This window comes from Callospermophilus lateralis, chromosome 4 (assembly GCF_048772815.1).
Source record: "Callospermophilus lateralis isolate mCalLat2 chromosome 4, mCalLat2.hap1, whole genome shotgun sequence".
NCBI classification, from domain to species: domain Eukaryota; kingdom Metazoa; phylum Chordata; class Mammalia; order Rodentia; family Sciuridae; genus Callospermophilus; species Callospermophilus lateralis.
The window spans coordinates 157,122,509-157,191,310 of NC_135308.1; the positions used below are offsets into that span (position 1 = coordinate 157,122,509).

The 68,802-nt window shown below is 59.7% G+C and overlaps 2 protein-coding genes and 1 long non-coding RNA gene across 3 annotated transcripts in view; all 3 read right to left on the minus strand.

The window, feature by feature from the left end:
• Positions 1–14,620: 14,620 nt before the first annotated feature.
• Mfng (MFNG O-fucosylpeptide 3-beta-N-acetylglucosaminyltransferase) lies at positions 14,621–29,511 on the minus strand. Its single transcript, XM_076853295.2, has 8 exons — positions 29,075–29,511; positions 24,360–24,408; positions 23,897–23,999; positions 23,395–23,548; positions 20,472–20,557; positions 18,743–18,908; positions 17,355–17,440; positions 14,621–15,544 (listed from the first exon to the last, which is right to left on the minus strand). The coding sequence occupies exons 1-8, from the start codon at positions 29,327–29,329 to the stop codon at positions 15,478–15,480; spliced, it is 966 nt and encodes a 321-aa protein (XP_076709410.2). The 5' UTR covers positions 29,330–29,511; the 3' UTR covers positions 14,621–15,477.
• A 2,099-nt stretch (positions 29,512–31,610) lies between these two features.
• On the minus strand, positions 31,611–54,345 carry Card10 (caspase recruitment domain family member 10). Its single transcript, XM_077109328.1, has 20 exons — positions 54,034–54,345; positions 53,093–53,230; positions 51,418–51,743; positions 47,768–47,977; positions 46,819–46,974; positions 46,128–46,253; positions 44,725–44,916; positions 43,586–43,720; positions 43,174–43,292; positions 42,276–42,307; positions 41,852–41,972; positions 37,429–37,588; positions 36,871–36,979; positions 36,239–36,482; positions 35,998–36,067; positions 34,986–35,079; positions 33,563–33,721; positions 33,321–33,436; positions 32,770–32,882; positions 31,611–32,608 (listed from the first exon to the last, which is right to left on the minus strand). Exons 1-20 carry the CDS (start codon positions 54,266–54,268, stop codon positions 32,368–32,370), a joined length of 3,096 nt encoding a protein of 1,031 aa, XP_076965443.1. The 5' UTR covers positions 54,269–54,345; the 3' UTR covers positions 31,611–32,367.
• Positions 54,346–65,864: 11,519 nt separating this feature from the next.
• Positions 65,865–68,802, minus strand: part of LOC143397222 (uncharacterized) — a 4,765-nt gene continuing 1,827 nt past the window's right edge. Inside the window, exons 2-3 of the long non-coding RNA XR_013091142.2 lie at positions 66,700–66,879; positions 65,865–66,166 (exon numbers count right to left, since the gene is read on the minus strand). This is a non-coding gene — a long non-coding RNA (uncharacterized LOC143397222). The remainder of the gene's footprint in view (positions 66,167–66,699; positions 66,880–68,802) is intronic.

Sequence of the window (68,802 nt, forward strand, 5' to 3'; positions counted from 1 at the left end):
AGCCACTAGTTTCCCAGTAGTGAGACGTGGTTCCTCACAACTCCATCCACGGAAGACCTAGAGGTGGACATCACTGGAACCCCTGTCCTTCACACCGGTTTCACAGATGGGCACCCACCTGCCCCCTGTGGAGATGCCCATGGTGCCCAGGAGACCAGCATTCAAGGCCCAGGTCCCAGATGCTGAGCCAGCCTCCAACTGACCTGGACCAGTCCTGGGACCAGGTGCCAATGGTGCTCCATGCAGGTCACTGCTGCTGGGGACCTTGACATAAGCACCATGGAGATGGCAACTGCCCACCTGGACAGCAGGCCCTGCCACGGAGATAAAGGAGAAGCCAGAGAACGCTGACAAACCGTAAAGAATAAACAGCTAAAGTGAGCCCTGGCTGGGAGGGAAACGTGTCCCCGTCGGTCTTGTCGTTGAGATGAAATGGAGCAGCTGTCCAGGAGCCGCCCCGCGAGGCTCAGGAGGACAGCAGAGAAGCCCACACCAGGACCACCCCGGGGCTGGTACCTGGAACGGGCACTGGGTGGCCTGGGCCCCAATCTCTGCTCCAAGAGCCATCTTGGACGTCCCGCCAGGCTCAGCGGAGCCGTCAGGTGGTGGCAGCCCCAGGAGACACCGGCTGCCACCAGGAGAACTCCCCAGCTGAGCCTCCCAGAACTCCTGGAATCCAACATGGGGAGCCGAAGAGAATGACCCTTTTCACCACGAGCAACGTCACCAATCAGAGGTGAGCAGAAGGCGCGCCTCGTCCAGGCTGCGTTCATCAGAGAGGCCTGGCCACAGGTGCACGTCCTCGGGCCGAGCAGGGGAGGGGCCGTGGGTTCTGACGGGTGGGGCAAGGACGGGAGGAAGGTGCAGGTGAGAGGGGCCAGCCAGGCCCAGTGTCCCTGGCCAGGGAGGCCCAGGCCCTGGGGCCTCTTTTGGACAGGAGCCCTTTAGGGGCTGAGCCAAGCTCGCAGCTCATCCCCTGTTTCAAATTTGCAAAATGTCAGTGGATACAATTGTAGCATCCATTTTCCTGGTGTCTGAAGCCCCAGCTGCCTGGGGACCTGTAGGAGCCTGTGGGGGAGGCAGACCCCTTGGCTCCTGGCATCTTGGGTCACGGTGCTCAGGAGCTTCCTGGGGAAAGATATTAGAGCCATAAAACTAAAGGACGTGAACTTTTTTTTCATCGATACACCAGCACACTCTTTAATATCTAGAGACTGGATGTGAAATTAAGACTCCTTTGTCCAGTAAGTACACAACATATACAGCACAACAACGTTCAGTGAAACACAGGGAACAAACGGCCGTGGGCCAGCTACAGTTTCCAGCACATTCTACAAGACGCCTTTTGCCATTTCTTCCTCCCACCTCCGTGAGCCTGGTGAACAGGTACGATTCCAAACACAGTATTTCCCATGCATTTCTTAAAGCTATTTACAAAAAGTTTTATTCTACTACTTCTACTTTCAAACATGCCAAGCCCTTCTAAATATACAGAAGCTCTCCCACATGAGAACCTGTCCTCTTCGCGCACGACACTGGTAAATACAACCGTGCACGTCCCGGTGGTTATAATCCGAGGGATCTTCTAACATGACCGTTTTGGCCTTGAATCTCTCCCTCCCCACTTCCTTCTCTCTAAATTCAGTCCAGTGGACAAGGGCAGCCGTATGTGATGCTTACAGATGGTTAAACAAATTCACAGCCAGAAATTATTTACAGAGGACAAGCTTTCCCATGGATTTAACACAATGCAGAAAATGTGCTAATTTTACTTTGTCATACACTGGCAATCTCTTTATCATCTAGAGACTCCAAGATGCAAAACTGGGTCTCGTTTGTCCATGATATGCACACTGCAGGGGTGGGGCTCAGCGGCAGGGCCCTCTCCTAGCACGCGTGAGGCCTCGGGCGTGATCCTCAGCACCTAGTTAAAGTAACTAAATAAACAATAACGTATAACCACCTCCACAGCCCTGCTCCGAGCCGTGGGTTAACACTTCCACTCCCCAAAGACAGTATTTGATATGAAGTTGAGCAAAAATATATCTACAAAGCGATATTTTTACCGCCTCTGCGTTTAACACATGCAGGACCCTTCTGAACATTCACCCAACGAGATGTTTCAGGTAAAGGCTTTGATTGGACTGCCGCATACACCATGGTCTGGAGTCAACTGCCCACTGGTAGCAATGTTCTAATTTGGAAATGTCTTCAAAATATGAGCATTCTGGCCCGTCACTGACCCGGGGGCTATAATGCTGACATCTTTAGAAGACCTTCTTTCCCAGGAATTTTAATACAAAACGGACATAATTTATGCTTACGAACAGTACTTGGTCACACAGTGGCCACCTCTTTAACATCTAGAAAGACTGCGGACGTAGATGAGGACTCGCTTGTCCTTTATAGACACTCTGTACACAAAAGCGAAGCAAAGCCCCCGACAGGAATGAGGCGTGAAATCCACACACAAACTGTGGACCCATGCGGCCCAGGACCGGCTTCTCTTTCTTGTCCCAGCTTCTGCTCAAGGGAACAGGTGTTGCTCCTGGTGTCACTTCCAGAGGTGGCTGCATTTCAAAGTCGCTTCCAGAAGTCATTTCTGATTGTTTAAAACAAATGGGAGGCCAGGCACCATGGTGCAGGCCTGGAGTCCCAGCGGCTGGGGAGGCTGAGGCAGGAGGATCGCAAGTTCAAAGCCAGCCTCAACAACTTAGTGAGGCTCAGTGGTTAAGTGCCCTTGGGTTCAATCTCCAGTACCAATAAATAAATTAAAAATTAATTTTAAAGGGCATTTCCAAGACATGTTGTTTTCTAACCCTCAAACGGGGCAAGCTCTTCCTCCCGGCATGTCCAGATTTGGTGAAGTTTGACTTTTCAGCCAACCTTTCTTTGAGAGAAGATTTTCCCAGTATACACACAGGCCTTCTCCAGGGGTCGCAGACCTTGCCAGGGGGCACCAGGCACTTCGGATTGGCCGGGGGACGCGCTGCCCCTCAGTTGGGCAAATCAAGGCCACCAGCCCGGCCATTAACTGTGGGCGGCTTCACTCCGGACCCTTGAGGCCTCTGTTCCCAGGTTCGGGTTCGGGGACAGGCGAGGGCGCATCCAACTGAAGGAATGCCCGCCAGCTCACCGCAGGCTCCCCAGAAATCGTTTTCCCTTCATTTTGTGGTTTGGTCAGAGGCCGGGGCCCCGCGGCTGCAGGCTGCAGGTCCCAGGTGCCAGGTGCCCCTGTGCCTGAAAGCCAACACCCTGGGGAAGGAGAGCCGCCCCCCTCTGCCCCGTCGCCCCACACAGACCAGAAGGGTGACGCAGCTCTCCAGGTTGGCCCTTGCCCATGGGCCACTGGCCGCCGGTCCCACCTGTTCCCGTCTAAGTCACTGTCTTAATTCCCCAGAAGAGAGGGGACACCTCTGGAACTGCCTGCAGCCACCTCCCCCTGAAGCAAAGTGGCGGGTCCCCCAGGCAGGCTCCCGCAGGGCCGCTCCCCTCTCCTGGAATGTTCTCTGCCTCCAGAATCCAGTACTCAAAGGACCTGAAGTCTAACTGCAGCCAGGCACCTGGAGTCCATCTCAGGCCACCTGCCCACAGGGTGAGCCGAGGGAAGCCACCTCCTGCCCACGATGGCCGCACAGCAGGGGCAGGGGGTGGTGAGGGCCAGCAGCTGTAGGGGAGATTTGCAGCCAGAACACGGGGCAGGTGGTCACCGAGGCTGGGCCAGGGTGACCCAGGTGGTGGCCGGGGACCTCCACCTGGAAGGGGACCCCCACTCCTGATTCAATGCCCTTGAACTTCTTAGTGCTTTTGGAGGGAGGGGCTTCACTGGGCCTGGAGCTGGTCCAGGCTGGGGTCAGCCGCTGGCTCAGGACGGAGTGCTTCAGGCTTCGAGCAGGACCAGGCAAAGCGGGAGGAGGGAAGCCCAGAGGAGTTTGGGAAGCCGTCACCTGTCCCCACCACCCAGTCAGGAAGCTGGGGCACGAGGATTTGAACCCAGGCTTGTGGGACTCCACCCTCCTGTCTCCTGGGACAGCCCTCACAGCCAGCTGCTCTCCTGCCGGACACTGGAGTTGTGTCCCCCTCCTCCGGGGAGCCTTCCTGGATTGCTCTGGCCCAGTCATGCCTGCCCTCCCTCCTCCCTTCACTGTTTTCCCACAGGGCTAGAGGCCAGCCTCTGCCTTCTTTTCTACTCTGCAACATGGGCCCCTCCCCCCTGCAGGGTGACACTGAGGACTGCAGGAGCCTGGTCCGTGCCTGATACACAGAGGCAGCTATCAAGTATCAACTGCCAATGACACGTTCGTGGTGGAACTTCATTTCCTTATTGTGCCTCCCCCGGGGGGTGGAACTCCCAGTGCTGGACAGACCCCCCCTCGCCTCTCCCACCCGCTGCTCCTGATACAGTTGACCCACTGTGGTCTCCTGGCGCAGAAGGAGCAGCCCAGAGCTTCCCCCTGGCTTAGGTTTATGGAGGCAAAAATAAGTGGTGATTATCATTTGTCAAATGCAAGGTCAACAGTCCCATTTGTCCCTGTCACTAGGACAGCGTCAGGAAGCTCCCCACGTCCCCAACTCTCTCCCTGACAATGGCAGAAATTCCACCACTAGAGTCAAGGGCCCAGGACGAGGAGCAATTTAGGAGCAGCAGCTGGAGGAGAGGCAGGATCCAGGTCAGCCGGGAGGAAGGAGGGCGGGAAGGAGGGCAGAGGCGGACCCGGTGGTGGGTGGCGGAGGGTTCTGCAGCCGCAGGCCCAGGCACACACTGTAATCCCCGCCTGCCCTGTGGTAGGGGCTTAAGCCTCTATCTAGGCAAGCCGAGCCCTGCCCCCAGACTCAGAGGCCACCTCGGTCCCTAGCAGGGTTTCCCAAAGGCTCAGCAAGGCACCCCGCAGGGCTAGAGGCCAAACTCAACAGAGGAGCAACACAACACACACCCCAACAAGATCACACACACACACACACACACACTCACACACACACACACACACACGCACACACACTCACCCAGGCTCTGTGCGCACTAACCACAGGCCAGGCACAGGCACACGCCCGTTTGTCCTCCCACGGGCATGACAAACCCCGGGAAGATCATCCTGTCCTGGAGGAAGCCGCAGCCCGGCTCTGCTGGAGCCCACATCTTCTCCACAGGGACCCACCCCAGGGAGGTTCCTGTCACCTCATTCCCTTCCCCAGGAGCGTCCCCAACCCATGCGTCCTCTATCGCTGTCCCCCTGAGCCTGGCCTGTGGGAGCCTGTGGCCTCTACAGAGGCTGCTCCAACAGCCGCGGAGGGACTCCCCACCGCCCCGCCACTCTGCCTCCTGGGAGGAGCTGGCCAGAGAGAGTGTGAAAACACAGATTAGAGCAATTAGAGAGGAGTCATGGGAGGGCACAGGGAGCCCCCCACCACTAACCACAGCTCCAGCACAGCGATGAGGCACTGATGCCACAGCGGGAAGAGGGCTGGGGTGGGGGGCAGGCAGGCAGACCCCCTTGTGTTTGTTTGGGTCACATCCATGCCACAGAGAGGCAGTAGCACTGAAGTTCCATTCTCCGGAGGGGACACTAAGGCCTGGGGCACTGATGGAAGGGACCCCCCAAGACCCGGTCCTGGCCTGGTCTTCCTGGCTTGAGGTGGAACCAGGATGGCCCCAGGCCCTGGGAGAGGACCCCGTTGGCTTGGGATCCTGCTCTCTGCACTTGTCCTCTCTGGAAAGAACCGAGCTGAGCAGGAGGCCGACCCAGCTCTGTCTGCTGCTCACAGTGGGCTGCCAGTTGCACATGGGGCAACCCTGACCTTCACCAAATGGCAGGATTATTTAACTGATGGCTGCTGTCCAGCTGGTCATGTTTGTTCAGCAGGGTGAAGAGAAATCTGTGGAATTTTCTTCCCCTGGTTGGGAAGAATTTCCATGGAATCTCAGTGCAAAGGGCCCACTCTGGTGCCCCTTTATCCCATGAGGTCCCTCCAAGCCCATCTGGTGCCCCCAGCAGCACCCAGACGTCTTAACCTTCTGGTCAGTCCTACCTGGCCCTGCTGGGTTGAGAAGCCAGTGGTGAGGCATGAGTGCCCTCTGCTGGTGACGGCCCGCACTGCCCACGGGGCTCCAATCCTGGGTCCAGGTAGTGGGCTCCCCCCTGACATCTCAGGTCTCCTGGCTGGCTGGAGGGACTATAGGACCAAGCATGGAGCCCTGAGGAGGCGCTTCAGCAGGACATGAAGAAGCTGCACCTCCATTCCTGTCCCAGCCCCAGGGAGTGTAACCGGGGGGGGGCAGGTTCCTGGGTGGACGCCAGGCAGGGTCAAGAAGGCAGGGACGGATGCCCATCATTGAGCACGGACCATGGAGGGGGCCCAGGAACTGGGAGCCAGATGAAGTCGGGGATGAGTTGGTGAGTGAATTCACTGTTTCCTAAAAGGAGCTGGGAATCGGGATTCACGAGAGAGGGCTAGACAACAGCAGGAGCCGGGAACGAATCCACTCTGGTGTGAATCAGAGGTGACCTCTCTGGCCCATCACATCCTTCTATCTAAAATGTCCTAGGTCCACAAGAGTCAATGTGGGAACTATTAGGTGAATAACATGTACATCCTCAGCTCTGGGCCTCTGCACTCAGTACTAGTTGTGGATGGATGAAGAGACGTTAAGGAAGGTTTTGAATGATCTTTGGCAATGGGTCCCCTATTCTGCTGCGCGGGGCAGTCCCTTGGGCAAGTCCGTGTCTTTGAACTTGGGGCGGGGGGCGGGGGTGCTGAGGAGGAAGTTGCTGTGTCATCGACATTCCTCAGAATGCCCTTTACAGAACATCAGGGCATCGCTGCCTTTTGAGATAGGGACACTGAACTCATTCCCCCACCCCTACCCTGGGGATTCCTCTGCTAGGTAAGAGCTTGGACCAGCCAAATGCCAAGGTTTCATGTACACAAAAGGAAATGACCTGCTGAATATGTGAACCAGCTTCTGGATTGACACAGTACAAAGTGAGTGTGTGTTTACCATGGTCTTGATATATCTGGATTCAGAATGTCTCACTTGTTCACCCTGCACATCATTTTTCATGTGGCACGTCTTCATTATCAGTTACGATCACAGCTGTGATCGAGCACGTAGGGTTTGCTGTCCTGAGTTTATAAGTTCGTTGATGAGACTTTTCTCCCCTGAAAAATGACTCCCCATCTGGAAAACTGTGACTGGCTAATTATGAACATGTATTAATAAAATGCAGTTATAATCTGTTTCTCCTAACTGGGTCCTGATTTGCTCATAATAATTCTCAGTGGCGGCCCGGATGGCTGGGCTGGTTTTTGCAGAGGGCTGGCCTGCGTTTCTCTAAACCCCACACCACAGCGGGTGGACAAGTTAAGGCTGCATTTGATGTGCGAGCAGTTCAATTATCTTGTTAGATACTCTGGATAAGAGAAAAATAATTTCCACTCATGAATTTTCATCATTATACCTCTGGGGAAAAAAATGAGAAAAATAAATTTTGTCCTCTTGGCAAAGACTGGCAGACATATTGCCGTCAAGTCTGATTCTTAGGTCAGTTTAATGGTGTTCAAATAACAGGATTTTTTTTTATGGGGGGAGAGGATTTAAAAACAAAGCATAAATAGATTTGACATAGCACAGGGTCAGAATTAGTTCTGTTGATGGAAAGTTATTCAATATTAATTCTACTTTATGAATAAATGCAATTAAGTTGCAAATCCCTTAACAGAGTGAAATGTTAGGCCAGTGTTTTAATTGGTATTAGGAAATGTCAGATTAGCATCCCAAAGGAAGACGAAATCTTTGGCATGATGCAGAAAACATATGTGTTAGTTTTAAAGCTGTGTCTTGCTCTTTTACATAACTACCGGGGAATAAAAATTGGTACAACCACTCTCAAGGGCAGCTGGACGGCATCCACCTAAATGATAAATGTACCTTCTCTTAATTCATCAATCCCTCTGCTAGGAGAAGTTTATTTTCCAGTATGCTCAGTGTGGACATAATAACATGAGTACAAGAAAACTCACCATAGCATTGTTGGAAAAACAGCCTGGATGTCCATCAACAGAGACTGGTGGATAGAAAACTAGAGAAGTAGTATTTGGACTATCTTGGCTAAAGGAGATTAGGGGATTCAACGACGACACAACCCAATTAAAACCTGGGCAAAGGACTTGGACTGACATTTCTCCAAAGAAGATATGCAAATGGCCAACAGCAAGTGAAAATATGGCCAACATCACTCATCACCAGGGAAACACGGATCAAAACTGCAATGAGGTACCATTTCACACCTATTACTATGGATATTAAGCCCGCACATAGTAGAGAATAAGTGTTGGTGGGATGTGGAGAAATTGGAACCCTTGTGCTTTTCTTGTGAGAATATAAAATGGTGTAGCTGCTATGGAAATACCATCAGAGTTCCCTAAAAAACTTACAACACAGAATTATTATATGATCCAATAATTCCACTGCTGGGTATATACCATGAAGAATTGAAAGCAAGGATCGATATTTGTTACCCAGGTTCACAACATTATTCACAGGTGCCAAAAGATGCCAACAACCCAAATGATCATCAATAGACAAATAGTTAAATATTATACTGTCATAAAAAGGAAAGGAACTCTGAGATATGCTTACAACATGGATGAATCTTGAAAACATTCCAGTTAGTCATTAAGGTTTTGGTGAGGATCACACAACATTATAAATGAATGTTGCTGAATTAAACACTTCAACATGATCAAAAAAGCAAATTTATGGTATACATATTTTAACAGCATTTTAAGAATTTTTTTAAAGTGAGGAAGTCTAAATCTCTTCCCTTTGAGGCTGGGCCACCTTGGTTACTGACTTCTAATGAGTTATGCTGCCTGACTTCCCAGGTGAAGTCACAAGAGGCGACACAGCTTCTGCCGAGCTGTCTTGGCTGGGAACCCTGAGCCAGAAGGGAGAGTCCAGTTGCCCTGCAGATCCCTGCGAGAGACACCGGACATGGCCTCTTCCCCACCTAGGCCTCAGACAGGTGAGAGACTCCAGGTGACCCAGGCTGGGGCCGTGCCTGCCGAGGCCAGGTGCAGCAGGGACAGGTGATCTGCTGAGACCTACCAGACTGCAGATCCTTGAGCAGAACAGGCGTGGGCAATAGACGACGGTCCTGCGGCCACACGCTGTGAAGCAGGAGTCATCTCAGTTTGGTTTCAGTCGGATTCACACTGTATGAACAACGCTTCTGGCCAAACAATTGCTTGACTGGGTGGTTTCACTCTCTCTAAACCCCTAGGGTGCAAGGTTGCCGTCACCCTGGTTCTGAATGAAGCTGGGGTCCCGGGTTGGAGCCACAGGGGGCTCTGCACCCAGAAGGCAGGGCACCCAGCCTGGAGGCTCGCCCACCACTTCTACCCCAGGTCGGGCTCCTGCTCAGAGGCCCTTGAAATAAAATCCAGAAGGAGAAGGAAGGAGTGAGCGGGAGTCGTCACCTGAGATGGGACTTCAAGAGATTTGAGCAGAAATTATGAGGCCAGAGCCAGAGGACCCCGGGTCAGGGGCTGTAGGGTTGTTAAGCGCGGAAGAATCTAGAAATAAACCCATACTGCACCCCCCGGAGACCTCCCCCGTCTCCTGCCTGCTCAGGTCCTTCCCGCTCCTCCCCCCAGCTCTGCAAGTCCTGCTTGTGGCCACAGGGAAGCAGAAGCCCCGTCAGGAGCACCCCAAAACCCAAGGGCGCCCCTCTGCGCAAGTTCCATTCCTGCGCGGTGCTCACGGCAGCGGTCCCACGCGCCCAGGCCACGCCGCCTCTAGCCAGGGTCCTCCGCTAACACCAGAGGGTCTGATGGCCCATCCCGTCACACAGGACCCAGCCAGTGGTCACCCTCACTGCAAGGGACGCTGGAAACTCGTCCGGCTGGGGGTCCAGGAGGAAGAGCTAAAGAGGCCATCACTCCTCAGGATAAGAGCCGGGTGGCAGCCGCCACCCACCCCGTTCGCCACGTCTGGCGCTAAGCGTGGGGTGCCAGGACCTTAGAAAGTGGGGCGTCTACGGTGGACGCCGGTGCTGGGTCCTGGGCCTGGAAGGAGGGGACGCTCTCCCCCCAGCGGCCCTGGAGCGATGGCGGGAGGGGTGCGCGCTCTCGTTTCTCAGATTCGGAGGCAGCCTCTGAGCTCTGAGCCGCGACAGGCCACGCTGATCCTCCACCTCTGCCCACCGCCGGAGCCCGGGGCCTGGCGGCCTCCCCAGGCCACACCCTTGCTGAGGGGCATCTCCAAGGCCGCTCTCCTTCTAGCAGTCAGCGGGCCGTGCTGGACACGCTGGGGGCTCCCGGGGCAGCGCCCTGGCTGCGAGCACAGCCCTTGAACACAGTGTCGAGGTGTAGACGAGCCAAGGAAGCCCGTGAGAGGGTGGGTTCCGGGCTGCAGGGGAACCACTGCAGGAGCTGGGTCACGTGGACGCGAGGCTCGTGGACACCAGGGTGAGATGACCGTGAGCCAGGTAACTGCCAGCATCGAGAAAGTCACTCGCACTGGGCCATCGGGAATGGAGTCACCGTGGCTGTACGGACAAGGGTGTGGCCGTAGGGACTCCACCCCGGCGGTCCTGGACCCCATCCTGGTCCTCCTGTTCCTGCTCCTGTGAGGAGGGGCCTGCAGGACCCACTTCTGAGAATCAGAAAGGAAAGCTGTCTTCTTATTAAAAAAAAAAAAATATCTGTCTGTACTTTGTGCCCCACAGAATGTCCCAACTCAGGATATGGTGGTGGTGGTGGTGAGCTGCGTCCTGGGTTTGAGTACAGCTGTGGGGCTGCGTGACTTTGAAATGGATCATGGCCCCGCTCTCCTGAGACTCGGACATGGCTGTTGAGCATCTGCTCAGACCCGAGACGCGGCTCACCGAGTTGTAAGCTCCCTGCTTGCGTGACGCCAAGAAAGGCCCCTGAGTGTGGTTTCCACCCTTAAATTCCCAGGACACAGGCCAGGCTGTTCTCCCACCGAGCATCAGTCTCTCCGAGTGGGTGACAGTCCCTGGCCAGGTAAATAAAGCTTTCTTCTGTTTGAATTTGGACTTAAAGAGTTTTCCGAGGCGGCTCCCCAAGACAACAGTCGGGGCTCAGGCCATGTCTGGGGGCTCATTTGCTCACACAGGCTCAGGCTTCATGCCTTGCTGCTTACACAGTATGGGGGTCCCTTATAAGTCATAAATCAAGGGGTGTCCACCAGATGGCCCCTGTTAGAGTCAGCAACATCTACAGCAGGACCTTGGCCTCCCTGAAAGTCACTCCTGAAACAGGGATGAGGACGACTCCACGCGGGAGCCAGGACCACAGGGTCATCTGCACCTGGACACACAGTGATCTCGCCCCAGCCTAGCCCAGAGGCCTGCAGGAGGCCGGGCTCTGTCCGTGGTGCTGAACTCCTGACTCCAGCCCCAGGCCGATCGCTCTCTCCCAGGAACCGGTGAAAACAGTCTGCGTCTTGGGAGAGCTGGGTTCTGCGGGTCCACGGGGGAGCCCTGGAATCTGGTTTTGCCAAAAACCTGCCGTTCTACACCTCCACCCTGGTACTGGCCCGTGTCTAAGCCCCGTCAGGAACCACTTGGCCTCCTGGGGTGGCTGCTCTGGGCTCAGCGCTGGGCCAGAGACGGCGAGGCACAGAGGCGTCCTGCTCTGGGGGGCTCAGGGCCCCCTGCTCTGTGTGGACGGCGCCCCGCCCACGCCTGTGACTCTCAGGCGGAAGATGAGATGTGTGGTGACAGGAGTCAGCTCAACCACACTGAGGTCCGCACCTGTCCCTGGGGTCTCCACACCCCATCAGCAGTGGGGCACACCTGCTCAAGGCCCAGAGCCGCCGGCAGCCCTCCCCTGCCTGCTCGCTGTCCCCGCTGCTGCCTTTGAGGGCAAGGTCTGCACCAGCTCAGGGGCAGATTCCACCCCACCCGCCCCACGTTACCCCAGGAAGCCAGCAGTGAAGTGGGGGGGGGGGCAGGAGGTTCCCAGGTCACAAAGCCGCTGGGACAAAGGTTTGTAACAAGCAATCAGGGTGCGCCTCCCTCCGGGAACCAGGCTCCGGGCCAAATGCAAATCAGGCAGGGCTGATTCCAGCCCAGGGCTGCCTCTCCTCCCTCTGGGTGCGCGGGGAACAGGATGGCAGCCAGGACAGCTGTGCTGGTGCAAACAGATGTTCTCCAGGCCGAATGTGGGGCAGGGAGGAGAGAGCGGAGGAGAGAGCGGGGGTGGGAGGACAGAGCTTTTCTGCGCACTTACGGCGGGGGGGGGGGGCTTCCAAGGACCCCCCCTGCCCATTCTGGGCCTCAACAGCCACCCTGCAGGCCCCCTGTGAAGGAAAATTCCAGATGTGATATCATGTCACCCAAAAGTATTTCAAAATGCATCTTTCACCTCTTAGAACGTTTTTCAAAATAACCTCGATATCATTGTCACCCCTCATAATGTTAACAGCCCCTAATGTCATCTAATGCACAGTCCCTGCTCTGATTTCCTTATTTTCCTCAAAAATGTCATTTTAAGGTCCATGGATTTCAGTCAAGATCAAAACCAGGCCCACACATTGCATCTGGGTGCAGCCTCGTGTGTCTCTCTTAATCTGTCCCCCCTCCTTTTTGTATGCCGTCCCCCTGGCTGGAGGTCAGGTCCTTGGTCTTGTAGAACTGTCCCCATGGTTGACCCCGTGGGTTGCACCTCAGTGTCACCTAACATGCTGCACAACCTGGCAGGCCCTGTACACTGGCGCTCAGATCCAGAGGGCCGACCTGGCGTGGGGCCCACGGCCAGGGGAAGCCGACCCGGAGGCGCTGGTCCTTCCAGTCGGGTCCTAACTGGACACGCACGCCCAGGTTTTCCCCTCTGGGCCATACTAAGAATGAGTGTCTTACTACAGTGGGTCCCAGTGAGGCCGGACTGATTCCTCCTTGATAAAGCCCCTCCCCATCCCCCGCCCCTCTGCAGGACCCCATCCACAGGACCCCAAGACCCTGGCAAGAGGAGCAGAAGAGATCCGAGAAGCCCAGTTGCTCAGTTTTCTATTCATCCTTCAAATGTTTGTTGAGCATCTACTATGCCAGGTCCTGAGCGGCAGCAAACAGAACCACGGGACCCCTGGGGCCCTAGAGCCCAGAGCCAGGTGGGGGTGGACACCTGAGGCACCACAAGGGGCAGTCAGGGAGCAGGAGGGGTGGGCAGCATTACCACAGGCGGGGGCGGCTGCTGCGTGCTGGGTGGCCCTGGGCCCCCGGAGGGGCAGTGGCTCCCGACAAGAGCAAGGCCCCAGGGAGAGGGAGAGCTGTGCAGACAGAGCCCCACCTGCTGGAGGAGCCATGAGGAGCCCCACCTAAACCTTCCCCTGCCATGCCTCAGTTTCCTAATGTGCAAAATGGCCACAAAGGTCGGTGCACCTACTTCAAACAGGCAAAGATGAAATGACCCGATTCACATCAAGTGCTCAGGAGTGGCGGCCCTGCAGCATGCCCCCATGACGGACAGCTCCGCAGCAGGGCGGGGCTGAGATGCCCGCGGCCAGTCTCCCAGGGTGGTGCCCACCCTGTTCACAGAGGGGCAGCATGGCTGGGGGAGGAGCAGGCTCAGCTGGGGCCTTGCCTACTCCATGTCGGGGTGGGGCTGGCTGGAGGCCCCCAGCCCCTGAGGAGCATCTCCGGGTTCCTCTGGTGCCTGTCCACTCTGTCGTCCTTGTCCTAGGAGCCCACCTGCAGCCCAAGGTCAGTGGCCACCAGGCCCCAACTTATCCCATCCACGTGCACCCTAAGTGGGGCGGGCAGGCTGCCCAGCCCGGGCTAAAGGTGAGGGGGCTTAGGAGCACAGTGAGGCGGAGAAAGGGGTCCCACCGCCCCCGACCCCTGCCGGGCCCACGTGGGCGCCTCAGCTCGGGGGACACAGAACCTCCTGCTCCTAGAAGGGGTTACGCGCTCCTCCCCCCGCCATCCTAATCCCCATCCTGCTGACTCGCTCCAGCCCCACCCCCAGCTATTCTGGGATAATGGAGGCAGCAGATGGCCGAGCCCTGCTCCCCCCACCGACCCTCAGGATCTGGGAACTACCCGAAAATCTGCGGCTGCTTCTAAAATCAGGCCAGCCAGCAGCCTCCCCTGCGGGGTGAGGAGGACAGCGGCCTCCACGGGCGTGGGTCAGGGCCGCCCTCACTCAGCTCCATCCTGCACACCCGGCACAGGTCCCTCGCGTGCTGGGGGACCACGGGCATGTGGCAGTCCCCCTCTGGGCCCCAGGACCCTCCCTAGGAAGGAAACCAGGGGCTGAGCTTGGTGGTTCCAGATGCCTCTGACCCAGATGTGCCGGGACAAGGACTCTGTCCCTCAAGAGCCAAGGACATGACCTAAGGGAGCCCCAGGCCCGCTGCCTGGGCCAGGGCCCCTCAGATCCCCTCAGGATCTCTCCTCCCTCCTCCCCCATCCCAGAGCCCCACTGTGGCCCTCAGGGGTCAGTGGGCACAGCCACACGCACACATGCATCCTTGCACAGAGGTGCACAGAGGGGCACTCACACCTGTGCACACACTCACACAGACGGCACACACATGGAGCCCCTCCTGGGCACCAAAGTGACCACCGTCACCACTGTGACAGATAGACTGAGGATCCCGCCCTGTCAGGAACACTCTGGCTGCAAACAGAAAACTGGACCAAGAGAGACTTAAATAGGGGTTTAATTTCGTACAGAACCAAACGCTGGAGGAGACAGCTGCGGTGACGGTCTTGGGCTTCCCTTCATGGTGGCAAAGTAGCTCCTCAGATCCAGCCATCATACCCACATTCACACAGGAAGATGAGGTACAGGGCTGAAAAACCTCACCCAGAAACCTCTCTACTGGCCAAACCTGGGTCACAGGGTAACGTCTCCCAGCAAGGGAGACTGGAAAGTGAGCCAAAGGGTCCTCTTGATTGGCTGGGACCATGCGGACCATCACCTGGGCCTGCTGAGGTCCAAACCTGAGCCCATTAGCAAGTGGGGGAGCAAGGAGCTCCAGAGACTCCGCGGCGTCATCATCTGTCACAGACCCTGGGTTTGGCCATGACTCTTTCAGGTCCCCTCAGTGACACAGGATCCGGCCAGGGGACTTAGGAGCAGACGGCCCAGTGCTTCAGCCCCAGGAGAATGACGGGGACAGAGCCAGGGCCGGAGCCAGACCCCCGCCCAGGGGCCCAGTCACTGTCTAAGGGATGGCACCCCGATCCCCAGCCGGGCCCAGGTGCCTGCCCCGCTCAGTCGGCTCCCCCAGGCCGCGGGCTCCAGCCTGGGCCTGTCCGGCCCTCACCTGGTCCTCCTGCTCCCCAGGCTGTCCAGCCTCTCGGCCCGGGGGCCTCCAGCTACACAAAGGCCTGCACCTTCGTCGCCCGGAGGCCGCGCCAGGAGCTGCCCTCCAGGGGCACTCACCAGTGCTGCGTGGGCACAGGAGCCGCCCAAAGTCTCCGCCGGCCTCTGCCCAGCAGCTCGGGCTCACTGCACAACCAGCTGGGGACACCAGGGCGTGTCTGGGTACAGGAGGCAGTGGAGGGAGCGGAACCTGCAGAGAGACCAGAACGGGGACGGTCACCATGCCGCTCGCACTCCCGGGCTGCCCACAGCACCACAGACATCTGGGGCCAGGAAACCCCGGGGGGCAGGGACTGCCCTGTGCCCTGGAGGAGGCCCAGCGGCACCCTGACCTGACGCCCGCAGCACGTCCCCGAGTCAAGCAACTGGACATCACCAAATGTCCCCTGGGGGAACAAGGCCAAGCCTGGCTGAGCCCCCCGGCTTAGAGAGACTTCAGAACAAGACCCCACTGAGCCCATCTGCCCACAGACCTGGGTCCTCAGGGCTCTGGCCCCAACCGCAGGAAGCTACGGATTCTAGAATCCTGAGCTCGGAGCAAACCTAGCACCACTTGTCTTGCAGGGCAGGGGGTTGGAACCCAGGGCCCCCCCCCCCACCGCGTGCTGGGCAAGTGCTCTGCTGCTGAGCCGCGGCCCAGCCCCGGGACCAACCCTCAAGCCTCTTGGCCTCAGGTACAGCTCCCGCCCCCACCGATGGCCGGAATTTTGAAGTTTTTCCCTGTGTTAAGCCAAACAGTCTCCTTGGAGCCTACAACGTGGTCAGCGCAGCCCCCCAGGACCCCTGGAGTGCTCAGGGCCTCTGCTCCAACCGGGCGGCTCTGGAAACCTGGGGGCCAGGGGCCCTGCTTCCCTGCAAGGGAGACGGAATCTAAATCTAAGGTCCAGGCAGAGCCCACAAAGGCCTTGGGAGGTCGCTTGTCACCTCCTGGAGCAAGCCAGGCACGGTGTCACCTCTCCTCACCTCTGTATCGGACTGCAATGGCTCCCTCTGCTTCCTTGAGCACGTCAAGATCTATCTCCTGCCTCTGGGCCTTTGCACATGCTATCCCCTCTGCCTGGGACACTGTGCCATCTCCTGTCCTGGGGACTGCTGCTACCACTTCAGGTACCCCATGCCCCCTCCCCCTCCCTGGACAGCCCACGCCCATCAACACGGAGGCTGTCTTACTGTCCCCCACAGGACAGTGTCCCAGACGCCTCATTGTCCAGGACTCCCTTGGACAAGTCTCTACCCCTCAGGGGACCCAGGGCCCACACCATCCCTTGCTACCCGTTGCCCCCGAGACCTGCACATCTCTGCAGGCAGGACCCCGGCTCCCTAGCTCCCAGCCCTCCACATGGCGCTGGCTGGCAGCGGGTGAGGAGTGGGGACAGTGGGACTGCCCGGAGGGGGGGGCTCCCGCGGCGGGGGGCCTGCAGGCTGCACGGGGCGCCAGGAGGGGGCAGTCCTGCGGCTGGGCTCAGAGTCCACCTGCCCCCCCACCCCTCCCACCACCTGAGCCAGCAGCACAAGCCACAGCCCCCCGGGGGCAGCGGTGGACGGGGAGCCAGACTGTCCACTAGACTGCTCCACACAGAGGGGACTGAGGCGAGCAGCCCCAACCTCCCTGAGGCCTTTCAGGAAGGTTCTGACCATCCCACCCTCCCTCCCAGAAGAACCGTCTAAGAGGACCAAGAAACAAAGAAGACGGCACAACCCCCGCCATGTCTGGGGTTGCAGCACGCGGCCTCCTTCACTCAGGGCCAACAGGGCAGTCTTCCGGGGGCTCCTGAGGAACTCTGGGGGATCAGAGCTGGGAGAGTCCTGCACAGCCACAATATTCAGTCTCCAAGTGTCACAAGTGAGAGACTGAAGCCCAGAGAGGGCAAGACACTAGCCTAAAGTCACACCGCAGAGCAGAGGCAGAAATCTACTCCTTCCGTTCAGCTCCCCCGCCTCTGGATGCCTGGGCTTAGCACCCCCACCTCCCGTCCTACCGTTGCAGCCCTCAGACCCACCTGGAGGGGTCCTCTTCAGGGGAGAAGGGGCCAGGTAGCTTAATGACATTGAGCTTCCCCTCAAAGACACCATAGCTGAGGGTGACCTGGGCAGAGAGAAGCGGAGTAGTGTAAGGGGGTGTCGCACCAGGGATCCCACAAGGGGGCAGCATTTTGGCAGCAGCAGAGAGGGCCAGAGGGCATCCCGAGAGGCACAGATCCGCCTGCAGCCCCACCAGGAGCAGGGGGTCCTTCTGGAGCCCCCATGGGCGGCGCGAGCTGGGCCAGGAGCCTGCTGCTCAGCTGCGCCCCAGCTGGGTGGGGCTCAGTCCCCAGGCCTGCGTCTCCACCACTGGGCCCTGCACCGGGCATTGCACCAAGGTGGATCAAAATACGCCAAAACCTTGGCATCTGACCTGAACGTTCCCCGACACTCCAGTGCAACACCCACTCACGTACAGGGGGCAGTCGGCAGGTATCAGACGTAATCAGAGATGCCTTATGTGTTTTTTATTTTAACTTTTTCAATACTGGGGACTGAAGGCAGGGACGTTTTACCACTGAGCCACATCCCCAGCCGGTTTTATTCTTTGAGACAGGCCTTGATAAGTTGTTGAGGCTGGCCTCAAACTTGGGATCCTCCTGCCTCAGCCTCCTGAATCACTAGGATTATAGGCGTGCATCACTGCACCTGGTGAGATGATTTAAAGCACTTGGAAGCCGCGCGTGGCGATATGCAAACACAAAGCACCTCCTATAGGGCACTGAGCATCCTGGGACCAGTGTGTGTGGGTACGTGTGTGAATATGGTGAGGAAACAGCTGGAGGAGGCCAGCCCTCGGTGGTACCTGGCACGGCAGGTGCTCAGGAAACCCTGACCAGGGAGTGCCCTGCTTCCGGCTGTCCAAAATCTGCCGCTTTCCCAGTTTCGGGCGTGTGGTCCTCATAAGATGAACCTGGGGTTCCCAAGGATGAAGCCACAGGCCAGCTCCCGGCCCGGCCAAGCAGCTCCCGGCCCTGGTAGGAGAAGGGCCATGTGACGGCCCAGGCCATGAGACCAGGAATCAAATCAGCACCGGGTCTGGGAAAGGAGGCGCCCTCCCCCCAGGATGGACTGGAAACCGGGCTGCCTTCTGCCAGGATGAGGCCAGCGTGGGCAGACAGGGTCCCGGGAACCAGAGGCCAGCTTCCTGTCACCTGTGCAGGCCCTTCCTGCAGCATTTGGGGACCAGATCAAAGAATCACAGTGTCACAATGCTAACCTTTGAGGAGCAAGCCACCCTGGGCCTCAGGATCCCCATCGATAGCCAGGCCCCATAATCTCAAGTTCCAGATTGATGTCAAACACCCCATGTTCCTTTGGGGGACCCTCCTCCCCACTCATTGCCACCTGCCCCAAGACCACTCACCTGCTCCGGGAGTTGGGCGGCCCCTAGTAGCTGCAGGGTCTCCAGGTGCGAGTGGAAGAGGGGGCTGGGCCGCAGGCGGCCCCCCAGCTTGCACTCCACGATGTAGCCCACGGTACAGTCATCAGGCAGCCGGATGAGGGCAGAGGTGTCCACGAAGTGGGAGCCGCTGGGGGGCAGAGCTGGACTGTAGCACTGGCCAGGCCCTCTGCACTTGACCCCTTCCCAGGAAGCTCTCAGCTGGGCCGGCAGCAGGACGGAGAGCTCGGGGGTGGGGCTGCCTCTGCCTACTGTGCGACCCTGGAGTCAGGACCCCTCTGCTGTGAGCCGGACGATCACCGTCCTGGCCAGGGCTGTGGGGCCTCAGTGTGAAGCCCTTTGTAAATGTCTCCTTCCTTCTCGCCCTATCTTTCTGTGGGTCCCCTGCTGAGCTTGAGCACCTGCCTGCCCCAGACACAGAGGGGAAGGCCTCTGCCCTCCTCGGCAGCCCCTGGGCCGGGAAGAGAGCTGGTCAGGAGAGCCAGGCAGCGGGTCACTGGGAGCAGGACCGGTGCTGAGTCAGGACACCCAGCCAAGGGGGGAGGGGTGCAGAAGCCCCACCCACACTCCGTCCCGGGCTGGGTCCATAGCCAAGCCTTCAGGACAAAGGAGGGGGAGTTTTTCCTAAATAATCCCAGCAGCTCGGGAGGCTGAGGCAGGAGGATCTCCCAGTTCAAAGCCAGCTTCAGTGATGGTGAGGTGCTAGACAACTCAGTGAGACCCTGTCTCTAAACAAAATAGGGCTGGGGCTGGGGCTCAGTGGTTGAATGCCCCTGAGTTCAATCAATCAATCAATCACATAAAAGTTCCACAGAGGTGGGTCACCCTGGCACAAGGATGACCCTGGCAGTTCCGGGAGCACGCCTGCCAGACCTGCCCTAGGACAACAGGCCACTCCCTCGCCCACGGATCCCAGCCTGGGACAAGGCGGGCTGTATAGAGGGGAAGCACCCAGGTCTCAGCAGCGCGTACCCCTGGGCCTGGGTGACCTCAGCCGTGCTCACCCTCTGGGGCCTCACCCTCCTCAGTGCAGACACAGGCTGCACCATCAAAAAGGTGACACAGAGGCCAAGCTCAGATCCAACCCTCAACCCAAGTTCAAGGCCACGAAGGTCAACACCATCCTGCCCACGAAGACATGTGCCACTTCTAGAAGGCCAGCATCCCCCATCCATACCGAGGGCTTCCGGTGCCCCCTGGCTCCCCTCCTCTGGGGTCCTCTAGTGCTGTCCAGGTCAATTCCACCTCTTCTACGAAGTCTTCCCTCTTGCCCTCAACCAAAAGGCCTTCTTGCTCCTCTGAGAACCCCTACTCTTGGCCTTCACCTCCCTTCTGGCATTGACTGGTCAGAAGAGCGGAAGGAGGCTGCAAACAGGGTCTTGTGATTCCCTGGCTCGGCCAGATGCAGCCCAAACCCTGAGCCTTGGCACCAGGAGTCCCTGTGTTTGCAGGTCCACTTGCAGACACGCAAACAGACTTCTCGAGGTGTTCCTGTGTGCAACAGAGGCCACCTTACTGTGCACCCCCTACAGACAGGGGGGCAGGTAATTTGCTCAGCATGAACTGGGTCACACGGTAACACAAAGTGAATGACAGGCAACTCCTCCTGCGCCCACTCTCAAGCCTTCCTGCCCCCTGGGCATGCCAGTAGCCACCCTTCCCTGCCCTCCTGCCACCCAGGGTCTTGGCTTACCTCGCCCACGGGGCCATCCTCAAAGCCAGCTTGCGGTTGATGCAGAAGCCGGCACCCCCTGTGGCGAACCAGAACTGCACCAGTCTCTGGGAAGGAGAGGGCAGAGGTGCAAGGTGAGTTGGGGACAGGGACATTGAGGCCACGCCTCACCCCAAACCGCGTGGCTCAGAACCTCTTCATGTAACCTTCACGTCTTGCTACAGCCTCGCATTACGAGGCCCATCTCACAGGTAAGGACACCGAGCCCAAAGTCACATAGCTAATTATGAGTGCCGAGGTCACCAAGGACACTGGAATACAGTGGAATCTGGCCCCCTCCTCTGAGAAAGGGCTCTACCTTGTGGCAAGAGGGTGGGATGGGCGGCCAAACACCCCGCTGCTCCCCAGGTCATGGAAGCACCCAGGCGCCACAGGAATGATTGTGCACAAGGCCACACCCCTTGACCAGTGATTGGCTCCGCAATAGGCACATGACTTAGGCCAGCCAATCAGAGTCCTTCCCTGAGTGCTGTGTGCTATGTACGGTCCTGATGCCACCTCCACCAGGCCACCTCCACTGGCTTCCCCACTCCCAACTCCTGTGGCCAAGAAGAGTTTTTGGCAGAAAATGAAGATGAGGTCTCTCATGGAGTAGAGGGGACAGACAGTCCTGGGAGCCCCTGCCGCCAGCAAACCCCTTGACACCAAGGTGTCCCTTTGGGGCTTAAACTATTTTCTGAGTCCCAACATCACCACCATCACCTCAGCCCAAGGCCTCTTCCTCCCTCCTCTGTGATGACCAGAAATTCACCACGGATTTCTCTAGAGTTCTTGGGGGCACTTTGCCCTTTCAGCTGTCCCATCCCTTGGTCCAACAAGCTCCCCAAGGATTCCTGCCCCCAGGTCCATAGGTTGGTGCTTAATGGAGGCACGTCATTTGGGGCGAGTTATCTCCCGCGAGGCAGCGGTGAGAGGAGCCCTGGGCAGCAATGAGGAAGCCTGAACCTGAGGTCTCCCTCCTCCCTGCTCAGCTGTGCCACCTGGAGAAAGGCACTGCTCCCCTTTGGGCCTCATGTGAGCACATCTGCTCCAGTTCTGAAATCGGATGGTTCTCCTGGCTCAGAAGCATCCTTCTAAAGACCCCAACTGCCCTTCTTCTAGAATGCCAGAAAGGTCGGGCTCAGCGAGGCAGAATGAGTGGCTCTTGAGGTGGTGACACAGGAGGTGCCCGGTAAACTCTTATTTTTTGTTTTCTAAGTGAACGAGCGTGTGGCCCCCTCCTCCCGTGTATGACATAACATGGCAGTAGCCTCGTAAGTGCCTGACCCTGAATGCTGCCTGTCCTATGCCCTGTGCCAAGGCCCGTGCCCCAGGTGGGTGAACAAGCACAGAGAAATGAAGTCACTTGCCTGAGGTCACAGAGTGGGGACTGACCCCAACCAGAGCTCTCGCCCCCTTTGCAGTCCTGCCCTGGAGGACCCAAGATCCACACAGTCCTGGACACCGTGGAGTTCTGCCTGCTCCAGGGCAGTCCTGGGACCTGCTGGGGGTGCATGCCAACGAGGGCACATGTGAGCCCTGGGGGGCGGGCCTAGGTGTGCCCAGCTGGGCACCGCATCTGCAGAGAGAGGACTTGGCTGGGATGTGAACACTGACTAGGGCTGATCGCTGACACTCGCCAGTGTCCATTACATTCCAGGTGCCATGCCAAGGACTTGGACAGATGACCCCTTTTTATTCTATGCTCATAACTGCCCTGTGAGTAAGGGCTGTTATCTCCTGCTTCTCAGAGGAGGAAACTGAGGCCCAGAGAGGTTAGGTGACTTCAGTAAGGGTCTCAAAGCTAGGCAGTGGCAGGGTGGATGTGTGAATCCCTGGAGTCAAGCTCCACAGTGACCTTCTCAGCCCCTGAGCAAACAGCTCAAGCCAGATGAGAGTGGGGTGGGAGCGGTGTGGGAGCCTGGGGCACCCCTGGACTTACCTGGATTCTCTCACACACATGGCCTCAAGCCCAGGAGGATTTAATTAGGGCTCAGAGGCTGGGGAGCTGCTGATAATTAAGGCTCTGGTTTCCTTAGCGAAGCAGATGGTGACCTGGGGAGGGTGAGGGAGCCCCACAGCTCGCCCAGCTCCCGCTTCAGGCGCTGCCTCTAGGGAGGGGACTTCCTACCTGCCTTTTCCCTGTAGCCAAGGGGACCATTGGGGCCTGGGCACCCCAACACCTATCACCTGGTGGGACTTGGGTTCAGGGGAGAGCCATGTGATTTTTTTTTCTTCTAACAGATTCTTCATTATTTATCTGAAAGTCAAATTTAACTGGGTATCCAGGATTTTTTTTTCTTTTTCTTTTTCTTTTCTTTCTTCTTCTTTTTTTTTTTTTTTTTTTTTTTTTTTTTTTTTTTTTGCCCTAAATCTGGCAATCCTAATCTGGGCTCCCTACGGTGCCAAGTGTGCACTCTAAGTTGCTGGTTAGTGGAGGTTTGGAGAGGAGGGTGCTGAAGGGGGGTCGTGTTCTGGGGCCCAAGGATTCCAGCATTTTAACACCCTGCGTGACTGCATGGTGACACCAGGTGACCACGAGCCCGGCCATGGAGTCAGGAAGCCTCAGTACACCTGGAGCTCACTGTGTGACCAGACCAAGCCTCCGCTCTTGGATGACTGGGGACCTACTTACTACCTGCCCTTCTCTAGGCCTCGCCTGCACTACCTCCATCTCCTTCCACAGCGGAGGAGGCTGGGACTCAAAGAAGAGAAGCCACTGGCCCAAATCCACAGGGACGGAGCCAGACCTGACTCTCAGAGCCCACCAGTGGCCTCCACCACACCTCCGCCCCCAGGTAGGCCGCGCCCCTGGATCAGCCCCGCCCCCGAACTGGCCCCGCCCCGAATCGGCCCCACCCCTGGGGCCTGCAGCCAATGGGCGAAGGAGGAGGGCAGGACACACCGTGCGATTGCGCGGTTGGGGTTCCGAGGCACGGATGGGCCGGTTCAGGCTGGGCCTGCCCACGTAGACGTCGAGGGTCGCGGGGAAGGCCCTCAGCAGCCGCAGCAGCGCCCATGGGTTCACGTAGTTGTCATCATCCACGTGACAAAACCACCTGTGAGGTGGGACGGGGACAGTGAACTTGGAGGGATAGGGGGCTCCAGGCCGAAGCCAGCCAGGCTCCCCTTGCGCCCCCAAGGTCAACAAACACTTGCACGGAGGGGTGGCCACCACTTGAGGCCCATTGTATGCCAGAAGCACGCGCTGGAGGCTCCTGAGGAAGGCAGGCCGCTTAAGACACGAGGCCCGGGGCAGAGGCTGAGGCACTGGCCCAGGGCCACGGCTGGTCTGCAGGCTGCCTGCTGCGTGGGAGACGAAGGTTCTCCCACTGGACTCAGGTCACGTCACGGCTTTGGCCCAACCCTCAAAGCCACCCCTCCCCCAGAAACCCAGGAGCACCCACCTGAGCCCGCTGGCCAAGAAGGCGTCGAACTCGGCAGCCATCTTGCAGGACAGCGCAGGGTGGCTGTGCTCAGCGGAGCAGTTGGTGACCACAAGGTGGGGCCCTAGAGGAGAAGGAGCCATCAGGAACCCTGCCCAGTGCCTCCCACAGCCCCAAACACTGAATGCAGAGCAAGGCCAGGCCAAGGGAGCCCCCAGGGCCACCCCCTCCCAGCTGACAGTGGGGAAACCAGGCCCAGGGCAAGGACAGTAGGCTGGATTGGACCAAGTGTCCAGGGCCTAGTCCAGCAGCCCCTCCCCACACCTGCACATATTTCCAAGAAGGAAGCCCTCTCCCCTCCTGGGCTAAAGGGAATCCCAAAGCCAAAGGTGGTCAGCCCATTTCCTGGGCAGCCCCGGGCCAGAGCATGGCTGCCCAGCTCTCTCTGGCAATAGCCAAGGGCCCCCACCCAGCCAGCAGTTACCCAGTCTCTCCTGGAGGCCTTCGTCCAGGCTGTCAGTGAAGATGAATGTCTGGGAAGGAGAAGGGGGCAGGACTCAGTGTCCCAGGGCAGACCCAGGCCAACCCAGCACCCGCCATGGCCAAGCCCAGACACCACCCAGGAGGATACACACAGCAGTGACAGACATATGCCCCTCTCATGGCCATATGTCTCTTTAGGGGACACACACACACACACGCACACACACACACACACACACACACCTGCTTCTATAGACAAAGCTCCTGGTGCACAGCCCCATCCCCTTCACAGAGCCATACCCTTGGCAGAATGGCACCCTCTTACATCCCAGGTCACATACACACAACCCTGAGCCCTGTCGGGAAGCAGATTGAAAGGACCCCACAGCAGCGCCCCGGGTCCCCACACCACAGACCCCACACAGTGCAGGGGCCCCTGAGCATCTCAAAAAGTTTTCACCAAGACACGATCCTGCCCTCTCATTCTGGGCACCCACCAGGAGCAGGACCCATGCCTGCCCCCGGCTGGCCCTCTCTTAACCTCATGAGGAAGGGTTTATGATCTGTCCCCTAAATAGACCAAATGCAAACTGGGAATGAGAGGCAGAGGGGACCCCCCAGAAGCAGCCATGAGTGAGACAGAGACGCAGGGCCAGGATGCCTCGCCCCCAGGCCCAGCCCGACAGGCAGTGCCGCCCGCAGCCCCAGAGCTCCTTTCTCTACTGAGCACCTCAAAGGCCTGCAAGGACCCCCGATCCCTGGGCTGCCCTGTGGGGACCAAGGAGAAAATGTCCCACCTGTTCATTCACCCCAGGTACCCCATGCCCCAGCATCCACACCTGAGCCTACCCCTGTCCTCCCTCCAAGAGCAGGGCCCTGGCCCTGAAGGCCCTTCCTTGTCACCCACAGACCTGGCTCCTTTCTAGGAACCAGCCCCTCAGAGCAGTGCAGCCCCACCTTGGGCCTCAGTTTACCCATTGTAAAATGGGGGCAGTAACAGCTGTGAGACTAAAGTAAGACCGTGTAAAGGAAGGAGTAATCGTTCAACGGAAGACTTCAGGGAAACGGAGGCAGTGAGGCTAGAGGCCAGGGCTAGGAACAGCGAAAGGTACGGGGGGACAGGGCCTCTCCCAGGGCTCATGGCCACAGACCTACTTCTCAGCCACCATCGTCTCTCAGGGATTGTGGCAAGACTCTGGCCCATTCACCCTGATCGGTTTTCCTCTCGGGACCAGAATCAGATAAAACTCATACCCACCACCCCTTGCCAGCACCTTCCATGGGTTCTCTACTGCCCCTGGGATAAAATTTAGCCTCCAAAGCATGACTAGTGAAGGGACCCCTGACCCTTGCCACCTGATGCAGCCTTATCTCAGTACTTCCTGCTCCACCATGAGGCGGGAATCTCTCTGCCCAAATTTGTTTCGGTTCCCCAAATATGCTGTGTGAGTGTGTGTGTGTGTGTGTGTGTGTGTTCGTGCTCGTGCATACACACACACACACACACACACACACACACAACTCTGAGCCTTTGCACATGATGCTCCCTCTTCCCACATTCCAGCTCCCAACTCGGGCATCGCCTCTCCCAGGAGGCCTCGACACCCCTCTGGTGACAAAGGAGGTCCTTTGCCCACCCCCTCCCCCTTCCTCCCATGGAAACTGCAAATCCCAGGAATGGGGATTTATCCCCTGGTCTCTCCACCAGAAGCCTGCGCCCTGGAGGCTACAGGCCCGACCCATCTGCTTCCTTCTCCAGCACCTGCCTCGCTCGGGAGGCCTGGCAGGTCCACCTTCTGAGTCCCTCTCCCTGGAGGCGGTCTCCCACTATCCCAGTCAGCAGCGCACGGGCGCCCAAGCCCAGGTCCCAGGAAGCACCATCCACAGGAGACCACTCGGGCTCCTCTGCGCCTCCAGCCTGCGCCTGAGCTCCCAGCTTTCACATTCCCTGCAGCCATGACTTCCACAAAAAAATAAAAAAAAACATGGGACAGGACGCTGTGGCACACGCCTGTAATCCCAGCAGCTCCGGAGGCCGAGGCAGGAGGATCGCGAGTTCAAAGCCAGCCTCAGCAACTTAGCGAGGCCCTAGCAATTCAGTGAGACCCTGTCTCTAAATAAAATATAAAAGGACTGGGGATGCGGCTCAGTGGTTAAGTGCCCCGGGTTCAATTCCCAGTACCAAAAACAAAGGCTGGTGTGTGGCTCTGTGGCAGAGGCTTGGCAGCACGCACAGGCCCTGGGCTCCATACCCCCCACAAAAACAAAAAAGACGGAGTCCCTGCTGCTCTGCTGGGACCCAGGACTGGGGGCCACCGTGCTGCCCCTCACATGCAGTCTGTCCACCCCTCCACACCTTGACTCATCGCTGTTTCAGTCTCTCCAAGCCCAGCCCTGGTCCAGCTCATGGGCATGACCTCCTGCGGGCATCTCCCCTGGTCTCCTGCTCTGACTGCCCCCACCCACGTCTGACTGCCACACCGCCCCCAAGGGGTCTGTAACAGAAGCCAGGACTCTTGCCCTGCTCCCTGGCACACCAAGCAGCACACTGGAGAGGTCGGACCAAGCGGGTAGGGACTGCACCCGCAATCAGGGCGAGGCCTCAGGCGGTGGGATGAGCAGGGGGGAGTGGGCGTTCCGGAGCAGGTGGTCCCCGCCCCTGGGAACTCCGAGGCTGGCAGAGGAGAACAGTGGGCAGAATTTCCTCTGAGCCAGAAGCTGGTTTGATTTGTTTAACAGGGGACCTGACAATGGTTAAGACTTCACAGGCAGAGAAACAAAAGACCAGCGGCCCACGGGGCAGGGAGGGGCGCAGGGGGACCATCTGCTGCAGGAAGGGAGATGTAGGGTTGCTGCAGCCTCCCCATCCCTACACACACACACACACACACACACACACACACACACACGGGACAAGGGGCCTGAGGGGGAGAGAAAGGCTCCCCTCAAGCACAAAACACTCAAGGCCCGCCTCCCCGGCCCGCCCCTCCGCAGGACAAAGGCTCCCACACAAGGGCCCACCTGCCACCCCACCACTGGAGTTGGCCAGCTCAGGCCCCTTCCGGATGCCCCTGTGCTGCGCAGGTGGGGAGGGCCTCGGCCAAGGTCAGAGAGAGAGAGGAACCCAAGGTGAGAGAGAACCGACGTCCAGGGTGGGCCTCTTTCAACTTAAATATGACTTCTGCTCCCCGCTCTGGGGTCCACTGAGTGAGCTCGTCTGGGGACTCTGCCTAGCCTGGATCAGCTTCCCCACCTGCCACCTGGCAGCATGACCACCCAGCCCTCAGGTGGTGTGAGGGAAGCGGAGCCATGGGGCACAGTGCAGCCCTCAGGAGCTGAGCCGCTGGCAGGTGCCCCCTGATCCACTGCCTGATCAGCATCTGGGATAGAGCCTGGGACGGGGCCACTGTAGCCAGGCTGGCACTGCCAGGCACAGCCCCCAGGCTGAAGGTGCAAGGAGAGGTGAGACCTGGGTCCCGCTGGGCTCTGCCCCCTCAGACCCCTGGGTGACACTGGCCAGCACTTCCTCCTTTAGCCTCAGTTTCCTCATCTGGGGGCACCACCGTGGTGAACAGGACAAGACAGGAAAGGGCCTCAAGCCACGTGAGGCACACTCCCGGGTCCACAGACACCGCGCCATAAACAGGAAGGTCTGCAGGGAGGGCCAGCCTTGGCGGCTTCCGCAGGCGGAACCAGATCTCCCCAAGATGAGAATCTGGCGGGGCTCAGGGATGCTGGGGGCCCTGCTGGGAAGGGTCAATCCTGGCGCAAAGACATCAGTGCCAGGAAATCGGGGCAGGGGTGTGCCCTCCCTGGGGTCCCTGGCCTCTCAGACCTTACTGTGCCTTTCCTTGGGCTCCCCTCCAAGGGCTCAGTCACTTCCTCCCGCAGAGCGGCCACCACAGTGGGGGTGGTGTGTGTGAATCCACCCTCGGCCTCCCCAGAGACGGTCCCCAACAGCCCCAGATCCCTGGCTTTGCTTGAGGAGAGTACTGACCGCGGGGACAGGACAGGCTGGGAGGGATTCAGATGGTCAGAGGTGCCTCCCCTAAAGGGCACCAGCCACGTGCCCAGGTCACCCACACACCTCTTGTCATTGCATGTCGAACACACTTGGGCTCCGCACATGTGAGCACAAGTGTGCACGCACACACCCCAACCTCTTGCCCACCCCTGCCTCAGTGACAGCCTCCCAGGACAACCACAGGAAACCAGCGCAGGACACAAGACGCGCACAAGCGCACACGCCTGCGTGCACACATGCAGCCGCAGGGCCTGAGGAAGCCTGAAAGGGCGCCTCCGGGAACAGGCCCCACCTAGGGCCTCCCTCCACCCTCCACCCTCCACCCCAGAGCCTGGGCAGGGCAGTTCCTAGGCCGGGGTTGGCACAGGACCTCTCAGAAGCCTCCACCCCAGTGCCCAGCACCCTCTGTGGTCCCTGCGGCCAGGCTGGGCCAAGCTGGGCGGGAGTGAGGCCCCCGCTGGGGCAGCCAGGGCACAGAGAGAGCCCAGGAGGGACCGGGGGCCTGGGGCAGCTTGGCCACCAACAGAGGATCTGAGGAACTGGACGCCAGTGACAGCGTGGGCCCCGAGGAAGGATGGGGCGATGGGCCCCGATGGCTGGACGACAGCAGCTTCTGCTTCAGCCAGCCAGAGATCCCAGCCCAGAGTCCCTCAGGCCCCAAACTCCACGGCGCGAACTGGCCCACTCATCACCTGTTGCCTGATCCTGGAGACCCACGTGTCGAGCAGCAGGTCCAGGCGCGAGCGGTGGAAGGCCCGGGTGGTCTTGACCCCGATGAAGATGTCGTGCAGCCGCAGCTCGCGGGGCGCGGGGCTGGGCCGGCTCAGCCTGGGGGGCTGCTGCACTCCCTGGGGGGGCGGGCGTGACTGGTACCGTAGGGACAGGAGCCCCATGCACAGGAGGGTGAGGAGGGCTCCGGCCAAGCCCCGGAGCAGCGGGCACGGCATGGGCACAGCGGCCGGTCGGCTCAGCTCCCAAGTCCCAACCAGTCCGGGACCGGAGGCTGGTCAGGCGGGGGCCCTGTGGCAGGCATCGGGGCGCACAGGGAGCGGGGACGTGGAGCTGGAGCTCCCGCCCCGGAGCCTGAGCCGCGGCTGCCCCACCGGCCGCCACCCTCCACCTGCTCGGTGGCGCTCGCCGGCCCCGCCCCGCCCAGCCGAGGGGCGGAGCCAGGCCGGGCGCAGAGGTGGCAGAGCGGGAGGCAGCCGCCCGGGGGCAGCCCTCGCCCTGCCAGCTGCTGGGGCGGAGGCGGCGGCAACAGCCAACCGTCCATGCCCGGTGGGAGCCAGGGTCCCTCCAGCCACGCCACTCCCCAGAGACCGGCCGGCGTGGCTCCAGCAGCGGCCGTTACTTTCCAGCGTCCCGGCGGCTCCGCTCTTGCTCAGTGTCTCCTGGATGCTCTCCCCATCCCACGTCCTCACCCGCGTCCTCTCCTCTCCTCCAGGCCAAATTCTGTTGGCGCTTAAAGCTCAGCTCCGGGGTCCCTCCTCCAGGAACCCTTCCATGGTGGCCCCTCCCAATTCCTGGGACTCCCAAAGAAGTTTTCTCAGTTCCTTTGGACTTCACAACTGCATTGGGACAGTCCCAGTTTATAGCTGAGGCACAGGGTGACGAAAGATGATCCAGCCAGTCAGGCCCAGAATTGGGTGGAAGCCTGGTCCCGTGTCCTCATGTGGCCCGGCAGGAGACCCCTGAGGGCACCTATCCAGCCGTGGCCCTCCAGACCACCCTTGGAAGGCTCCACAGCTGCCTCACCCAGCCAGCCCAGCCAACAGGGGCCTCCTCCAGCCACACGTGTGTCTTCCTTGACACTAGGCCATTCACACCTCCTTCCTCTGCTCCATCCCTGCACTGGCTCCCTGTCCTTAGAACAAAATCCACAGAGCACACGCCAGCTCAGGCATGGCCAAGCGTGAGCAAAAGCGCCGCGAGAGTGTGGCTAGAGGCAGATTCAGAGGCCACTGCCCAACGGGGAGGGTGGCTGGAGGGACAGGAGAGGGACTCCACCAGAGGCAGCCTGGACTGGCACTGGACACCTCAGGGTCCAACTCCACAACTCCACCCTGGTGACTGGCTGGGGGACCTCAAGCTCCCAGTCAAGGCCCCCCTGTCCCCTGCCGTCCCAACCTGCACCTACTTTCTTAGGGAGGGTAGAAAAGCTGAGGCTCCTTAAGCCACAGTTCTGCCGAGCCGCACACAGCCCCCTCCCAGCCTGCCATCCCCACATAGGGCATCAGCTGACCCTACAGGCACAAGGGCCACAGCCTGCAGAGGGTGAGTACAGGAGCTAGGTCAGGAGCTGGGTATCGCAACCAAACACACTGCTCTGCCCCGGCTCCATCCTGGGAAAGAACATCCCCTCCCTCCCTGGCAACCCCCTTGTCCCCCTGGTCCCGTTTGGGGCCCTCAACCACCTCCTTCCCTGCGTCCTCTCCTTTTCTCCTCTTGTTCCCACTGAGGAAGGGGCTTGGTCCCCCACTCAGGCACCCCCATCCCCTCAGCCTCCCTGCTCCCCTGCCCACGCTCTGCCCCCACATCTTCACCCCAGATCCCTTTTAAGTCCAGGAACATTTTCCCCAGCGGCCAAACATGGGGCCCAGAGCTGCCCCCCGGAGTTTCAAAGAGCCCTCTCCCCTCCTCTAGACCTGGGCACTGCCAGCCCCAGCCGCACCTCCAGCCCCCTTCCCCCAGGGTGGTCACTCTCAGCCCATTTTCTGTCCCCAACCGGTCAGTACACCCACTCTCTCCAGATCCTCCAGGGGCCTGACCAAGTTCACTGCTGGAACCCAAGATGGCCGCCTGCACGAAGGCCCAGAGGCCTAACAAGTGCCTGTCAACCACAGGAGTCCCAGCCCACGGTGCCCACAGTGCTGCTCCAGTCGGCCCGGGCTGTCCCTGGAGGTGACTGGGCACAGCTGCCCCAGGGACCTGACCACACACCCAGGGCCTGGTCCTGCCCTCCCAGACTCAGCCGCTGGACCCCCAGGTCTGCACCCCACTCCAGAGGACACTCCTCTGAAAGGCAGGGCTGGGTGCTGGGGTGGCCCGACTGCGCGGCCCTCAGCCCGTCATTGGGGCAGGTAAGGTGATGCCAGCACAGATGGCCAGCGGCGCTGGGATGAGTCAGGAGGGGGGACCTGAGAGGTGGAATCAGCCTGTGCTGGAGGTGAGGACAAAGGCAAAGAGCGGAGAGGGGCCCAGGCCAGGGTACAGGCAGGAGGCCACCAGTCTATGACAGCGTTTAATGTTCCTTAATGTGCAGCTTCTCAGTGACAAGGGCCCAGTGGCGATGCACAGGCTGTACATTCTGTGGCAGAGCAGTCGCCCTTCCCCCAGCCCTCGGAGAGGCGGGCGGGGGCAGGGGGCGGCTGTGAGAACATGGTCCTGGGTGTGCAAGAACACACTTTAGTGCCCAAGTGGTGGGACATGACATTTACACAGGAGAGAACCAGAGACACACGCAAGGAGACACAAGGGGTACAGTGAGTGGAACGGGGTGGGGGGGGCACATGTCCATGTGTGACCACGTCAAGAGCTGGACAGGTTGGAGTCATGTGGCGGCAGCTCGGCCATCCTGCAAGCTGAGCGGGCTGAGGACCAGGATACCCCGTGTTCCTGGGGGAGGGACAGAATCTGCCCGGTCAGAACCTGGCTGTGCAAACCCAGCACGGGGGCAGGACCAGACTCCAGGCAGGTGTTTACGACACAAGACACACACGAGACCGCGAGTGGGGACACAGGGACACAGGGACAGACGGGAAGGCCCATAGCAGCAGGTTCGGGGCCGGTGGAAGCTCTACCCCCCAGGCTCCCACAGGCTCGGCACAGGTGGTGACAAACTCGGGTCAGAACCCAAAGCCAAGGCCCCTCATCAGAGTCCAGGATCGAGGAAGGCTCAGGATGGAGAGGGCCAAGTCCACCGCAGGCGCGGGGTCCAGCCGCTGGCAGCCTCGGCAAGGTGGGAGGAGGCCCGGGCAGTGACGCCTCAGGCCTCGCTGCTGCTGCTGCCACCGCCACCGCGGCCACTGCCGAGCTCCACCCACACGAGGCGCGCCTGCTCCTGCAGGATCCGGCCACGCACCACCTTGGCCAGCTCCTCGGCGTGGCTCCAGGCGTGCGCGGGCACCTGCGCCCAGGAGCAGGGCAGCCCCCAGAGCACCTGCTCGGAGCCACGACACTGCCGCAGCAGCTCCGAGTCCCGCCAGCCGGGCCGGCCCAGCAGGCCCCTGTCGAGAGAGGAGGAAGGACAGTGGTCAGAGGCTCTCCCTCAGTGAACCAAGACCCGAAGAGTCGGACAGAGAAGATGGACAAAGGGAGGCAGACGGAGAGACAGACAGAGATGGAGACAGAGAGACATCCATGGAGAGGGCACCCCACACCACCGCACCTGACTTCCCGGACATTCTTCTCAGTCACCTCCACGTGGATGACGATGGGGTAGACCTCGCTCTGAACCAGCTCCCGCACGCCCCGCGCGCCCAGCTCCAACAGGCAGTGCTTCTTCCCGGTGGAGAGAGACCACGTTTACCAGAGCCCAGGGACACCAGGGCCCCGCTCCACCCGCCACCCCGGCACAGCCTCCTGGGTGCACAAACTCCGCCTCACCCAGAGGGACCCTACAAAGAAGGGAGACTGAAGACCTGAGCTCGCTGGTAACTGGAGGAAGGTCCCCTCCCCCGCTTGACCAGGGCCACCTCATCTGCAGGTTGGAGTCAACCCCACCTCCCCCACCACCCCGGAGCCCTGGCCATCTCCCAGGGTGGCAGAAAGTTCAAGAACAAGGACGATGCAGGTGAGATGTCCCAGCTCATCACGTTCAGGGTAACCCATGTGAGGGCAACGGCCGCAACCCACCCACGTCACAGGTGAGGACACTGAGGACGCAGGAGGTGGCTCCGACGCTAGCTTGTGGGCCCAGGATGGCAGCCCAGCACCTACCTTCCCAACAGACTCCTGGATGGCTCGGATCCTGGTGCCCAGCCCGGGGGTGGCAGGCCGGGACTTAGGGGCCCCCGGCGCTGAGGGTGCACACTGCTCCTCCCCACAGAGGCTCTCTGCAGAGGGAGAGGGACAGGGTGTTGCAGGGCCACAGGCCTGGCTGTCCTCCACGTGGATGAGGATGGGGTAGACTGGCTGTCCTACTGCTCCCCAGCCTCCCCTCCCAGGGGTCACAGGCTCACCTGCTGGGCACACTTGGAAGTCCAGCCGGGAGCTGGGCAGGTCTAGGAGATTGCGGATGAGCCGGGGCGCCAGGCACTCGGGCAGCAGCACCACAGGCCGGAGGGCGGACACCAGCAGCGGCCGCACCAGGCTGTAGGGTTTGAGGCTCCGCTCGGGCTCTGAGGCAGGACGGGACCCAGAAGAGATGGGAGTCGAGGCAGAGTCCCAGCTCTTGCTTCCCTTGACACTCAAAATAACTTCACCTCCTCGGCCACCTTCTGTCTTCCCTTCCTGGGTCCTGCTGCTGCTCCCACAGGTCCCCAGACACACACGCACACGCGCGCACACACACACACCTGACACTGCAGGCCGGCCCCTCTTGCTGGGACCATTACAACAGGCTCCCCAGGGATCCTCTGCCTCACCCCTGCCCCCTAGAGGTCACTCTCCGCTCAGCAGTCAGAGAGGCTTGGAAAGAACGTAAGTTCCCGTGACTGCCTGGTTGCCAGGCACCAGTGACTTCCCAGATCCCCAGGGCAAAGGTCACATCCTCTGCACAGGTGACACAGTCCTGCAGGAGAGACTGCAGCCCTGCCTGGGCACTGCCTTCAGTCACCTCCAATCCCAGGGCTTCTGCAGGCCCTGTGGCCACCCAAGGCCCTGCCCCTGCACCCAGGTAACCCTCACTGTCCCCAGAGCCCAGGCCACACCTCCCCTGGTCCCTAGACAGGCAGGGTCCCTGCCATGTTTCTACCAACCCCGCTCTCCTGTGTGACACACATCATGCTTTCTGTCCGTGTCTGCATTGTGAACAGCTGGGAGCATCTGCCTCCCCCCAGACAGGGACCCCATGCAGAGGACCACCATGTCCCCTGGAACCCACACGCCTTACAGAGCAGATGTCCGATACCTACTCGCTGGGTTCGGAACCCACTCATCCTCCAAATACACCACGCGCAGCCCTGTCTCCGCCTCTGAGTGAGCGGCGCCCTCTGCCTGGAGCTGACCCCTCTGCACCTTTGAAGGCCTCAGCTGAAACAGTCTCTTCCAAAAGTCCCCTAGCCACCTCTGTCCCCGCCGTCGAATGCTACTCTCATCTGGGCTCCCTCGCTCCTTCTCCCTGCTCTGGCCAATAGCCTCACTACGCTGCCTCCAGGACCCTCCTAGAGTCCTCCTGGCACCTGCCACCATGTGTGAGGAGAAGCAACACTACAGCAGACAAGAGCAGCCCCAAAGACACACCACCGCCACGTCCATGGCACCTGCCCCCAGATGACCCACAGGCAACTTGGCATACTCACCACCAGGGGGAGCCCTGTCTCCCAAGCCCACTCACAATAAGCCTTTCCAGACCAAAGGACCACCGTGGCCAAAGGACACATAAATGCACACACTCCTGGCCACGGGGAGTGACACGGAACACACCTTCCCAGGGGCACTCACCTGAGCAGGGCTCCAGCAGCAGCTGCTCTGGGGAATCCCCTGTAGGACCCCCCACGGGCTTGGGTCTCACCAGCCCAAGGGCTCGCTTCTTCAGCTGGGAAGACATAAAGAAAGAGTCACCTCCACCCCAACGTAGGGAGAGAGGAGAGTGGAAAGGACCCTGGGCAGAGCAGGCCCCACGGCCACCACCACCGCCGTCCGGGTTCTCCAGAAAAGCCTGGGAGAGCCCAGCACAGCCCCCCAGCAGGGGGGACACTTAGAAGCAAACCAGCAGAGCCTGCTAGAGGTGCCTGGGTGCACCCCACTTTACAGATGAGGAGACCAAGGCCCAGAGACCTGGAGGAACCTCATGTCACAGAAGAGACGAGCTTTGGTCTCTCTTCCAATGAATCAGCAAGGTGACATGGATTAACGAAACCAATGCCACTAATTACACGGCCACCTAACGGGTGGGGACTGCCTGCAACAGGGCAGCCCCGGGCTCCGGTGTGCAGGAATCTGGGGCCACAGGCTGTCCAGGAGGCAGGAGAGCAATGTCCCCTTCACAGATAAGGAAAGCTGCCTCAGGGCTGGGGCCGGAGCAGCAGGGAGGACAAGGCTCAGGTGACGTCCAAAGTCACCATCTTCCCAGAGCCGAGCTGAGCCCAGGCCACTCTCCATTGGCTTCTCCCTGCTCCTCTCATTTTACCCACAGACACAATGAAGATGGTGGCCCGGCCCAGCCCTTATCCAGGGACTTGCCAGATGCCTGCTGTGTGCCCCACATGCTCCCAGGCCCTGGCACACTCAATCTAGTCTCTCAACCATCCTGGACGGTGACCTTGTTTTCCTGTTTGCTGGGCACATAGTAGAAGATCAACTAAGTCACAGCCCTTGACACCTGGCTGCAGGGGGCCTTCTCCTTGCTCTCTCCCCCCAGAGCTGCCAGAACATGAGCCTGCCCCCTCCCTTTGGACCCCAGCCTTGTCCTGCTCTCCCTGGGCCCTTTCCCTGCCCACCCAGACCTGCTTACATTACTGCGGGGACTTCGGTGCCGGCTGGAGGACAGACATTTTTCCTGAACTTCTAGGAGCTGCTGGGCTCTGTGGGAAGGAGACCTGTCATGCACTTGTAGGGACAAGCAAGCCCCTCACTCCTCTTGACCAGCCCCCATCCCATCCCAGAGGATGGTGAGACACTGCAGAGGGAAAGACAGCCCCGCCTGGTCCTGGCCACGAGTGGACCCCATCCCCAGGCTCCCTGCTCTGCATCACCTCTGATAATTGGGCACAGTGCCCCGGTCCAGGTCCCGCAGAGTGACGGGGTCCACCCGGGTGCAGAACCACTCCCGCCGCCGCTTGTGCGCTGGGTCCACCAGCCGCAGGATCTCCTGGGCTTTCACACACAGGGCGTGGGGATCTGCGCGCTCGGGCAGGGCCAGGTTGGCCCGAATGTAGAAAGGCTCGGCCCCCGGCCCCTTCACCCAGGTGTCAAGGGCTTCCTGGAAAGACTGGCAGGCTGGACGGATGGGGCAGGGGCAGCAGGGGACAAGAGGAGGACGGTTAGGTCAGGGAGCAGCCTGGGGACCCAGCCCAGGACCCCACCTTCCTTCCTCTAGTGAGAGAGGGCGCAGGGGCTGCCCCAGGCCAGGCAGGACCCCAACCCAGACCTCTGGCCTCCTAACCCAGTGCTCCCCCCACAGTTAAGATGTGACCAAGGAGAGGCCAGAAAAGGGCCCAGAGCTGACAAAAAGAGGCCACAGCACGGCCAGCAGGAGGAGACAGGGGGACGCTCCCTCTCGGCCCTTCCTTCCCCACCTGCACCAGGCTGGAGGAGCTCTCCCTTGGGCCCCCCCGCGGTCACCTTCTAGGAGGCGTGTCCCAGGCCCTCCCCAGGCCAGGCTCACCCGTGGAATCCAGCAGGAAGGGGAGTGTGGACGCCTGATTCCACGGCAAGGTTCTCTGGGTTTCGGGGTCCAGGCCAGCCCCCTCCAGGCCAGCAGCCTCGGCCTTCAGCTGGGAAGAGATTTTAAAGGCGGGAATCTGTCAGTGTGCCTCAGTCTGCCCCGCCTCCCAGCTCCCCACCCAGTCAGATTTTTATTTATTTATTTATTTATTTTTGGCGGTACCGGGTATCCCGCCAAGAGCCTCGCACATAACAGGCAAGTCTCTACCACGGAGCTACATCCCCAATCTCGATCTCAGTGCGAACTTTTTTTATTTTTATTTTTTTGAGAGTCTCACTAACTTGCTAGGGTGGCCTTGGAGCTGAGATCCTCCTGCCTCAGCCTCCTGAGTATCTGGGATCACGTGTGCATGCCACTGCTAAGGCAGGACAGTCACCGAGCCTGCTTCAGCTTCAGCCAATACCCTGGAGCTCTACCCTGTGATCCTGCTCCACCAATCAGCATCCTGCCCTGGTGACCACACGGACCCCGCCCCCAGCTCCAGGAGCCTGGCCTCACCTCTCTGGGTTCTGTCCTGGCCGACCCGGGCCCCGACAGCACCCTCCGTACCACCGCCCCAGACCATCGGTCTCCAAGAAACGACAGACCATCCGGACTCTTGTCCTGGGCCTCCGGGCCTCCTGGGGGGCTCCAGCCAGACACTCGGATGGCCAGAGACCTGAAAAGGGAGAAGGGGGATGGGAAGTACCGTCCAGCAGTGCTTTGGTACAGCTCAGGTTCTTGGAGAAGGCACTGCTTCCTCCCCGCTGCAGCAGGCCATGGTCCACCCCAGGCCTGGCACTTGCAGTGCCCTCTGCTTGGAATGCCCTTCCCCCTCTGCTGTCCTTCAGAGCTCAAGTCAAGGCGGTCCCTCCAGGGCCCCTGGAGCACGGCTCTCCCATGCTGCAGTTCAGCACTTTCTTTTCTTACATCCATCAAAAGAAGGCTTTCAGGCAGCCTGACTCCCCAGCACCAGCCCCGGGTCTGGCACGCAGCGGATGACTCATCAGTGCTGGTCATGCCCACAGTTGGGGAGGGGCGCAGCTAGACAACACAGATCAGAGGATGGCTCCAGCCGCTCGGGAGCACAGGGGCGGGGAGACTTCCCGGGAAGAAGCACCTGGGCTACACCTTGGTGAGGAACAGAGGTGAAGGATTCGGAGACAGATGGAGAGGAGTGGAGGACAGAGGACAGACCGCGTGGCAGACTGAACAAGGACAAGAGCGGAGCTGCCCATGGCCAGCCACCAGGCTGGGCTCCTTGCCCTGAGTACTAATAAAGCATCCTGGGAAACGGCTCCCAGAAAAGAAGCCGGAGCCAGCCCGGGGAGGCGCAGGATGGGGACACTGGCCTTCCTCGACAGCGCAGCCAAGATCCCCATGTGCCAGGGTCCTGCCTGTCCCTGGAGAACTGGGAAGCTCTTAGCAAGGCTCAGTGACAAACTGACCGAAGCCCTTCCATGCAACCCTGGCCGTAGAGGGCGTGAGGCTAGGGTCGGGGGTAGTGGCCCAGGCAGAACCCTGGCCACTGCCACATGCATGCAGCTGCTCTGCCCCCTGCTGCCAGGACCTTAACCCAGCCGGCACCCCTAGGGAGCAGGAAGCTTTGTTCCAGGAGCAGGTCTCAGCCCTGCCTCCTCAGTCAAAGCAGAGAGCCAGGCCTGAGGTCGGGCAGGCAGCCACAGGCTGCGCGGGTGACATGATAGACCTGGGAGGCCTGAGACCTGGCCTGGCCAGTGGCTGGCGCAACAGTCTGGCTGCCAACCCCAGGGTCACCTGGGTCCCAGACTTAGGCAAAGGAGCCACTACTTGAAGATCAGTTACTGCATCCACAAAACAAGAATGACCAGCACTCCCCTGTGCCCTGTGGCCGGGCGGCTCAGATGAACAGAAGGATACCGTAGGGAACAGAGGGCCCCGCAGGCCTGGGCCTCGGGGGCTGCAGACCCGGCCAGCTGAGCTCTGTCTTGTTTGTTCAGTTTGGTTTTGTACCAGGGATTGAGCCCTGGGGTGCTCAGCCATGAGCCTCATCTCCAGCCCTGTTTTTTATATTTTATTTAGAGACAGGGTCTTGCTGAGTGGCTCCGGGCCCAGGTAGACTCAACTATTGTCTCTGGACCCTTTTGTTTGAGGTGGTGTTGGGTGTGGTCAGAAAAGCTTGAGGAAAGCACCCTGGGGGGAAACGTAGGAACTCTGGGGCCAGGCTGGGGCCACGCTGGGGCCAGGCGGTGCGGGCGTCCACCCTCCCCGTCCAACACACTGAGTTAGAACATGGACGCTCTTAGGACAGTGCCCGGCAAGAGATCCAGAGAAGGCAGCATTTCACGGTCGTCAGGTATGACTCAGAAAAAGCACCCTCTCTGGCCTCGGCTTCGCCCCTCCCGTTTCAAACCCACACACCAGTGACCATCACCACGGCCCCCAGACACCAGCCCAGCAAGCAGCTGCACCCAGGCCCTGCGCAGCCCGTCCCCCGCACAGCAGCGAGGCTGACCCTCGGCTCCCCCGGCTCTTCCTGCCCACCACCGCTGCTCCCCGAAGACCAGCTCTCCACGACCCTCTGCCAGCTCCTGAGGTCCAAGAGGACCAAGGGACTTCTCTGAGCCTCCAGAGAGCATGACACCTGCTCCCTGTGCTTCTCAAGGGTCCCCAGAGTCGGCCTGGGAGCTGCCGGAAGCAGGGACCCCTCAGACCCCCCAGCACCAGCCTCCCACAGCGAGCAGGAGCCGGGAGAGAGAGTGGGGCAGGAGCTGCTGATTCCAGCCTCCAGACAGACCACCCCAACCCCGCCTGGGAGATTCGCCTGGGGGATTCTCCAGCCACGGGGTGAGGGCCCCCAGCTCCTCCCCTAGAAAGGCCAGAGGTCGGGTCACTGGCACACAGGAATGGGGTGAGTCACCAGCTCGAGCAGACACAGGCCAAGTGGCCTTGGTGAGTATCCCCTGGCCCCAGAGCATGGTGGGAATATCTCTAGGGCTGCTCTGTACCAGTTCAGGGACCCACAATGCAGAGACTCAAAGTATGTCACACAGGTCACTCCATCTAGTCCCCCGACACCTGTCATCACCCCGAATCACAGGAGGGAAACTGACTTGCACGGGGTGGCTCAGCTGGCAGGCGCTGGAGGGAGGCAAAGACCTATGAGAACTTGCTGTGTGAGAAGAAGGTTCTGGAACCACGTGAGGAGGGGAGAGGCAGGGCTCTGCCTGGTCTCAGGTCACTCTTGGAGTGTTCCTGTCTCTCTCCCTGGCTGGCCATCCAGCCATCCCCCGTCCCCCACCCTCCATCCCCTGCCCCCATTCTGTCCAGCACAAAGGAGGGAGGGGCCCAGAGTGTGACCTGGAGGCAAGGCCGTCTGAGAGCTGACAGGTGTGGACATCCACCCTGAGCCAGCACCGTCCCAAGCAGAAAGAATTCAGGAACCTCCACCATGACCCCAGGGGACAGCACTACTGTGACCCTGGGAAACTAAGTGACCTGCCCAGAGCCCCAGAGCAGCAACCAACGGCTGAGATCTGAGCCCTGAAGCTGGCCCCAAAGCCCTTCTTCCCACCTCGCCACAACACTCTCCTGGGACACAGATGTCCCCCAGCCCAGGCTCCATTAGTGAGGCCCCCTGGCCTCTGTGCTGTCCACCGGCCTCAGCCACCCTGCCCCCGCTTCCATCTGGCTCTTCCTCCAACCCCTCCCCCCAGGAATAGCGTAGGCAATAAAGAGGGCCACGTGACCCAGGGCCCAGGCAGGCCGGGCCTTCTGCTCCCTCTCGCATCCTGGCGCCCCCTGGACAGCAGCCAGGACCCCTGCTGCAGGCCGAGCAGGAGGAAGGAGGAAGGGCCAGGCAGGCAGGAAGGGAGGCACCTCCGCCCCTCCCCCAGCAGCGCTGCGTCCTGCACCCGCAGAACAATGTGGCCCTGGTGAGGGTGGGGGCGGGGGCCTGGACAGGGGCCTGGCGGAGCTGCCTCCAGGAGGCAGGAAGGCCCTGGTCCCTGATTTGCTGTGTGACCTGAACTTCTGTGCCCAGCAGCACACGTCCCAGCTCTGGCATTCAAACCCTTTCCAAAACCCAAGTCCAATCAGGTCCCTGTGGACCTGCCCTGGTACTTCTCAGCTGTGTGACCTTGGGCAAAGTTCCTTAACCTCTCTGAGCCTCAGTTTCCTCCTCTACATCCAGAGACAGTCCTAATGCCTGTTCCCAGGACAGAGAACACTGTGAGCAGCCGCCGCTGGCCTTGCCTTCATAACACCTGCCTTCCCAGGCCCTCCTGAGTGCACAAGCCAAAGTCCAGTGCCCCTACCCTGACTCAGACTTGGCCTCCCCATCCCCCCACCCCCTATCCCCCACCCCCACCCTGTCCTCCCTGGTCATCACACACTCCAGGCCCCTCCCTGAGCCTCTGCTGTCTCCACACGGCTCTCCCTGCAGGCTGGCTCTTCCAGGCTGGGTTCAAAGGTGGCATTCTAGCTTGGTCCCCCTGCTCCCCCCCCTCAGATCCACCGGCTAGTGAGAATAGGGGGTCACCAAACTGGACTCTGCACCAACATTTGTGACTCCTTTTGGGGTCAGGGTACCAGGGTACTCATGGCCAGCCCAGCCACGGGGCTCCCAGAGCAACCCCAGGCCACCCGCAGCAAGAAGTTCAGCTGGAAGACTCAGCAGGGAAGACGGGCAAGTGGGCCGCTGGGCCAGAACCGCTCACGAGAAGAGCTACTGTTCACTAAGCACCTACTCCGTGCCTGGCAGAGCTGGAGACTTCAGAACACTGTGCCTCTTCACCAGCGAGGAAACTGGGGCCCGGGGAGGAACACGGGTGGCTCAAGCCACGCAGACGGCGCAGTGGGAACGAGACTCGAACCCAGGTTCTGTGGGTGCTGCAAAGCACAGAAGAGGGGCGCAGCCTGCTCCCCCGCACGCAGCGCACACCCAGCCCGGGCCCCTGCCCACCTGTTGAGGTCCAGGCCACAGCCCCGGCCCAGGAGGGCTTCTGGCTTTCCCAAAGGCCACACGCTGTCGGAGGAGGAGGACGAAGAGAGGCCCGGGGACCAGGGCTTGAGCGTCACACTCCCTGGGGAAGGAGAGAGAAGGTCGGGCGGGGCCTGGGAAGCAGAGCGGCCCAGGTTCAGGAGCGACCTTGCAGGGGGAGGTCCCAGGAGCGCCCGGCCCGCGGGCTCAGAGCTGGGCCCCACACTGCACGCCCAGGAGCAGGAACAGGGGCCGGGACTGGGCCCCAGAGAGCCCGGGAGCCTCCAAGCAGGCCTCCTGTCTGGCCAGGGCACAGTGCAGCCTCGGGAAGGGGACACAGGCCAGGGGCAGCATGGCCCCTCCCGAGATGGCCCTCCCCGTGCCCCAGGGTCCCCAGGGCTGTTACCTGTGATGTCCGACATGCTGCTGAAGGACCTGCTCAGAGAGGGCGGGAGGGGACAGGAGGTGTGACACCGTGGGCACTATTCCCCACTCCCCTCCTGCCCCCCAGCCACCAAAAGTCCCACCAGCCCCAAGCAAATCCAGGCTGGACCTCAGTCAAGGCCAGGCGCACAGCACCAGTGCCACCCAGCTGCCCTGAAGTCACAGGGCGAGAGGTTCATGTCCTGGCCTGTCCTTCAAGGCCAGCTCCCTAGATACCACCTCCCCCCTGGAAGCCTCCCCTGACCACTCCCTCCCTCCCTCCCTCTCTACCCGTCATCATGGCTCCCAGGTGTCCCCCAACTAGGCCACCCTCCTCCACTTACAATTCACTCAGATCAAACCCCCCCACCATCCCGCCTCCCTTGGCCAAGGGCTAGATCAAGGGCCACGTGTGGGGGACAGCTGTGCAGGGGGGGACACCGCAGAAGGCAGGAACCTTGTCCCCTTGGTCTGTCACCGGCAGAGGTGACAGAGGTTTTCTGGCCCCTGCTTGCTGCTGATGCCCAACCCCGGGGCACAGCCTTCTCCCTAAGGTCCGTGGCCCCCAGGAACACCCTCTGCACCCCGGTCCTGAGCTGGGGCTTCCCCTCGGGTGACTTTCCTGTCTGGAGCTGGGCCGGCCCACGCTGCCCTCTGCCTGCTTTCCTCCTGCCGCGCTGGGACGAGCTAGGGCCCGAGGCTGCAGGGCCAGCACCCACCAGGCCTGGTCTAGCCTGACCCCCGACTGGGCCCCTCCTGTGACTCCGTCCCCGAGCTCCAGCCATTTAGGGGAGGTGACGCCTGGACCTGGCTCTGGCACTAGGGCTGCGGGGCGTCTGTGCAGGAAAGGGCACCCCACCTCCCTGGGCGGCCACTGCCACTTACCTCTTAGGGGTTCAGGGTCCTCCTCGCGCTGCCGCCGGAGGATGGAGCCGGCGCTGGGCGGGAAGGGCAGGATGGAGAGCCGATTGATCTCCTTCTCGCTGTCGGTGGCCTCCTCCTGCGAGGCGGGGACAGGGCCGGGGTTCACCCCACCGCAGCCCCATCCCAGCCCTCAGTGCACCCGGCCGGGGCCACTCCACAGCGAGCCCCGGGCACAGGAGCAGGAGCCACTCTCCTGGCGCCCGGGCCTCGGCCACCACACGTGGCTCTGGGGAGCTCAGAGAAGCTTCCCGGCCTCCCGGGGCCTGGGTCCTCCTGTGAAGTGGGCAGCTGGAACCTGGACACCACTCTGTCTCGGCAACTACAGGGACATTTTCGGTCCCCCCCAGGTTTGGGAGGTGGGCATCTTACCGAGGTGTGGGGCTCAGATCCCCCGCTGACGGCCACCTCCCCGGCTGCTTCGGGGCCCACCAGCGGGGACGGGAACTCGCTGAGGCTCCAGGTGCTGCTGAGGTTGGAGCACAGGGAGTGGGAGGAGGCACAGGCCTGGAAGGGAGGGGAAGGGAAGCCATGTGGAGCCCAGGCCCGCCACGGCATCTACCGGGCCAGGCAGGGACACAGCCGGGGCACAGGGAGCAGACACTGGCCCTCAGGCAGCCTTGAGGGGGAGACAAATTGCAAACCAGCAGATAGAAACAGAATCACCCAAGCAGTGAGACAGCAGAAGGAAGGGGTCCCCACCCAGTCTAGAACATTGGAACGCTCTCCAGAAGTTAGGCTGAACTGAGAACCAGGGATATGTAAGTGCTAAGTAGGCAGAGCTGGGGAGGACTGGCCGGGCAGGCGGAAAGCATGTGCAAAGGCCCCGAGGCAGGACTGTGACCCATTCCAGGAATTCAAACACTGAGAGCCAGAGAACCAGACTAGAGGGAAGGAGGGGTCCATCCTGCAGGGCCTCTTGACAATAGGAGCTTGTCTTTACCCAAGAGCAAAAAGGCCACTAACAAGGGAGGGACCAAAGATCTGTGCCTCCTTCTATTCCTCCAGGCCCCATTGCATCGAAGCCAGGGTTCGACTGAGCTCATCTATAGGCAACCCTGACAGGGAGGGGCACGGTGGCAGCCAGGGGACGAGTGTCTGGTTTACAAAGGGTAGAAGCTGGCTCCAGGGCTACTTGGCTGTGTGAGCTTAGGCAAGTCCCCGACCCTCTCTGGGTCCTGTACAATGAAGGTCCAGACCAGCTGGTCTTAGACAAGACTAACATGGGTCTCTGGTCTCTGAAGCCCAGGTGCATTCCTAAAACTCTCGAGGCCCTCAGCCACCAGGCCTGCCCAGGCCTCCACAAGGACAGGCTTCAAACATCCTTAGTGTCCCACGAACAACCTCAAAACTCAGAGATCCACGTCCCCATCCCGCTCACCAACCCCCACCCCTCCCAGCCGAGAGGTCCTGGCAGGTCCCCGGGCTCCGGCTGCACCAGGCCCCACCGCTCCAGAGCCACCCAAGCTCCACCAGCACCCAGCCTTCCTCCTGGGACTCCCGCTGCCCACCTTGAGGCAGGGGCCGCCCTGGGTCCGCTGCAGCTGCGCCTCCAGCAGCGCCTTGGCGCCCTCCAGGCTGGTGAGCGTGGTCAGCAGCTCGTCCCGCTCGGCCTCCAGCTCCCGCACCTGCTTTCGGTACTGGTCCTTCTCGATGAGGCTCTGTGAATACTGCAGCTGGACCCTGTCTCGGCTCTGGATGGCCTGGGGAGAGCGTGGGAACACTGAGGGGCCGCCCTGGCTCCGCTCCAGGCCCCCCGACCTCAAGAAAGGGGTCGGTATCAGGAACGGCTGCTATCAGGCCTGAGTGCTGGGCCCTGTGCTAAGTACCAGCTCATTTAATCCTCACCAACAGGATCAGGAACAGTATCATACTCTCATTTTGCAGCCGGGGCAAAGCTGGACTCCAACTCAAAACGTTTCCAGCAGTCCTACTGTGTGCCCAGGGCTTCGCTCCCAGTCCTGATCAGCACAGGAGCCATGAGCCAAACCCACCCCGTTTCATCCAAAGCACTTTCCTCCACAATGGAGATGAGGGTCCCTGAGAGGCGGGCACACGGCCTGGTCCTGCCACTCTACGGCTCTGAAGGAGTTGGGGACAGAGGCCCCGGGGCTGGAGCAGCCTGATGATGTATATGATTGGGCCTCACCCCAGACCACCTGATCAGGACACCCCAAGACGAGGCCCCAGATCTGGGGCAATTCTAACGTGTAGCCTTCTCTTCGTGGGACTCCAACTTGGCCACAAATAAAACCCTCCAGCCTCCCCCAACCCTCCCCCTGGCATGGGGAGCCAGCCTCCAGAGGGCAGCAGGGGCCCGGGGCCTCAGCCCACCCCACAGCCTCTACAGGAGGCGGGGCCGCGGGGCCCAGGGACGGGGGCCAAAACTTCTCAGAATTCCTTCATCAGCAAATACTTTCAGGCACCTCCTCTGCGTGGCCTTGTCCTTGGCATGGAAAGAACAAGGGACTCAGGCGGGTAGGACACCAGGGCCAGCTTTTAAACCGACCCGAGCTCAGGTGAGGCAGCGGGTCCTGGGCACGAGGAGGAACCCCCAGCCGCGCTCTGGCAGCAGCCTGGGGACCACATCTGACTCAAAGGGTGTGAGGGCCCAGCTCAGCTGCCTGGCCACGTGACCTCAGGGAGGCCGCTGACTTGGGTCCCTGGGTCCTGAGCAGCCAGGCATTAGGCCTCGAGGGGTTCCTAGGCCCCAGGACACCAGACCTGCTGCCACCTCAGGCTTTGCTCTCCAGCACGCGCTCGGGCCCTTGTCCCTGGCTCGTGGCCTACCTGACCGTCTACAGGGACCAGCACACCCTCACAGCCCCTCCGAGTCCAGCACCATCCACTCCCCCCTCCTCCCGGCACAGAACCAGCCGTGGGACCACGGCCTGCGAGCGCAGACGGGCCTCACCTGGTCCCGCTCCTTCTCGACCTCCTCGAGCTGGGCCAGCACGGTGGCCATGCGGTGCTTGTACAGGTCACAGTCTTTCTGCAGCGTGCGGTGCTTGAGCCGCAGGTCCTCCATCTCCTGCAGGTACTGAGGTGGGCAGGCGGGGCAGGCTCAGGCCACAGCGCCAGGCCAGGGGACGCCAACCGGCAGACACTCCACAGGTCCAGGGAGAGAGGCCGGAGCCCTGGCCACAACGGCCCGCCTCCCCTCACTGGGCCTTAGCTGCCTCGTCTTCAAACTGGAGCTGACCATAATGGTGACACCCCAGGCCAGCTCGGAAACTGCAACCTGTGGCCCCCGGACCCCTCAGCCTGTCCCCCAGCACCCGTCACCACCTGCCACATGAAAGAACTCCCCAGGATGACGTGTGGCCCCTGCTCCCCTCCCCGGCTAGGGCTCCCCTCCATGGGAGCAGGGCCTTGGCTGTGTTCACTAAGAGTCCCAAGTGCCACAGGTCTCCTGTCAATGGCTGAGACAAATGGACGCAGCGCTCTCACCCCTGCCCAGAGACGCCCGGGGAAGGCTGCGGCTGGATAGGACCCCAGGAGTCAGGCGCCGACAGAGGGCACTACCCGTCCACAGAGGGCGCTACAGTCCCTCAGAGGGCAGTACCCGTCCCACAGAGGGCGCTACCCGTCCACAGAGGGCGTACCTTGTCGCGCAGCTCCTCCGCCCACTGCAGCTCGCCCTGCATGGCGTGCAGCTTCTGGCACAGCTCCTGCCTGCTGTCCTGCGCCTCCCGCCAGTCATGCTCCAGGATGTCCAGGAGGATGCGCTCGGAGCCCGGGGCCCCCGGCTGGCTGGCCTCCTGGGGACCAGAGTTCAGGGCCCCTCAGCATGCAGCCTTGTCCCCACGGTGGGCGTGGGGACAAGGGAGCCTCACGGGCCTCAGCCCGACCCCAGCTCTGCCACCTTGGCCTGGGGCCCTGAGCTGAACTAGGGTGCCCACAGGGACATCTGGGCTACAGAGGGGGGTGCAGCAGCTTCCATCAGCTCCCCGGGGCCCCTTCCTGAAACAACCCCTGGCCACTCCCCCTTGCCCTGGCCCCCACCTGGCACCACTAGGGAAACATACAAGCCAAGACCTGTCCCTCCCCTGACTAGGGGTCTCCAAGGGGCTGACCCTGGGCCTCAGATCCAGCCCCAAGACCCACCCAGCCAGGCACCCCAGCCCCATGATATGCGCCGGCTCCCACCCCCACTTCCTATGTGGAACCGGAGCCAGGACGAGGCCCGGCTGCCCTGACCTGCCCAGGGACACCAAGCAAGGCCTCGGGGGGCTCAACCTCAGAGTCTCCGACTCCTCTACAAAGACCAGGAAGCCCAGGGCCCTCTCCCCAGGAAATGCCCGCACACAGCAGCAGGAGCAGTGTCACGGGACCCAGAGCCCTCCGGAGTCCCCCACAGTCCCCAGAGTGATCATGCAGGGCGAGCAGCACCGTAAGGAGCCTGGGCTCAGAGGCCAGGTCAGGTGGTCGGCCAGGGCTGCACCCAGACCTCCGAGCCTGGTTCTGAACCCTTGGCTGTCCAGGCCTCGCGAGGACGGGTGAGCAGCAGGGGCACTCCCCGGGGCTGCCCAGGCCACCTGCGCCAGCCCCCACCTGCTGGAGTCCTTCCTGCAGCTCCTGCAAGGACGCCGTCAGCCGCTGGTTCTCCGCCTGCAGCTCCGAGACCAGGTCCACGCCGTCCTGCTCCTGCTCCTTGTCCTTGTCCTTCTCCTTCTCCTCGGCCCCAGGGAGCGGCCCCCTGGCCCTCCGCAGCAGCGTACACTCTTCCTCCAGCCGGCTGACCTTCAGCTTGAGCTGATCCACCTAGGGCCCGGGACAGGGGTCATCCCAGGGAGGGGCCACGGGGAGCCACTGCGAGTTGGGGGCGCTGCTCCCAGATTCCCATAGGGGCCCTCGCGGGAGTCCTCCAGGGACCCCCCTGTGAGGAAGGGCTGGGCAGCTCAGATGAGAGGCTAACGGGGTGGAGGAAGGTGGGCATCGGCCCTCCCGGGTAGTGGGTGGGTGTGCTGCACTACAGCCCCCCCATCTGCCCCCGGTCCTGAGACGCTGCGTGCAATCAACTTAGCCCAGGATCAAGGTGACACAGGAGGGCCACCTGAGGTTAGGGGACCAGGGTCTGGGCCCAGCTCTGCCTCAACTGCAGGTGGCCTTGGGCAAGGCCTGGCCCCTGGCTCTGCCTCCATCTCATCTGCACCGGGAGGAGGGAGGGGGACAGAGGTGGGTCTGAGGGTCTCAAACACCCCAGGAGCCGGCACGTCCCCTCCGACCCCAGCTCCGGGTGCTCCCTCAACAAGATCCCACACCACAGCCGCAGCAGAGGCCGCGGGCTCAGCTGGCCCCCGCACCCCAAGGTCCGGATTTCGGTTTCACCACCTTTAGGCTCCACCTGCAGAGCCAGGCGCCCAACTCCCTGTGCCTCATCGTCCTCCTCAGTAAAATGGGGCCAGCTGGTCCCCTCCCCCACACCCCCAAAGTTACTCCAAGAATCGAACGAGACAGTGAGTGGACAGACAGTGACAGCTCCCACGGATGTGACCTGGTGACTTCGATGTTTTCATTAAACCCCAGCAGGCTGTGTGGCCCAGGGGAGGCTGGGCAGCTGGCGATGGCCGCTTGGCTGGGGGCAGACACGCGTGGCCAGCCCGCTGGATAGCGAGCGCGCTCGGCCACTGTGTGTAATTTTCCAAACTTCCTGTGGGTCCTGAGGGGGCCAGATGCCATGAGAGTAGGAGCAGGTGGCAGGCCAAAAAACTGAAGTCATTGTTAGGGACGGTCACAGTGACCTCTGGGGCTATGTTCTGAGTGCCAACGTCTGGTGTCTTTTAGGAGAGCCTGGCCCATCTTGGAGAGTGACCAGCTCTTCCCCAGCCCTCAGAATGGCGCCCACACCCGCGGCTCGGGAGGCGGGGCCAGGCAGCCTGTGAGCTCCCAAGGGCGCGTCCTCCACAAAGAATCACAAAGAAATCCCTGAGTCCGCATCTCCTTCCACTCACAACACACGCTTTGTGACCCACCAGAGGACAGTCTCAAGGGCAGGCCTGGCCACGCCCTTGACGGTAAAGCACAGCCTCACTCCACAGCCTCCTGGCTGACCCTGGGCCCACGGCTTCCCTGATGAGCTCAGCGCACTGGACACCTGCAGCTCCTCCCAACACCAGGAAATACAGGTGCGTTTAATCCCAGGGCACAGACTCACTCAGCACCAAATGACAGCCCTGGTCCCTGAGTGTATGCTGCTCAGAAATAACGGCTCATTAAATTCGCACCTTATAAAACATAGTATTAAAACACAACCGCCACCCACTGCCCACGGGGGAGGGCACCCACCTGCCATGCCCAGCACCACATTCCGTTAAAATCCAGTCACACGTGCACACCCGCCACGGCAGGGGACCCAACCACAAATCCACCCAGACCACCCCAGGCCAGGCGCGGCCTCTTCCAGGCCACAGCGACACCCCCCCCCGCCCCCCGCCCAGGCCAGTGCTGGCCTCTCTGAGCAGCAGGTTCTTTGCTTGTCTAGAAAAAGAGGATCCCCTCTGGGTGAAAAGAGGGGATCCCACTTGCCACCCAGCACCCCTCAGTGATCCACAGGACAAGGTGAAAATTTTTTCAATCTTGGGAACTTTGAAAAAGGCTCTAATCAACTTCTCTGTGCCTCAGTTTCCCCCTCCAGAAATGGAGACGACAGCCGAGGCCCCCGCCCTGCAGCACAGGGCTGCTGTGAAGGGAGAGGACAGAAGACATTTAAAACGAAGCCTGGTGACCCGGGGCTCTTTATTGTATTTTGCATGGGGTGGGTACCCGGGATTGAACCCAGGGGCACCCAACCACTGAGCCCCATCCCCAGCCCGATCTTGTATTTTATTTAGAGACAGGGTCTCACTGAGTTGCTAAGGGCCTCACTTTTTCTGAGGCTGGCTTTGAACTCACAATCCTCCTGCCTCAGCCTCCCAAGCTGCTGGGATTACAGGCGTGTGCCACAGCACCCAGCCCAGGGTGCTTTATAATTGCAATGCCATCCTCATCTGTGACTTCTCGCTGAGGATGGGTAAACTGAGTCATGGGGCAGGGAACTTCACCCAGACCAGACTGTTCATTAGTGACAGAGCCAGGTCTGGGACATACATGGTGGCCCTGCCCACCACCCTTCAGAAAGCCTCCCCCTCATGCCAAGCACCAAGCAGAGTCCTCACCATCATCTCACAATAGCAAACTGGCCACCGACACCCTGGACGCTCCGACATGTCACCTCAACACTCTGATCAGGACTCCCCCTCCCAAACCTCAGCCCACCCAGCAAGCACCGTCCACCCAGTGCCCCCCCCCACAGCAACCTTCATTCATCCACAGGAATCGGCACCCCCAGCCACAACCACTGGGGCCTGTCACCCCAGCCACTCAGGAGGGTGAGGCAGGAGGATCACAGGTTCAAGACCAGCCTCAGCAACTTAGCTAAACCCCATCTCAAAATAAAAAACTAAAGGGGCTGCGGATGCAGACGCTGGCCTAGCATGCATGAGGCTCCACCCCCAGCACTGCAGGGGAGAGAAAAAGATCGCGCTGTGGAGTCCCACACAGAGCTCCAGGAAACAGCCTCCTGTGTGCCGCTGGCCCTGGTATTAGCTCATTTGTCCTTTGGACAACTCCCCGTGGCGGCTGACACTCGTATTGTTCCCTGCTAAGACCCCATAAGCCACAAAATTGAGCTTGGTTTCCGGGCCTGCAGGAGGCCACCTCCCACTGCTGGAGGGGATTAGGTGAGGTTTCACTGGACAGGGAGCAGGCAGAACAGCATCCTGGGAAGGAAGCCAGCTCCAGTGCCAGGTGGCCCCGGTTCAAAAGCAGGCCGCATGCCTCCTGGCCCGGCGACCTGGAGCCATCCCTGCAGTCTGAGTCTGAGCGTCTGTTTAGCAAGGAACCTGGTGCACGGTGCTCTGGGGAGGATCAGGTGACATGACACGTGTAACTGTGTGGCACGTCGATGGCACTCGATCATCACCACAGGCCTGTCTCCAGCCAGCAGACTTTCAGCGCTGTCTCTACCAGGCCTAGCACCTGAAATCCCCTGGCTCACAGTCGCTGAGTCCCCACAACCCGAGGTCTCTCCCAGGGCACTGTGCACATGGGGCGAGGTACTTCCTGGTCATGGAGGCTGTCCTGTGCACCGAGGATGTTTGAAGGTGTCCCTGGCCTCTACCGACTAGATGCCACCAAGGCCCACCCGCCGCCCCACCGCCTACCGCCAGCTGCAGGTCGCGGCTGCGCAGCACGGCTGAGTTCTTCTCCTCGCTGAGCTGGGCCAGGCGCATGGCGATCATGTAGTTCTCGTCCTTGAGCCGCAGCAGCTCCAGGCTGCCCGCCTCCCAGTCCTCCCGCAGCCGCTGGCAGCGCTCCTGGGTCTGCTGCTGCTCCCGCAGCCGCTGCTCCAAGCCGGCCCGCTCCTCCTCCAGCACCCGGCCTCGAGCCTGCAGCTGCTGCTCCCGCTGCAGCTGGGTCTTGCGAGCTTCCCGCAGCCTCCGCACCTCCGTCATCAGGAACTGGGTCAGGCCCTCGGGTCCTTCCTCATCTGCCAGGACAGGAGACAGGACACTCAGGGGGACAGCAGATTACACAGAAAAACACAAGCGATAGCACGAATAGAGAGGAATCCTGGAATATATCTTTGTAATTTGAAGATAGAGAAGACCTTCCTAAACAAGACACAAAGGGCTGGGGCTCTAGCTCAGTGGGTAGAGTGCTGGTCTCGCATGCACAAGGCCCTGGGTTCAATCCCCAGCACCTAAATAAATTAATTAATTAAATAAAGGCATTGTGTCCATCTACTAGGAAAAGCATTTGGGGAAAAAAAAAAATATCCTAAACAAGACACAAAAATCCAAATGTTACAAAAGAAAATAAATTCATATAAAAATCTTTAAATCTCTGAAAAAATGAAAGATATAACCATGTTAAAAAAAAATCAAATTAAAATATAACATATACAACAAATGACTCAGTTGTTATATATAAAGAGTTCCTACAAATCAATAAGAAAAATGCAAACAACTGAATAAAACTATGGGCAAAAAACTATCAATAAGCATGTCCCAAAATAAAAGTGGCCAACAAACACAGGGAGAAAAGATTCATTGCCACTAACATTTGGTGATTTCATTTTTTTGCACTAAATATACATATGACAACTCTGTAAGGTAAATACTACTATGGTATCCATCATTGCCTGACATAACATTTAAAATATACATACTCCTTGAGAAAGTCTATTTCAGAAACTCTCCCCAGTTTAGAAAGTGAGAACTGCACAAAGATGCACACACAAGGTGTTCTCTCAGCACCCCACAACAAAACTGGAAAAAAGAACTAGATGTCTATCAACATGGGATGGGTTACATGCATTAAGTGACAAGTTCACTAATGAACATTACGCATATACTTAAAACAAGTGTAACAGACATGGAAGAATCACAGAAATAAGCCATTCTGAGAAACAGCCAGATACTGGACAACACAGATGCCACCCCTGTGTGTGTGTGTGTGTGTGTGTGTGTGTGTATACACGCTACGACAGGGGAACTCACAAAAGTGCCACCTGCAGGACAGAGCTGGAGGAAGGAGGAAAGATCTAGCTTCTCTTTTTACTGACATCACCTGGAGCCTCTAAATTCTTTACATAAGAAACTGTAAGCCCATGGAAGCCGGCCAATCAAGTCTGAAAACAATACTGGGCAGAGTGATGTTAGGCTACACAGGTGGGCTCTGAGCTCAGACTAACTGGAGTAGAAACTGAGCCCCACCCTCAGCCAGCCACGGGCCCCTGGGAAAACCACAACAGCCTGTGCCTCAGTTTCCCTATCTGACCAAGAGGAATATCGGGGTGCCTCCCTGTGGTGCAGAGGCTCGGGCAGATCCACTCACCAAGGATCATGGAGCAGCGCTGGGCAGGTTCCCGGCCCGTTAGCAGCCTGAAGTGCTCGGGATAGTAGAACTCCAGTGCTTCCAGGAAGGCCTCATAGCCCCTCTTGCCCCGGCAGCGCAAGATGTCCATGAGTCGCCCTGTGGCGGGTGCACCCAGGGGTCAGGATGAGGGCAGTCCCCACGGGCTGCTTCTTCCCCACCATGCTTCAGGGCCCACGTTCCCCAGATTTCTGAGCTGATGACACACTCACAGGGGCCTGTCCCAACAGATCAGGGAGGAGAGCCCTCTGCCAGGCCAGGAGAGCCAGAAACCCCCTCCACAATGGCACCTGTGGAGCAGCGGCCAACACCCCCGCCCCACCCCCACCCAAGACAGATGCCCGTCAGCAATGGCCCAGAGAAACCCCTCCGTCCCCCAAAGCAGAGGACTTCTGCCCTTAGCCAGAGCCAGAATTCCCGTGCCTTTGCCAGCTGCAGTTCAAAGACACCCTGCGAGGGAGGACCCCCATAAAACCGAGATGAGCCCTTGAGGAAAAACAACTCTCCGAGGAGCACGTGGCACACAGGAGCCGGCAGGGGAAAGCAAGAAGGCCAAAAGGCACAGGAGAGATGCCAAAGCCACCAGCTGTGACCAGGAGGTCCCAGGTCTAGCGGGCACCAGCAACCACATCCAAGCCTCTCCTCTAATGTGGGTTCGGGAAGTGAGAAGGAACCCCAAGGTAGGCAGACCCTGACGGAGTGGGCCCCGCGACCCCACCGGGCAAGAAGAGTGGCTCGGGAGGAGATGGGAGGTGGGCGCCCCAGCAGCCCCCTCCCCGGACGCGGAGACTGCAGCCCAGGGGAGCGGAGCCCCGGCCCGGCGCCCCAGGTCCCCAGGCGCTGCACTGGGGACCGTCCCGCCCGGGGAGGCCCGACCGCGGGGCGCCGACCCCGCAGCTCACCGGTGCGGTTGACGCGGCACGGGAAGCGGTAGGTGCTCAGCACCTCTTCCTCGTCCTGCTCGTCGATGACCCGGCACTGGCGCAGATACGGCGTGAGCTTGGCCGGGTTCAGGGCGCGCGTCAGCCGGTGCCGGACGCCTTCGATCCGCTCCCACAGAGCGTCCTCCTCCGCCTCGGACCCCGAGCCGGCCGCGGGCTCCTCCTCGGCCTCCCCCGCCTCGGCCGGGCCGGGCATGGCCGCGTCCCCGGGGTCTGCGGGCGAGAGGCGCGCGGGGGTCGGCAGGGCGCCCGGATCCCACCGCGGGGCGCCGCCCGAGCCGCCCCGCGCGCGCCGGCCGCTGTGCGCCCCGCGCCGGACTCACCCCGCGCGCCGCGGCCTCGCGCTCCCGGCTCCGCGCTCGGGCGGCGGCTCCGCCGGCGCAGGGGGGCGGCGCCCTCGGCGACCCCGGCTCCGCCCCCGTCCCCGCCGCCGCCCGGGCCGCCCCACATCGCCGCCCGCCGCCGCCAGCGTCCGCCGCCGGCCACCCGCGCGTCCGCCCTCCCGCCGTCCGGCCCGCCTCCCCCGCTTCCTGTTTCCCGCCCGCTCTCCCGGCCGGCGCGGCGGGGTCCCGGCGGCCCGCCCACACCTGCCCGGCCTCCCGCGGGGCGGGGACCGACACTCAGGCTCAGGCTCACACCCTCCTGCGCGCCGCGACACACCTTCCCAGGGCCACCGCGCCCGCTGCCCACGCCCACGCCGCGCCGGCCGCTGGCTGCAGCCGCAGGCGCAACCTGCGCTGGACGGTGCTAACGCTGCGCTGGCCGCACACGCGGTGCCACACCACCCGGCGCACAAGTCACAGAGCTCACGGGAGCTTAAAGTGTGGGGCTCTTCTAGCGGGGCACAGCGACACGCCAAGCGTCTCAGTGTCACACCAACACGCAGTGGACTCAGCTTCTACCTCGCACACAGCTCACACGCCACCACAATGGTCCCCACACAACCTACACATCACACCAACCCTGTGCCTATGCCACACACCTGGTCACAGTTCCATACACCTCAGGGAAATGAGCTTCAAGTTTGGGGCCGGACTTCAGAAGGTCCCCTACAACGTCCCGGATTCTAGAACTTCTATGGCCCTGATCAGCTGTGGGCCACAAGGACCCTCCTTCTGGGGAGCACTGTCCGGGAGCACTGGTTTCTATCAGCCCAGCCTCTTGCCTGCCAGTGACCTGTGCAAGTTTGCCCTTCCCAGACCTCTGGGTCCCCAAATAGACTGCCAGCTCTGGCACCTTCCCTCAAGCGCAGGACAGTCTCTGGGTGGGCAGAGGGCAGAGGTCATGGACATGTTGTCAAATACGGGAGTCAGATACTATCTCCATCCTGTGTGAAGTCCCATGGCACATGGGGACCAGGGTCCACACATTTCTCAAAGGGGTTCCCCCTGATGCTGATCCCAGAGAGGCTTGGGGGGAGTGTCTGTGGTTAAAGTCAAGTAAGTTTGAGAAATAGCTACATCTGAGCTCCTCCCGCTTTGGGAACTGGCGGTGGCTTGGCAGGATAAGGTCTGAGTCTCTCACTTACTGGTACGTGTGATACCGTCTTCGTATGCACTGGAAACTTCCAATGGTGCCTACTGAAAGGGAGGGCCGGAGGGGGCGTGGAAAGACCTGAGAGTCCCCAAACCCCCTCCATACTTCTGATCTGGCTGCCTGGGTGCATGCATTACTCATCCAAGGACACAAAAGTTTCAATCAATAAAGGCTCTGAAAAGTCCTGCCATTAAGAAATCAGAAAACACATATCCCAGTGGCCTTTCCCAACCTTGACTGACCCCAGATTTTCTTCCCCTTGTTTGCTTGTTTTCATTTTTGATGTCCCCTGTTTCCACGCAGAAGAAAGGCTTGGGAAGGACTGAATTCTAGTGCAAATCCATCCGTTAACACAAGAGGAAACAGAAGCCCAGAAAGGGCAAGGAACCTGTCCAGATTCACACAGTGAAGCAACAGGGGATGAGGTCAGAGCCAGCCCCTGACCTCTCTCCACCCCAGAGCTGTGTCCCTGCTCAGGCCAGGCCCCCTCCAGGGCAGCCTTCCCTCTCCCTCCCACCCTCCCACACACGGCCCCTCCCACCAGCAGCCCTGTTCATTGTGAGTATTTTTATCTTGGCCAGGAGAACTGGGTGGAAGCCTTGGAAAATGAGTCTGTGGTTAATTATCTTCTCATCAAGAAACCTAAACAGGGTCCAGAGATTAGGCAGAGATCAACATGTCCGCGGAGAAGTGAGGGGACACGGGTCTAAGCAGATGAGGTGGCTGGGTGCCCGTGGGTGCCTGGCATTCCTGGAAATGCTGCGAAGTTGCTGGGGCACCACTCACATGTCCACGCACAGTTACACACACACACACACACACACACACACGCAGGGTCACACACGCACTTGCCCTCTGTGGGCACTGAGCCAGACAACAGGCAGCAGGCAGCGACCGCTCCCTAGGACAGCAGAGCCTCTGATCCTGTCTGGAGTCCCTGGGGTCATAACACTGACCGCCAACGGGTGGCTAAACATCACCTTCGTTATCGTCCTCTCGTGGGTTGTGCTGTGTCCATCTCCCCCGTTAGCCATGCCCGGAAAGCAGGGCTGCAGCAGGACACAGACTCTAGACCTCCCGCCAGGGGCTCTGGATTCTCTCCCAGGCTCCCGGCCAGGAGTGGTGTCATCCCTGGTCCTCCATTTCCCCAGCTGCACAAGGCCAGTGGTGAGTAATCCCAGCCACACCTAGAGAGGAAAATGGCCTAGGAGCAGAGACAGTGCCCTGGAGACCTACATTTGGTCTTTGCCACATGTCCTTGGCAAATCCCTTCCCCTCTGAGTTTCCACGTCTGTGCAGTGGCATAATAGCCCAACACGGGCAAGCATGGTGCGTCTGAGCTGAAGTTCCTCCATCTGTGAAATGGGTACAAGAACCTCAGTCCTCTTCCCAGCCCATGGTGAGGCCTGTTCCCTCATCTCAAAGTCCCCCTATCTCACCACCTCTGGTCCCGCCCCAGATCTCCTCCCGCCAGGCTCTGAGCTACAGAGAGATCATTTTTGGTTTTTTGCAGGGGTCAGCAACAGGGCCTCACTGTGTTGCCCAGGCTGGTCTGGAGCTCCTGGCTCAGGTAACCCTCCTGCCTCAGCCTCTGAGTAGCTGGCACTGCAGGTGTGCACCCATGTTCCTGGCTGAGAGGTGGCTTTAAAAACTAAAAGCTTCCCTCGAACTTAAAACCTCCCAAAGATTTCCCACCAAGCTAGAATAAATGCAAACTACCTCAGACCTGCGGCTGCCCTACCCTCTCCCCTCTGAATTTCCCCATCTGTCCTATGTCACTGTCCCTTGCTCTTGGCATGGGGAAGGGGCTTCTTTGATTATTCAGGTCTTGGACCAATGGAACCTCCACTTCTACCCCAGAAACAGAGCCTTTCTGGTTAGCAGGACTGGGCTGGGATGTCCCAAGAACCCTGAGAAGGAGGAGGAGGAGGAGGAGAAGGAGGAGGAGGAGGAGGAGGATCGGTTGGAGCAGGATCCAGTAGGGGACAGAGCGTAAACCTGCGGGTCCTTATCAGGACATTGACCTTCACATTCGTTAGCAGTAATATCATTTTGTTCTACTTTGTTTGTGGCACTCAGGACTGAAACCAGAGGGGCTCTACCACTGACCTACATCCCCTTTTTTTAAATTCTGAGACATGGTCTTGCTCAGTTGCCCAGGGCCTTGACTTTCTGAATAGCTGGGATTACCGCATATGCCTGGTGTAATATCGTATATTACCGTCGTCCACAAACCTCTCACGACATCCACAGACACAGGGGACCCCCTTTTCCAGCCTTTCCTTCAAGGGTGCACCTGACCCCAGAAACTTCCACTTCTTCGGCAACCTCAGATTACATTCCAGGAATGTGGCTCTTCATTCGTCTGGTGCACGAGTGTGGGTCCTTGGTGAGCCTGTCTCCCCTCCCCAGCTCCCAGACTGATGACACCTTGGGTGGCCACATTGTCACCACGAGCAGGACCTGGTGGTGTGGATCCCAGCAGAGAACTTGACACACAGCATTGTCTAGCAGGAGACTGGAGATTGCAAAACACCCCTGACCAGAGGCCGGGGTTCAACCCTCAGGCAGTACAAGCTGTGGTCTTGGGTCAGTTCCTCAAGGTCTTTCTACTGTGGGGAAGGGGCCGGCCACAGCCTGAGCAAGGTGGTGGCTAAAGGTGCATCCTCAGTTGAATTCACCCAGCAGCGTCTCTCCCGCTCCCCATTCCCTGCCCTGTGTCCCCCAGGGCACTTCTGTGCAGGGAGGCTCCTCCTGGGACCTGCAGGAACCAGGCAGCCTACTGTGCACAGTCCCAGGGTCCCAGCTGGAAGGGTCTTTCCCACCTTTTGAGATGACAGTGGCCCAGGTGAGCTGTGGGCTCCCCGGGTGGAGACAGCAGGGGACCAGGAAACAGAGAAGCCACAGCCAGGCTCCAGGATCAGGGGATTACATCTCCCAGAGAGCTGGGGACTCCAGCAGGGGCCAGAGAATGGGATGGCCCTGTCCTCACCTTCTCTTCCCCCCGCCCTTGGCCACGCCCAGCAGCTTGGCAAGGGGACTGGAGATGGTGACTGTGAGACCTGTGCCCACCTGGCCTTGGCAAGGCATGGGGCCAGGGGCTGGGGCAGCCTCGGAGGACACAGGGGAAGCTAAAGCTGGGCTTCGCCATTCCTCCCTGGGGCTGTGCCACCAGCCATCATCTCCACAGAGGGGGGTGCTGGAGGAGGTGGCTGCCTGGGAACCCTGCCTAGGGCCCCAAATTCCAGAGAAAAGCCCAGGGAATCATCCAGGCTGAGTCAGCAGGAGAGGGCAGGTCAGGGGGACCTGCCGCTGAGTCACTGGGGGGCCCCCGGGCTGCCCTGTCTTCCTCCGCGCCCCCCCCCCAGCCAAGAGGTCATCCAATCTGGGTTCAAATCTCAGCCCTGCCACGTCAGTGAGGTCGCGACCCTGGGGGAGACTGAAGGGAGACAGTAAGGTGGTGTCTGGTGAAATGAATGACTACAGGGAAAGTGCTCCCACGAGGCCCTGCTGAGTGACAAGGCCAGACCCTATCACTGTGGGACGGCCCTGTAGACACATCTTCCAGGGTCAGGCCTTCAGTCTTCTGATCAAACCGCCCAGGTAGGTCCTGCTTTCATCCCATGCGTCAAACGACCTGGGGTGGGGCGAGGTCACACCGGGCTGGTGCCTGAGGACCCTCCCCCTGTGGTGTTGCGCTCCCCCCCCACCCGCCAGCAAGTTCTCTGCCCAGGGTCGTGCCCAGCCCCGTTTGGTGTCCTGGGGACCCGAATGAATGGACCCAGAGGCTGCCCTGGCGGCCCGCCCACCACGGCTTCCCGTTACGCTTCTTGCAGCAGAAGAGGAAGCAGCCCTGGGCTCAGCACAGGGACATCAGCTGTGCCACCGAGGAACGGGCACAGCGGGCACAGCGGGCACAGCGGGCACAGCGGGCGGGGGTCGGGCAGAAGGAGCGGCCGGCGAAGAAGCCCCGGAAATGTCGCCCTCTGCTCCCGGGGGGAGCCGTGTCCCCGCTTGCTGAAACTTGCAGGTGCGCGCCGTCGGCCGCTCGCCCGGTCGCCGTGACTCAGAGCCCCGCCCCCGGGAGGGGCGCAGGTGAGTGGGCGGCGCCGCCCGCGGCTGCTGACTGGTGGCCCCGGTGGCGAGGGAACCGAGCTTGCGTGAGACGGCGGGCGCCCTGGCCTGAGCTCAGGCCTTCTCACGCCACCCTCGGGCACCTGTCCTATTCCAGGGACAAGGGACAGGCCGAGGCTCAGGCAGGGCGGGGGCACAGCTCCAAGTCCTCATGGGCCACCGCCAGGACCTCCTGTCACTGGACTCCGGGCAGGGGGGGCACATGCACCTTCTTTGGCCCCGTTTTCCCCACTTGTGATACAGGAGTGACCTGAGTGACATGAGCCGCAGTGTGACGTGGGGACAGGGGTGCGGGTGCTGCTTTCACACCCGTCTCTGGGCCAGAGTCTCCTCATCTGAGGTAGGGAGGATGGGGTGGTCCTGGGGACCTCATGAGCCTTCTCACACGGGGAGCCCAGTTCGGTGCCCCGCACACAGTCCGCGCCCAGAACAGCCTCCTGCTCAGGTCCCCAGATCCTCTGAGGTTCCAGTCTCCTACATAATACTGCATGATATTTGCATATGGCCCACACACAGCCTTCTAGATACCCCAAATCATCTCTAGATGACTTATAATACCTAATAAAATCAACCTAATAAAATCAACCATCGCTATTCTGCATCGTTTTTAAATTTGTATTACTTTACTGGGCCTCCTGAGTGGGAGGCCGGAGGTCGCGTTCTATTGCTGTATTGCAGTTCCCCTTCGTGGTGGGAATTGAACCCAGAGCCTCCGGAAGGCTAGGCAGTGCTCTACCCAGAGCCACAGCCACAGCATTTGTGGTTTTTAATGTGAACTTTCTTTCCTGACTGTTTTCAACCTGAGGTCCGTGGATGTGGAACCCGGGGATGGGAGGGGCTGACTGTACAGGCTGCTGGGACCCTGCCTGCTGGGACCAGCAGCAATATGTGGCAGCTCTGCCCCCAACTTCCTGCACCTCCTGGCCCCTGGCCAGCCCGCCTGGACTCTGACCAGTCCCCGCTCCCCTGTCTGGAATGCTTTTGCTCCTCTTTCTCATCAGAGGCTGCCTCACACTCTCTCGGGATCTCTGCACCTGGGTCCCCCCTCCCCTGTGGGAGGAGGACGGTGCCGGCTGCTCTGTCTCCACCCTGCTTTCTCCTCGGTCCTGTCATCAAGATGTCTTGGTTCTTTTCTGTTTGTTTTTGGAGCACTGGGGATAGAACCCAGGGCTCCACTCATGCTGAGCAGATGCCTACCACTGAGCTACACCCTTAGCCCTTTTTATTTTTTATTTTGAGACAAGGCCTCGCTTAGTTGCTGAGGCTGGCCTCGAATTTGCCATCCTCCTGCCTCAGCCTCCTGAGCCCCCTGGCATTACAGGCGTGCACCTGCTGTTTTGCGTACTTTCCATAGATTAATACTGTGAGGTCTCAACAAGACCTGTGCAAGAGCCCGCTATTACTTCCCAGACTTTATACATGAAGAAACTGAGGCTCAGAGCCAGGTCACTTGCCCAGAGGCAGCCACTGGGAAGTGGGGGCCTGGGATTTGGACTTGGTCTGGTTGTGGAGTGGAGGGCTTCCTGGGAGAGGCGTGGGGAAGCCGGGTCTGGAGCAGTGAACAGATCCCTGACCCCTCCCAGGGGAGCACATGTCTGCCACAGGGAACTGGGAGTACCCAGGGGTTGCGGCCTGGGTGGAGTCGAGAGGGCGCTGGGGAAGGAGGTGCCAGGTGTTCCGCTTCTGTGTGGCTTCGGGGGATCCACCCAAAGAGAGTGTCGCAGACCAGCCAGGGGCCTCTGTGTGGCTCAGGGATCTGCGCTGGGTGGGAGGCTGGGGGACAGCCCAGCCCTGCTCAGGGAGTGTCAGTGGGGATAGCTGGGGCTCCTCGGTCTCTGGTTTCCACTGTGAGGCTCTGAAGCTTGCCTGGGGGCATCGGGACAGCCAGCTTCCACCTGGTGGTTTCAAAGAGTCAGAGGAAGCCTTGCCTTTTATGATCTGGCCTTGGAAGCCAGCCAGTGTCACTTCTGTTATAGTGGTCGGAACAGTCACAAGCCCACCCAGGCTCAGGGAAAGGGGCAGACCGGAAAGAAGGCCGTCCTCTGGATGCAGGAGTGGCAAAGTCCTGCAAGAGCGCATGCGGGGCGGGAAGTTTTAGGAAATGCATCCAGTCACTGCAGGTGGCTGGGCTGGATCTAGGTGTCAGCCGAGTAGACAAGAAGAAGCGTGTCCATAGTGCCAGCTGCTCTGGAGGCTGAGGCAGGAGGATCGCAAATCCAAGGCCAGCCTCAGACACTAAACCAGACCCATCTCAAAATAAAAAATAGAAAGGGCTGGAATGTATCTTAGTGGTAGAGCACCTCAGGGGTCAACCCCAGGACTGTAAGGAAGTTTTTTTAAAAGGTGCCATCCATGGAACCCGTCTGCCAGGCACAGGGGATTGGATCTGCAGGGCTCTGGGTAGGGGAGTGAGGAGGTGGCCTTGCACCTCACAATATATTTTTTTTCCTTTTTATTTAGGTGTAAAACACAGGAAGGTCCAGACTGTGAGTAACTCAGTGGATTTTTTTTTCTGTGCACTTCCTGGTGGCCACCACCCAGGTCAAGATTCGGACTATCCCCTCACTCCAACAGCCTCCCTCACAGCCTCTCCCAGTCAAGACTCCCCCTGGGGCCACCGTCCTGAACTGTCAGGGATTAATTTCACCTAGTTTCAGTCTTCCTATAAACAGAATCCTACAGGGTATGATTTTTTTTTTTTTTTTTTTTTTTTTTTTGGTACTGGGGATTGAACCCAGGGGCACTGGACCACTGAGCCACTCCCCAGCCCTATTTTGTATTTTATTTAGAGACCAGGTCTCACTGAGTTGCTTAGGACTTCACTGAGTTGCTGAGGCTGGCTTCGAACTCACCATCCTCCTGTCTCAACCTCCCCAGCCTCTGGGATTACAGGTGTGCTCCACTGCACCCGGCCAGGGTAGGCTATTTTGTGTCTGATATCTTTCATTTGCCATTTTTCACAACTCTTTCACATAGGTGCATCTTTTTGGTGATGGGTCATTTTCATTGCTGTATAGTATTCCGCTGAGTGAATATACTGTCTAGTGGGCATTTTGGTGGCTCCTGTTTGGGGGCTCTAAAAAATAGTGCTACTATTAACATTCATGTTCGTTTCCTCTGGCAAACCCAGATAAGCCTTGCTGTTGGTCAAACCTCCTGGAGTATCCAGATGGCTTAGTCGTAGTGTAGGTACAGGCTCCGCTCCAGGAGATCTGCCCACCAGCCTTGCGACATTGTTGCACCCCATGATTTCATGGGATTGGTGGCAGCCAGCAAGCAGGCACCAGCAGCATGAGTTCCAGTCCCATCTTCAGTGATACGTGAGGATTCGGGTATTTTTAAGGTTAGCCAATCTATGGGAAATGAACCCAGGTTTTCTAATGAAATCTTGCTGAGAAGCACCACTGTGAACACAGATCAAAGGAGAGGTGGGACAAAACCAAATACGGGGACAGCAGGGAGCCAGGTGTCTTATTTTGTCTACTTGATATCTCTATATCCTACAGGACGATTTTGTAGCATTCAATTAAAAGCAATGCCATAAAGCTGATATGAGATTTTCTTTTTTAATATTTATTTTTTTAGTTCTCGGTGGACACAGCATCTTTATTTTATTTGTATGTGGTGCTGAGGATCGGACCCAGCGCCCCGCGCACGCCAGGCGAGCGCATGACCACTACTGCCACACCCCAGCCCTCATAGGAGATTTTCATGGAAGAACCTATTTGATAGCCATCTAAGAGGTGACTGAACTAAATGACCTCAAGATTAGAGAAGCCGTGGGAAGGACTGGGCACACACTGTCCCCACTGCACTTAGAATTAGACCTGAACGGCTGAAGAAGTTATGGTGGCCGGACGTGGGAGTGGATGCCTGTATTCCCAGGAGCTTGGGAGGCCGAGGCAGGAGGATCGCGAGTGCAAAGCCAGCCTCAGCAAAAACGAGGCTCTAAGCAACTCGGGGAGACCCTCCTGTCTCTAGATAAAATAAAAATAGGGCTGGGGATGTGCTCAATGGTCCAGTGCCCCTGAGTTCAATCCTTGGTACCAAAAATAAAAATATAAATAAAAAAATAAACATACTTTTCCCATATGATCTTGCAATCATGGTCCTCCGTACTTGCCCAAGTAAGTGGAAAACTCGCATCCACCCAAACACCTGTGTGCCCTTGTTGACCGCAGCCTCCTTCAAAATTGCAGGAACTTGGAAGCGGCTGTATGTCCTGCCGTGGACGGGGGTGGGGGGTGAACTCTCGTGGAAGGAACGGGAGGAAACTTGAGTGCACTTTGCTAAGTGAGAAGAGCCGAGGAAACGCTGCAGGCCGCGTGATCCCAGGCTGTGGGGTTCTGGAAAAGGCAGAGCTAGAGACAGTAGAAAGATCCGTGGCTGCCAGGGGCTTTGGGGAGGAGGAGAGGAGGTGAGCACAGAGGGTTTTTAGGAGGTGACCCCATGTTGGGTACAGGCCATGACATGTTTACCAAAACCCGCAGCCTACACCCCAGGGGTGAAGCCTGACGTAAAAGACCAGCCTCGCGGGGCAACCACGGGTCCCTGGGTTCCCGGGTCCCAAGCGCTCCATCAGGCGGGTGTCCCAGGAAGCTGTGCATCACGGCCCAGGAAGGGCAGTCTGAGCGATCTCTGGGCTTCCTGCTCCCTGATACTGTGAACCCCAAAAAGACTCCAAAACCTGAAGCCTAAAGGTCTGCCAGACCTCTACACCAAAGAAGACCTTACCGTGCCTTAGTCATTAGGAAAATGCAAATCCAAACCACAGTGAGATGCCGCCACACCCACCAGGACGGATCCCCAGACCAAAAGGTAGAACAAGGCTGGTCAGGGTGGGAGGGACAGCGCCCGCCCCTGGGGTGGGAACCCGAGGCACAGCTCCTTTGGAAGAGAGCGGGCAGCTTCACCCCAAGGGAGACCTACGGGTACCCCGTGACCAGCAGTTGCAGGGCACGGAGGGTGCGGGCCACGCTGCTCAGCCAAGGAAAGACGCCGGCCCGCCCCCCACGAACCCCGGACACAGCAGGCCAAGGAAAGAAGCTGACCCGGCCCAGAGGCCACCAAGTGTGGGGTCCACCACGGGGCCGTCCCGCACCGAGACAGAAGTGATCACTGGTTCCAAGGGCCAGGGAAGGGGCGCGGGGGACCACTGAGACTGTGTAAGGTTTCCTTTGGGGCACAAAAAAAATTAGATTAGATCATGGTGACGATGGCACAGCTTGGGACCACACTAAGAGTCTGCTAAACTGTCCACTATGAACAGGTGGGATCCACGGTGTGTGAATCGTGTGTCAATTTTTAAGATTTTAATCATAAATCCTGCGAAACTGAATAAGATCTAAAATCAAGCGGCTGGGGATAGAGCTCCGTTGGTAGAGCGCTGGCCTCGCATGCACAAGGCCCTGGGTTCAGTCCCCAGCAACATAAATAAAAAAAAAAGATCTAAGATCCAGGGCTATGTGGTGCTCATGAACTAAAAGACTCAAGAGGTAAATATACCACTTCTTCTCAAATTATAGATTTAGAACTCCCCCAAAATTCCAGCAGTATTTTTTCTCCTGAAATCAATAAGTTGATTCTAAAATGTATATGGAAGTGGGACACAGTGACCACCCACCTATGATCCCCCAACTCTGGAAACTGAGGCAGGAGGCTCACAAGTGCTGGCTCAGCAACTTAGCGAGGCCCTGTCTCAAAACAAAAATAAAAAGGGCTGGGGATGTGATCAGCGGTAGAGCACCCCTGGGTTCGACTCCTAGTACCAACCAATTAATCAAAAGGCTGGCGAGGGGGACATAGAACAGAGGTGTGTAGGATACACATATACAGCCCACGCGCGCGCACACACACACACACACACACACACACACACACGACACGCAGGTCATCCCTGGAAGAATGGAAGAGTGTGGAAATCTGCCACAAACATGCCTCTCATTGCTTTTTTTTCTTTTTTGCTAGCAGGGGTTGAACCCAGGGGCACCCGACCGCTGAGCCACACCCCCAGCCCTATTTTGTATTTTACTCAGAGTCCGGGTCTCACTGAGCTGTTTAGTGCCTCGATTTGGCTGAGGCTGGCTTTGAACTCGCGATCCTCCTGCCTCAGCCCCTTGAGCCGCTGGGATCACAGGTGTGCACCACCTGGCCTGGTTCCTTTCATTGCTTTCCAGAGAAGTAGAGGCCCACATCAAGTTTTGACCCATATTTGAAGAACATTTTTCTAATTTTTAAGTAGTTTACTCACATATGAAAGTGTTTAGAGAAAGACAATAAACACCAAAAAATTCTAAAACGAAGCCCAGTGTTTGGAAAGTTCTCCGGAGCAGCAAGACCCGCAGGGTGCCTCAGCCGCCGACCTCTGAGTCCTCCAGGCCTGTCTCATGGGCCACCTCGGGCGCTCATCTGCACCCTTCCTGGCCTACGGATGAGGAAGAGACCCCGAGAAGTCACATAGCAGCTGGAATCTACAGGTTCCCACCATCCCTGAGGGCACGTCTGATTCTTGCTTGTGGGTAGGGGGATGTGGCTTTGGGGTCGCATGGCAGCTGCAGGCTGTGTGAACTTGGCAAATCGCCTCTCTGACCCTCAGTCTCCTTTTCTGAAAAAGGAGGGAAGAACTCCTTCATCCTGTGACCATGAGTAGGAGAACTGATGTGCCCAGGCAGGAACTGTGGCAAGGCCTGGGCCAGAGCCTCCTTCTGCACTGCTCCAAGACAGACACACGGTGGCGCCCTCAGCCCATGGGTGCAGCCAGGTCCCAGCCTCCGACGGGGAGGATGGCTTCTGCACACAAGCTCCAGGCCTCTCTGCCCTGGAGGTGCACAGGAGGGACCGGAGGACACAGGGGGAACTCTCCACGCGGGCAGGCGCTGGCTTGGGATTCTGTACTAGGCTGAATAGTGACAGCCTGGGAAAGATATGTCCCCCTGGAGCCTGAGAGTGTGATCTTACCTGGAAAACAGGTCTTTGCAGATGTAATTACGATGAGGTCTCCAGATGAGGTCATCCTGGGTTGCCCAGCGGGCCCCAAATCCATTGGCAGCGTCCTTCTGAGAAGAGGGGACGGACCCAGAGAAAGTCGTGTGGAGACAGGCAGAGGCCGCGTCGCTTGGCTGCCACCGCGCGGCCCACCTGGAAGAGGCCCGAGGGGTCCTCCTGAGCCTTCAAGGCAGCACGGCCTCTCCACCCCGACTTCAGACCCCGGACTCCAAAGTGAGAGAGAGGACATTTCTACCCATGCCGCCATGCAGTGGGTGCGGTTTGCTGGCGCAGGGGCGGGACGCTCAATCTCCCCTGCTGCGCAGCCTGCTGACCGCCGTCTCCAACTCCTGACCCCACAGTTCACCCTCCAAACCCCACTTTACCGTGACCCCTGTCCCCGGACACCCAGGCTCTCCCGCTGCTCTGTCTGAGCTGCCCTCCTTCCCTCATGGCCCCCACCCTGGACGACTCCTACACACCCTTCAAAACCCTCCTCCAATATCCCCCGCGGGGTGTGGCTTGTGCTCCTCCATCTCCCTCCACCTGCTCGCTCGGGGCATGTCGCCGTGAGCCCAGCTACATGTCCTCCCTGAGTCCTCATCCCCGGCCTCTCATCCCTAGCTACGCCCTAACTCAGGCCTCCCGTCTCCCGCCAGGACCCCTGTGCCACCTCCGCGCTGGTCTCCCTGCCCTAGCGGGGCCCCTTCTGTCCACCCCACTCCATGCCCCGATGCTCAGCTACGCCTTATCGCCCTCTGCTCCAGAGCCTTCCATGGCTCCCTGTGTCCCTGAGGAGAATGTCCAAAGGAACGACGGTGCCTTCAAAAGCCCCCTCCACCTCCTGCGGCTCTCCCGTGCTCACCCATCCCCTGCCACACACCTTCTGGGCCCTGGTGCGGGCAGTGCCCGCCGGGGTCTGCCCTCTCCCGCCAGCCAGGCCTGCTCTGATGTCATGTGTGTCCCCAAGACAGTGCCAGCTTTCAGCAGTGAACAGCCCAGACATCACAGGGCTCCGTGGGCACCAGGTGCGGCTCCAAGCCTCCCAAGGGTCAGCCTCTGAGTTCTGCTAAGGAGGACAGGGAGCAGGTGCCTCCCGGTGTCCAGCTCTCTACTGGGAAGAGCAAGGGCCCAGGGCAGCGGAACCATCCAGAAGAGGCCCCAGAGCAGAGCCCGTGCTGATGTCCCCCAGGTAGGAGCCGCAGGACCGTGAACCGCACCGCCAACCGCAGACGGATCGGCCTTCCTCCCTGGACTCCGCAGCAGTCACCCCCATGACCCGGTGGTCTCCCTACAGGAAGCTCCTGGGAAGCAGCGGCCCTCGGCGGGTGCCAGCAGCACACAGAGAGTTAAACCAGAGTGGAGGGTCTCCAGGGACTGGGCCTGGGGATTTCCACCCTCCTCACAGAAAAGAACAAATCATGCAGAGTCCCCGGGGTGAGGCTCTGGCCTCCCCACTCTGGCTGCCTCCTCCGCCCCTCCCCCCAGGTTTCTGGGAGGGTGCTGGGCTCGCCAGAAAGCGCCCGGGGCGCTCCAGTGGCGCGTTTCCTGATTCCAGATGAAACCGGGGCTTAGAGCCGGTGAATCACTGGCAGCCGCCAGCCAGGGCGCTGGGGAGGCAGGGCCGGGCGGAGAAGCCAGCTCCGTCCTCCTCCCGGACTTGCCCCCCTCCATGGCCATCGCTGCAGAGGTCAGTGACACTCTCTAGGAAAGGGCCCGGCCCTGGGGACAGACACCTATAAGCAACTCCCAGTTGTCCCCAGTCCCCTTTTTCACCAAGAACCAGGACAGTTCTCAAACCCGCCCCGTGCCTGGTCTCAGGGACACAGTGGTGGACACAGAGATGTCCTCACTTCAGAGGAAGGGAAGCGGAAGCTCAGGGCCAGCAAGTCCCCAAGACCACCACAGAGACACCCAGCAGTCAGTCAGCTCCGCCCCCTCTGAGGGGTCAGCGGGACAGCCACTTCTTGGCCCAAAGGCCACAACCTTGGGAGGCCGAGGAGTAAAAGGTGAGGATCCCCAACCCCATCCCAAGACTCCTGGAGGATTCTTATCCAGTGTCCAGGGTCCCCGAGG

Bases quoted from the DNA above. Each gene is read 5' to 3' on its own strand.
- Mfng (XM_076853295.2), bottom strand. From the start codon at position 29,329: ATGCCGTGCCCGCTGCTCCGGGGCTTGGCCGGAGCCCTCCTCACCCTC. The intron at 24,409-29,074 runs GTGATGAGTGGG...TCTCCTTCCCAG, and splicing joins TCTCCAGGATCAGGCAACAG to ACATTCATCTTCACTGACAG. The intron at 23,549-23,896 runs GTGGGTGCTCCT...CCCACCTCACAG, and splicing joins TTCTTGGCCAGCGGGCTCAG to GTGGTTTTGTCACGTGGATG.
- Card10 (XM_077109328.1), bottom strand. From the start codon at position 54,268: ATGCCCGGCCCGGCCGAGGCGGGGGAGGCCGAGGAGGAGCCCGCGGCC. The intron at 42,308-43,173 runs GTGGCAGTGGCC...GCCCTCTCTGAG, and splicing joins CCTGAACCCCTAAGAGGTAA to CAGGTCCTTCAGCAGCATGT. The intron at 35,080-35,997 runs GTAAGCAGGTCT...ATGTCTTCCCAG, and splicing joins ACCGAAGTCCCCGCAGTAAT to CTGAAGAAGCGAGCCCTTGG.